A 72,089-nucleotide genomic window follows, 5' to 3' on the forward strand; every position below is an offset into this window, starting at 1 on the left:
TATAGAATAGTAACAATACTTATCCACGCACAGCATTTTTAGAACTCTATGTCATAGCAATGCCATTTATTAATTGATCCTATCCTTAAAATACATTACAATAAGTTGTTAATATAAAACATATAAAAATAAGGACATAACTACTTTAAACTCTAAAGTGTCCTGGTATTATGAGCTCAATTCAAGATGACTATTTCCTGTAATGCGAAGTTATTTAAGTTAAAAAATGAGAATTCTATTTCTAATAAATGAATCAGTGAAATAAGATGACAGCACAAAGTGGAGAAGGAAGTCTAACTCAAAAAGAAAGGCATGAATGAATGAATTGATGTTAGCTTAGATAAGAAGCTGAAATCCTAGTTTAGAAAAAATAATGGTTGTAATTGAAGAAGATACTCCAAACTAAATCAAAATTACATTACAGTAGGAATAAAAGTCTATATGGCTAATTTGCTCTTCAGAACCAGAGGCAACAATGAGTTTTATATGAAGGGCCAGTTCATTCATAATGGTCCTAATAAAAGTGCTGGGATACCAGCACCTAAAATCTGAACTACTTGGGAGGTTAAGAATGCAAGGATGCAGTTTGAGACCACCTGGACAGAAAGATTGTGACACCTCTTCTCAACTTACAGCTGGCTATAGTAGCACATGCCTGCCAATCCAAGGATTGGGGAAGGCTGAGAGTGGAAGACTGTGGTACCAGGACAACCCAAGCAGAAAAATATTTAAACCTGTTTCCATGGAAGGGAAACCCAACTTGGTGGCATGCCTCTGTGATCCCAGAAATGATAGGAAGACTCAAAGTAGAAGATTCCAGCTCAAGATTGTGCCTGGGTAGAGAGTAAGACTCTATCCTAAACTAGCTAGGGAAAAAATAGGGCTGGTTACAGAGCTTAGCAACATCTTGCCAATTTCACAAGTGGTAGGCCTCCAGTTCAACCCCCTAGTACTGCCAGACTTAAACAACAACAGAAATTGGGATTTGGAGATCTTCTTATTTACACAGAGTTAAAAGCTGTGCCACAATGACCACATTTCCTCTCATCACAAGTCTGAATGTTAGGAGCAAATAAATTAAATATACTTTCCTATTTTGTAATTCCTGAGCCCTTGTGACATAAACCTGATTCTGAATCATTTCTCTCTTTGGAGAACAGACCTCAGTCATTAACAGCAGTAGAAGCTGTAACAACACATACCCCACAATTACTATGAACCAAGGAGTTGGGGCATGCCATTTTATTCAATTCTGAAAAGTATGACCTTGGATGGTCAGGTGCATTACTCATTGTGACAAGTGTTATGTTACCTACATTTCTGCATTGTCTGGGCTCCTGGAGCTCTGGTTGTCTCCCATTCATCTTTGCTATGAAATATGGAAGTCATAAAATGTATCCTCAGAAATATTCTGAATTCCATACATATTTATAGACTTCACTCTCATTAGCAACCATCCATTCTCTCATTGGTTTTGTAGTCTCCTCCACTTGCAAAGGCTTAGTAGTATAAGAGGCTCAGAGTAAAACAGGTGCTGTTCTCCATTCTCAACTTAATGAAACAATTGTCAGTACCCTAGGGAGCCCATTCTTTCTCTAAGAATTAAAACCTTTGGCACTCTAGTACTCAATTTTTCAGAAAAGCAAAGTCAAATTGTATAAACTGGTTTTGTGTTGCAACAGGAAAAAAAATCACAAACACACCATTAACAGCACATGTGTTTGTAGTATACATAGAGTTTATTGGAAAAACATGCATATATAGCACTTATTGGAGAAAACTCAAACTCAAAAAGCAGTACAACACATGCTGTCTCCTAAACTCCTTGACAGCCTAGGGAAAGTAAAGAAGGTATGAATTTACCCTAGGCACAGTTACAGCAGAAGAGAGTGCCAAGACCAGAAGGCAGAAAGACTGACAGCGAATGAGCCACGGAACCCACTCCCTCCTTCACTATGCATTTATAGGATAGTTTGACAGGGAATAAGAAACCTTTCACTAAGAAATGAGAATTAGATCAAGCTTCTCCGCTGGGTTTAAGAATGACTTACAGGGACAGCACAAAAGTCACCCAGGTATGGAAAGCTTTGCATGCTAGGAATACCAACATCACTCAAAGATTTTCTTTCTTGCTGTAGGTGTTTAGTCTAACTGTGCCAGCTTTCTCAGAAGCTACCAACAGCAACAGGAAATTAAGCCTCCAGGGGTGTCCTGACTTGTCTGTTATCAGGTTCACAGATAGAGCAGTGAGCAGGGTCACTCCTTATATTCATTTGTTTTCTGTTTCTATAACTGAGCATCACCAAGTGGGTGATTTAAGGGAGTAGAGATGTTTTATAAAGGCTGAAAGTCAGAGGGCAAGGTGCCCCCAGCTTCTGCTCAGGTTAGTCAGGACCTTCTTGCTACATCATAATAGGGCAGATGTCTTACTTGGTGAGGCAGAGGCAAGACAGAAGGAGCTCCGTTTGGTAACACAGGCACTACTGCTAAAACCATTAAGCCCTTAATGTATGAATGGGTTGATTCATTCACAAGGGGAAGAATTTTAACTTCTGATCACCTCTTGAACACCCAGATCTTTCTTTTTTTTTTTTTTTTTGTCCGTTGTGAGGCCTGAACTCTGGGCCTGGGCGCTGTCCCTCAGTTCTTCAGCTCAAGGCTAGCGCTCTAACACTTACGTCACAGCACCACTTCCAGCTTTTTCTGCTTATGTGGTGTGGAGAAATTGAACTCAGGACCTCGTGCATACAAGGCAAGCACTCTACCACTGAGCCAATTGAATAGAAAATTTGGTGAGATCATTCAATCCCTAACTATTCTACTTTCTTAATTCTCAGACTAGAGCATTCTTTATAGTTATGAGGAAATAGAGTCACATATGAGTCAGTGCTTCACATCTGACCTTAGAGTATGTTTTTATTTTTTCTAAGGTTGCCCTAAAACTGAATCTTCATTCATTTCACTGGTTCTACCAGATCAGCTAGTGCATAGCTATGGACTGTCACTCTTGTAGAATTCTAGGTAAGAAGCAGGTGGAGTTATGAGTGGTACAGCTGGAAGAAGCATATCATACAGAGAAGGCAAACGTCCTTCTGAAATATGTACCAGTTTCTATTAAAAGTAGTTTTCCCCACCACAGGTTGTTCTCCTTCTGGGAGGTACATTGTGCAAATTTGATCCAATCGCCTGTTAGGTTGGAGCAAGTATTCCCACATGCCTTTAGCAATTTCACCGACATGGCAGAAGCCTGCATTTTCATCTGGTTAGTTTCCTACTCTCTACATGCATACGACTTGCTAAGCATTGAGCAATGTTGCTTGTTGTTGTTACTCCCTCTTTACCAGATTCAATCATCATTAATGTCAAGAACCAGTGAGATGTTCTGTGGAATGTCCGCATAGAAATCCCAAGAGGCTACTATTACAGAGGACAACAAAGGCACTGAAACACACTTAGACATGGCAATCTCCAAATCTTATATACACAATATTTTGATGAACTTGACAATAGATACTAAACAGTATCTATTTGGCTATCATATTGTTACAGAAAAGTGGGAGGCATTCTTTAAGCCAGATCAATTGTTATGTACTAAACCCCAAAGTCCATTTTGATTTATTTTAGTCAGAAGACACTTGAAAATGTGGTATATGTACACAATGGAATTCTATGCCATCAGAAAGAATGACATTGCCCCATGTTAGGAAATGGAAAGACGGAAAAAATTATATTACATGATGTAAGCCAGGCCCAAAGAAACATAGGTCCCATGGTTTCCCTTATTTGCAATAACTAGTATATGTCTGAGACAAGCAGAAAAGTTCAGATAAGTTGATGTTAGGTGAAATGAACCCCAAGGTAAGGACTCAAATTGGTTTTCTTTCTTGCTATTGTTGCTAATGTATTTATAAGATTTCTTTTTTGCTTTGAATGTCCCTCCCCTACAGTATAACCCCTGTTTTCCCCGTATTTGATGTTGGCATAATTTGTGGAGGGGAAGGGAAAAAACAAGTTGTTTAAATAGGGATACAGGTAGACCCATTGCAACAATGAGATGTACAGTCATTATGTCGAAAAACGAACTTTACAACTTTGGCAAGGTGGGAAGATGGGGGATGGGAGGGCAAGGATGGGAAGGGGAAACAAAGGAGGAGGCAACAATGCTTGATAAGAAATGTACTCATTACCTTGCTCATGTAATTGTAACCCCTCTGTATGGTATTTTCACAATAAAAAACTTATTAATTAAAAAAGAAGACAAGTTCAAAATATGAATGAACTCACTGAATTTGAGAAAATCCAAAGTTATTCTCCCTGATTACTTCTGTTTTTTTGTTTTGTTTTGTTTTTTGGTTTTGTTGTTTTTACAGTGTTATTAATGGAGGCCCTTGGGACTACTATTCCTATATCTTCTAATGGTTTGATGGGAAAGTTACTATGTACTTATCCTCCATTAATATTTCTTTTGAGCTATTATTTAGTTAAGAATGACTTTTACAGTAATAATCCTGGCCTTTCCTAACAATCTGACTTTACATCTGTTACGGGGAAAATCATCAAAAGTGGGACCCGGGGACCCACAGACTCAATCTGAATTAAATCTAGAACAACATTCCACTTATCAGTTCCCTTCCTCAAAGGCTGCTGAATTATAATGGTAATGCAAGTCCCCAGGGATTATTGTCAACTGAGAGACAGAGTCTGGAATTTTCCCTTTCTCTAGTTCAGAGTCACAAGCAAAATGGTCATAATACTCCTCCTTTGGGGCATGCTAGAAGGAAGATTAACAATCTGAACACATGACAGTGTTGCAGGGCCTTCCTCGATGTGGTCCGATCTTCCCTTGGGTCAGAGTTTTGGCTTATCTTCTAGCTTGGCTGGAGGAATTGGGCAAGAGACCATGACTCAAGATTTGTAGACCCAGGATAAGTATATTTCCTGTACAAATAATATTTTATATTTTCCTGCATTCTTAAAACCCAGTAGTCAATTATGTGTAGCTTGGGTCTATACAGGTTAAAACAGTCTCAGTGGTAGTCTTTGTCTAGTCATAGCAATTGACCCATCCTTATCACTCATGGCTAAGTTTTGCCACCTGGTCTCTCACTCTGGGGTCTCACAGCTCCTGTTAAAGTATTATAACCTGCTTTGAGGATGTAAAGGACTACTGCCATCCCCAGTCTCCTAGTGAGCACCGAATTCTGACAATGTTGCCATTTCTCTCATAAAGCATTTCTCAAAGCCCAAGAGATGGGCGTGTTTTAACTTCCGGGCAGCATTTTCAGGAGGAGAGAAAGCAAGTTGCACACAATAATTTTGTTCTAACATTACCAAATTTGTAAGTCTGTTAGATTCCTTCCTTCCTTTAAATAATTACAGGGAAGTTCTGGCATCTTGACCTCATTAAACGTAGTCCTTTGTGGAATCCATGTTTTGTTCAGTTAACTAGGCAGGCTGGTAGGACATTTCCAGATAATCAAGTCAGGACATTAAATCCTATGTCCATCAGATCTACCAACCTAATTTTATAGTTCACTTCTTTGGCTTACCATGCTTAAAATACATTTGTGTATGTGATACATAGGTTCAAATAAACTTATATGTGTTAAGTGTTAATCCCTTCTTCTAAAATTTAAATGGTAAATGTCTTCCCTGATGTCCTAGAGTCTAGTACAGTATGGACTCTGACTCTAGTCTGAGGTCAAGAGACAAGGAAATCTGATAGTATGAATAGATTATAAGAGTCGAAGGTCCCTAGTCTTAGCTGATATCACCCAAATGTTTCTGCCAATGTCTAAGGAAACCATTTGTCTTCCTAATCCCTTTTAACAGAAGAAATGTAGCAGTTACCTGAGCAGTTTACTTCCAAATTCCCCAGATTGTACCACAAGAGTTTAGACCTAATCTTCAGCCATTCTTGACAATTAGGTATAATGGATTTAAAATATTATTTCAAGCTGTCAGGAAGTTCTCTGTTTTTCTACCTGTGATTTGGGCAGAGAGTTAAAAGTTTTGCACTGGCTTTGTTTGCTCCTCCCCTTCCCCAGAATTTCTTTGCTATTTTCTCTAATACTTTTTTCCAATCCGTACCAGACTTGTTATCATTGTCACTACAGCACGGTGTAACAGGTTACTTAGTTTCCTACAGCCTTGATAACCTAGATGACTGTGATGCTACTGCATACCAGGGATTATTTAAATTCTCCTCTCTGCCTTAAAGCAGGTCATTCCTGCTTTCTTGCTCTAACATGTACATGATGCTATGCCACAATTCTTCCTTGAGGCATTGTCTTCCGGGACCACTCCACTAGGCAAAATTAAATCTCCCACATTAGAACCAAGTATACAAATATCACTATGAATTTTTCCAAGGGCAAAATTGATGCAAGAAATAAGTACACCGTGTCAGGAAAACTAAGGAGACCTGAAGTGGACCAGTCCCTAGTAAAGAAGAGGAAACCACCACAACCCACAGGAAAAACACAAGAAGCGATGTCTCAGGAAGCAGAGATTCCAGGACTCTCAGAGTAGATGGGAGTGGGGGTCACATTTTCTGTGGGGCACAGCTGCTCCCAGAATTGGTGTCCAAAGCAAACCAGGAAAAGGAAGCATCTTATTTCTCTCATACTTTCCTGCCAGTGCCAGGAGTCAAACCTCCTGTGATACATCTGTGACACTACTGGCTTTGTGGAAAAAGAAAATCAGTCCTGATCAAACAGTTCCTATACCTGTGATAAAATAAGAGGCTGATCCTTCCAGAACAGAGCGATTTGCTTAAGAGGAGAAACTGTCCCTGCACCTCAGGAGTGCTCAGGAAACAATGAGCAAAACCCCTTGCCCAGTAAGGAGCACCCTAGAATGTACTATCTGTGTAGAAGATTGAAGACAAGGAACCCTTAGGATATTTCACAAGGATTGAGGAAACCAAAGGTAGTTACCTATGATATGGCAAAGTTATCTCTAGAAGAGAACATGATAGAGAACACCAAACACACAGAATAGTTGGGCCAAAAGACAAAGGACGTTTTTAGAAGAAAACTTGTTTTGACCCACTCACCAGATGGCATCATAAACAGGTGGTAAATGTGTTTGGATTATCATGATAAATTGTTTTTTCCCAATGAAAGTGTGAATAACTATAATTAAATGAAAATTGGGACATAAGGAAATAAAGTAGTTAGCAAATTCAGAGAAACGAATCCAAGTGTCACTTTCCCAGCAAAAACTATAGACGGCAATATAAAACTAAGCTGGACACATTCTGAGGATTTTATTTTCTTTTTCAAATTAGGCATAGTTAAGTGTGTAGGGGCAGCGCCTGGATAACAGCGCATGTCTCCACTGATGTATCTGCAACATTGTCTTACAGTACTGCACATAATTAGTAATAGGAATGCTGTAAATGGTTTTTTCCCCCTACATTTCTATTTTCCATCACTGAGTAATTCAAACCAGCCTGCAGGGCACATGGGATGAGCAGAAATTCTAAATTACACACAGGTTTGAATACTGGCTTCTTCAAGGATAAACTGTGTTATAAATACAAATTCCAGGATGTCTAATCCCTGAGGGAATCAAGTCTTTCTTGCTTTTATTTTTTTCCTCTTCAGATTACATAAATACCAATGGCATTTGTTGCAAAGAGACTCTGGAATTTTATTTGTTGCTCTCTGCACGTTGTCATTATTGAGTTTTTATAACTTGGCCTTCCATAGCTAAAGAAGTTGTCAAACAATCTTTTCCAATTAGGTTGTTCTTTCCAAACTCTTTTAGCTCCTGGAAAATATTAATTCTGATGCTTAAGTAGGATATGGTATTATATTAAAATAAAAAAGATATACTCAATTTCCAGAGCTAGAACAACTCCCACAGAATATCTAGCTCCCTACTTTATAGATAAAACAAGACAAGAAATACAGTACTTTTTTCCAGGGGGGAGGGGGGAGTTGTTAATAGCACAACTAGGTCAAAAAACCATTTTTTTTCCAGATAACTAGGGCACATTCTTTCAGTAATGCTTCATTATTCCGTAAGACTTCATTATTTAAACATGTGACAATAGTTCTGGTTTCTGGTCATGCGAAGTCAGAAGTATCATATAGTTTTATTCTCAAGGAAAACAAGACTGCTTCACCGAGGGGGCAACTCATTCCTTACTGTTCTTAGCTTCAGGTTATTTGAACATGAATTCTTCAGTTTTGAGTCATCTCACAATTTTTTTCCTTGTTTGTCTATGTAAAATTCATTCCCAAACCTTTGTTTCCCCACTGTCTCCCTCCTGTGTCCCAAAGTATTTTTAAAATTTGGAATGTAATTTGCTTACCTTGTGAATTTGCAGTTTGAAATACTTGGAACTGGTAGACACTACAAATTATAAATGCAGTCACAAACCAAAGTTGTTGCAAACAGACCTATTTGCATCCAGAAGTGACCCACTGAAGTACCATGTACAAAGCATAGAATCTAGAGAAACCAAAGCATTAGGGCCCATGGTTTGCTCGGGTATTTCTCCAAGGCCTTGGAATGGGTATCAGAGTTCTATTGGCAAGGCTATTTAAAATTTTCCAAAGTGAGCTAATTAGCCATGACACTTTCATTTATGCATCCTCTGTTGCATGTTTAGGAGACTAAATTCCTCCATTGGTCTTAGTGGGCGATGAGGAAATTAGTCTAGATTTTCAAACCCCCAATGTTTCAGAAAATGGACAGGTATCTTTGTATAGTTGAGGATGAAAGGTGAGCATAGAAACTATAGTAACTGAGCAGCTAATTCTCCTTCATGCAAGTGATTTAAAATCTCTGTAACTCATTTTTTTTGGGGGGGGGGTCCGGTCATGGGGCCTGGACTCTGGGCCTGGGCACTGTCCCTCAGCTCTTCAGCTTAAGGCTAGCACTCTACCACTTGAGCCACAGCGCCACTTCTAGCTTTTTTCTTTTTTGCTTATGTGGTGCTGAGGAATCGAACCCAGGGCCTCAGCATGCAAGGCCAGTGCTCTACCACTGAGCCACCTTCCCAGCCCTGCAACTCAGTTTTATTTTCTGTAATAAAGGAGTAAGGGAACACTTTTGAGGGTTAGGTTTAATAGTTAATGAGAGAATTTTTGTGAAGCTCCTGGCTATGGGGCCAGTATTTGTGAGGGTGTTTAATAATTTTATGAGGAACTAGGATACTTTAAAATATTTCCTTCAATATATAAAAATAAAATGAAGATTAAGTTATAATTTTGATTTTTGGCAAAAGAGCATCTGATCATTTAACAAGATTTGGAATTAGCAGTCTTAAATATGAGATTATGTTATTATATAAGAAATTATAGCCAGGTGCAAGTGGCTCACATCTGTAATTATAGCTACTCAAGAGGCTGGGATCTGAGGATCGTAGTTCAAAGCCAGCCAGGGCAGGAAAATCCATGAGACTCTTACCTGCAATTAACCACCAGAAAACCAGAAGTGGCACTGTGGCTCAACTGATAGAGCTAAGGGAAGGGCCTAGGCCGAGTTCAAGATCCACAACCGACAAGAGAAAAAGAAAAGGAAGGAAGAAAAGAAGGAAGACAGGAAAGACGGGAAAGAGAAACAGGAAAGATAGAAGGAAAGAAATTATAATTCTTCTAACCCAGTCACTATTTTAATGAGATTTGAGGTCGAGCTTGGTAGAAAAATGACCTTAATCCTTCAGGCCAATTTATATTAAATGAATTGATTGTGTATGTCCAAACTGAAGATAATGTTCTATAATTCCAGACTCTGTCACTCTATTTGACTTCCAAAAGACTTCTTAAAGGTACATGGTTCTTTCTTACTGCTTACAGTTCCTCTTCGGGCCATCTTAGTTCCTCTTGCCATTTCTATTATTCCAGCTTTTAATTTATTCTAATTTGCTGAGAAACTATTAAAATTTGCTGAGAGATAAATGTGACAAGTAATCTGTGACCATACTTAAATGTTACAATATCACAAATTTGAGGAAGCAGGTAAGAACACCTTTTTTTTCCTAAATTTTTTTATTGTAAAGATACTGTACAGAGGGGTTACAGTTACATGAGTAACATAATGAGGACATTTCCTAGCAAGCATTGTTACCCCCTCCTTTGTTTTTCCCCAACCATCTCTTCCTTCCCCACATTCTGGTTTGGTAGACCTGGGTTTGAATTCTGTCATTCTTACTTGAGTACCGAATAAGTGATGATTTCCACAATTACTAACAAATGAGATAATTAAAAGGGAAACAATAGTACCTGCTTAGTGGGAAATGAACTCCATACTCTGTTTAATCCCTTTAACTCTATGAAGTAGTTGCCTTGAAAACCTTCATTTTACTGATGACGACCTTGGGATTCAGAGTACAAATATGGTGAGCTCTTTAGTACTGTAAAAATTCAAATCTCCTTTTTTATATTAACATCCAAAAAGAATTGAGATAAAATAGTGTAATGCTTATGACATATAGAGAACTTAAAATAACTGTTTTCATTTCTTGTGTCTATAAATAGAAATTTCGTTTTCCTAAGGCAGTTTAAATAGATTTCATTTGGTTTTCACTGACAAACCCAAAAAATGTGGCACTAAATGATGTCAACAAATTACCATAGAAGCTGTTCTTGGAATTTGGGCCTTTCCTCTTCACATTTGTCACCTTTTTTCTCCTAAGCTTCAACCTTTCAAATTGTGTATAAAAAGACTCTTTAAATTTTTGCTTGGTCCTTCTTTCCTTTTTTGGGTCTGAGGAAATGTCATATGCTTATTTTCACAAAAGGATAAGTCTCCTGATCTTATAGGATCTGATAAAGCTGTCACAATTACAGTGATTATTCTGGGATCTCTGGGACTGACTGTCACAGCTGGAAGGCCACTCACACAGGACTTTCTCACCCCTTGCCGTGACAAGCCTTAATGGAATCTGGCCTGAGGAGTGTCTGGGCCATGTGTGAGACTGGTGTCAGAACGAGTCCAAGCAAGCTCCCCGAAGAGCAGCTTTTACAACATCATCTAACTCAGAAACATTCCTTGAAGGCCACACCCACCTCTTCCAGTGGGATCTACTGAAATGACACTCTTGAAAACAGCATGGAAGTGTGAGTGCGTGTGTGTGTGTGTGTGTGTGTGTGTGTGTGTGTGATGTCTATGTGTGTGAGAAAGAAAGGGGAAAGTGTTAAATTTTTGAGTTTTTATAAAAGTTGAAAGGGGAAATGAGAATCAAAGATGGAAAAAAAATATAACAAGACTGCCATCAAAATATTCAGCTCCAGGATAAGGGAGTACACCCTGCAGCTGTTAGCACTGTTGAACATATTTTGCATATTTACATACACCAAGTATTTCCAAACAGCCTTGTGTTTGTTTAAAATCCCCCATGGAGATGTCTGGTAAAGTAGTCACTGTAGAAAGCTATTTTCTTGGTAAAGTTTGCAAAATTTTCTTCAGTATTGTGTGTGCATGCATGCGCGCACGCACACACACACACACACATACTGAGCAGAAGAGTGTTGTCATTAACTGGGTATAATGAGAGAAATCTGGACTAGTCCATCTGTCAGGTAACAGAACAAAGCACTCATGTTTTAAGACAAAGGAAAAAGATATGACTTTATAGATTGAAGATAATTGTTTAGAAATACATTAAGGAGCTACGAAACATGAAAGGTTGACCCCCAGTCTTTTAGCTACTAATATGGACTTTCTTAATTACCATTAATTGTAATCTTTGTTTTGAAAATCGTTTTTCTTAAACTAGACTTAGATATATAATGGATAATGTGTATGTTCAAAGTAAGACAGCATTGCTAGTTATGATATTGGCAGATATCCACAGATATGGGTGAATACTACCTTCAATTAATTACTACATCAGTTATCAGAGGTATTTTTGTAAGAAAAATTATAATACTGGATAAGCATCTCATGTAGCTCTCTTCTTTTGGAAATACAAACTACCACAAACCCACACATAACTCATTTGAAAACGTGTAGGGAACATTAAGCAGAAGAAAATGGGTAAAACTATATTTTCCTCCTTTTTTTTTTGCAAGATCCACAAGAAAAGCCAGAGCATTATGCTTAAAGGGGAACAGATTTTGTAGTTTTTGGCAAGATATTAAATCCTCTGTTGCTATATTTGGCTCTCTGCAAATAGTCTCTTGTACAAGTGCAAAGCAAAGATCAATGCTGGTGTTCTTCATTCAGCCGCAGCCAAACTTGGTATGGAAAGTAAAACAGTTGTGTTTGCCATTGTTTCCAACAAAGTCTTGCAGCTCATTTATTGATCATCAGCATTGCCCAGTATGGTTACCTACTTTGCGCATTAAATCTATCAAAACATGTTTGCTTTTCCCTAACATTTTTTCCACTGCTTAACTGATAACAGATGGAATGATTCAATCTGGACTGAAAACTTAAAGCTTTACCACGGCAATGTGGTCATGTATCGCTCTGTAGTCAAATGTGTATGGGCAGGTCAAAGGAGATGCTTGCAGACTTAGGACATCATGAGATGGGCATATGTTCCCAAAAAAGGAAGCATAACAATTAAATAGTAGTTGGTTGTCCCTGGAGAAAACACACTTCAGCTCGGAAGAATCTGCACTGGATGACCTGCTCTCCACCCCTCCGAGCGCTTGTCTTAACACAAACACTACATAACCCCATGGAGTCCAAACCACTAGACTAGCTGCATGAAATGTTTCCTTCCTATACAATTATTTAAATTATTGAAGATGACCTCCCATTACAAAAAAAATATTCACAGCAACCCTATGTTGGCTAGTTCCAGTGAATTGTAAATCCTCCTGGATTATAAACCTGATTATGTTTTTAATTGTTGAAATTCTAAATTAGTTGTGGAAGCCTTTTAGGTCATTCATGCTGCACTGTTGGGAACCTTTGCTTACTTAAGGAACTGACATAAGGATCTAGAACTGGGAAGAGACATTCTGAATCATACAGGTAGAATCCAAACAATCATAGGGGACCTTAGATGGGTAAGAAGGAGTCAAAAAGGAGGATGGAGACACCATGTGAGAAGTAATTGACATTGTTGTTTCTGGCTTTGAAAAAGGAAGGCCGGACCATGAATGTGAAGGGCTGGAGACAGAGGAAACAAAAAGGGAACACATTCTCCCTTGGAGCCTTCTGGACAGAAGGCAGCCTAGACTTTGCAGTTCACCAAGAGAAAACTTGTTACTTTTCTGATCAACAGAACTATGAAATCATGTTATTGTTACTTAAGCTATTGTATTTGTAATAACATTTCTTAGCAGCCTTAAAAATCTTCATACACTAGGCTAAATATGGCAGGCTGTTATGATTGCTTTGACAAAGTATATAACCGGTACCATTGGAGACATATTTAGGTGAGTATTGATTTCCAAACATTTGCATTTTCAAATTAAAGGCACATTTAATAGAGGGCTATGTGGGAACACATCTACCTTTCTTCAAAGCTGAAGTTCTTGAAATGTACCATTTTTAGACACATTTCTTCAATGTTAATAAATTTTAGCTATTTACAGCAAGTCTGTGTCAACAACTGTAAAACACAAGAAATATCTTTCCCAAAGGGCCAAATGACTACTTTAAAAGCAATGTATTAAAGCAGGAGAAAAATGAGAGAGGGGGTACAAGTTAGACAAAAAAAATGTACTCACTATCTTACTTATGTTACTCTAACTCCTCTGTACATTACCTTGACAATAAAATTTAAATAAAAGATTTATCAATACTCCTGCTCCTATATAATTGGTATAATCCATTTCACTTGCTGTTGTGTTATAACCATTTGTTTTATAACAAACTGAATCAAATAAATGTCTTGGCTGTAGAAATTAACCTCAAAAATTTTAAATCTAGGATCTTATTTTGTAAGATATTTATATGTTCTTAATTGAATAAAGGAGAAACAAAAACAGTAAAGTTAATTCTCAAGAAGTGCAAAGCAAATTGCTACATCAAAATATAAACATCAAATTCACATTAAATTATTTATTGAACAAATTGAACATAATGGCATTATTACAAAGTCTTTCATTATTTTATATCATTGCCACAATTATGTGTCCTGCATTCGAAGAGCGAATAGAAATTTAAAATGTCTCCTCCCAACCCAACAAAAACACAAAAAATATGATTTTATAACACAAAGCCAAAAGTTTTATTATATATACTTTTGTTTAAGAATGATATCATAACTAAGAATTTTTCTTTCTCAAATGTAAAATCAAAGAAGTATAATTGTTCATAGAATTAACTAATCTGTCATTTCATTTTTCAATGCTGTAAGATAACTTTTTATTTGCTTTCAGCTTACCTAACAGAAGTGAAAAATATAAAGTTTACTATATTGTATATTTTTTATGAAAGAATTTCACCTTACCTAGGCTTATATGATAAAAACAAATTGAACTCATATTTCATCTTTAAATATATGTACTTTAAAATGATGCAAAGAAATCATATGCAAACTTTCCCTATATTGTGCATCTCTCAAAAATGTATGGGATATTGTAAATCAGATAGGATGTACAACATTGTAAATATCTTAAGATATAAAATCAAGTGTGTAAATAATCATTCACTTTTGCTTTATTCATAATGTAGAAAAAATGTACATCTATAAGTATAAAGAAATATCATTTGAAAGTTCACATCTTAAAATATGCCAAAAATTTCTGATTAAGCAACTTTTGTTCTAGGAGAATTATTCTGTTTTGTTTGTCAGTACTGAGACTTGAACTCATAACCTTGGCTACTGTAGGGCCATACCTAAGGCCCTGTGAAAGAATATTCTTTTAGAATAATGTAGGAGTCCAATATTTAGCAGAAATTGTAAAAAGGCAGTTTACTTAATTAAATTGGTAAATCACCATGTTTAAATCTATTGGAATTTCTTGGAATTGAGGAAAGGACATCTAGATAAACTTAGTGGATCAAATTAAGCTGATTAGAATTTCCAGAGAATATTTGATTATCTGAAATCATAAAAACAAATTCTCAAGAAGATGAAAAAAAATAGTGGAAATATAATTAAGATTTTTCACAATCATGTCTTTCTCTTAGTTCTGAATTTCCCAGAAAGCACTGAGGGAAAAAAAATACCTAGTATAAAATTTTAGAAGTCTGTTCTATGACCAATCTCCATGACCAAGTAACCAAGGTGACTAATATTTTGAAGCTATTGAAACCTCAGGCTTTTTATAGACTCCAATCAGCCCCTACCACCAGAACAATCAAGTTTTATAGTTTATTTTTCAAGTTTTGACATATATTTTTGAACTGGAATGTTTATCTAATTTTTAAATCATTTTAGCAATAATTATAATGTTGTAATAATGGCTATAAAAGTTCTTCACCTTTTAAATGTTCTTAGAAAACAAACTGCACTTTCACAAACAAGCCTTATCATGTCTGAAAGATATATTTTGTTAATCTACAGGGAAGAAAAATGAAAATTTAGTCTTTAGAGCCCTGTATGTTACATTTAACAGGCTGATACCAATTTTGGTCGCATAAAATGTGTGCTGTCTTCTGTCAGCTTGTGAAGGTGACTCCCTCACAGGAAGGCTAACTGCCATCAGTACCCCTTTTTGTAACTTCCATAATTCCATGCTCTTCTCCTGTCTTGAGTAACTGACAGTGACAACATGTGCTTCCAATAAAGTTGTTTCAGTTCTTTCCATTAGCAGAATAAATCTGCTGACTGAGATGGGAAAGGATGCACTTCTACAACCCTCCTTTCATACAGAAAAACATATTTTCCACCGTATTTTGCAATTTCTTCTCCAAGGCAAGTTTAAAAAAAAAAAAAAAAAGCAGGGGGTGGGGAGGAGTGATGTAGCTTCAAATGAAACATTCTTAGTTCAGTTGCCAAGGAAGGAAGGCCAAAATGTAACTGAAAAAAATATATAAACTTTGGTGATGCAATAGCATTGCTTTCTCAATTTTGGAGGCAGAGATACATAGGGGTTTTGGATGAATAAAATACTACAATATGTTTAAAAAACATATTGAGCCTACCTACCACTAATAAACTAATTTTCCTTCAGAGTTGGTACACAAAAGATCAGAGTCAACTAAGGAATTTACATTCTACTTCCACAGCAGTAGTAGAAAAGGAATCTCTTGCAATCATGTCTTACAGGAAAGCATTCGTTCATCTACTTGGCTGTGGCAGAAAGGCAGGTGCAAAGTGAAGAGGGTACATTTAGGAGCTCCAATTAATGACGTATTTAATTGTTGGACAATTACGGTAGTTGTTATGTATTGAGCATCTAAGTCAAGTATTCTATTTACATGTAACTTACAACTTCCTCAGTCTACCTGTTGCAAGTATTATCACATTTTGCTCATATGTGAATAAATGAGGTAAAAATATCAGATATTAACTTGTGATTAAGTCAGAATTCAGAACTTGTCCAATGGTCAAGCTCTTTTCCATTAATTTCTTCTGCCTCCTTGATCATTCCCTGCTCATAACTCTAATATATGTTCTTTTCTTCCCCATGTCATGTCACTGTTTCTGCTATGCAACAGATACACTCAGTAGGGGATAAAATGCAATTTCTTAAAATACAGGTTATAACCTGTATTTAAGATAGTAAGTTCAAACACTAGCTTGTGTCTCATAGTGTGCAAGTCATAGAAAGAAGTGGTCAAATATTATTGATAGGATGATGTTTTAATACTATTAAAATTGCTTACTTTAGAATAATGGGGGGCCAGCTAAGAAAATAAACTGGTTTCAAAAAGGTTCTAAGTTCTTTTCAGTTTAGGAATGAAAGTTCACAGATGCTACTAGGTTCCCAATTTAACAACATTACTTTATTCCTTCTCCTGATAAACTAATAGTGGAAGCAAAACACAGACTTGGGTAAATGAGATTTGTCTAGTTCAGAGCTCTTTTAGATAGCTTGAATAATGTTCAATTTAAAAAGTACACTGGTTCTACCTAAAATAGAGAGGTGGGTGTCAAGGCTGAGGATGTGGCTCAATGGTAGAGTCCTGGATTAGCATTCAGGGAGCAGCCTGGATTGGTTCCCCAGATGATAGTCTTCAAAAAAGCAATTTGGAATCTTCTAGGCCCAAAATCAATTTTATGTGAGAAAACCAGCACCACTAGTTTGATGGTTGATACCATTTAGATTATTATGCTGAAGTAAAATTTACTTCTGTGACATTTGGAGGCAATAATAATATGCTAATAAGGGATGTCAGACAAAGATAGACAATATTTACTCTAGTTCTACTTAAGATTTTCTTCTATTCATGCCAAAAATACTTAGGCCTGTTTGCAAAGAGAGAGTTCTCTTATGCATACAACAGAATTGTCAGGCTTCCAGAGCCAAGAAATATTTTGTCTATATAGAGACAAAAAATAAAAGTTTAATTTACAGGTGAAGCTACCTAATTGTCTGGATTATTTCAATTTCAATTCAATTTCGTGGTGTATAAGGAAAGAAGTAGAGTTTATATTTTACCTTCTTCTTAATTAGAAAAAAAAATTGAATGATGTGTGTTCAAGAAACTGCTCTAAAAGAAACAGAAAGGGAAGCCAACAGGTTTTATCAGAAATGGAGAGAAATAACCTCCAGTTGAGTCACCTATGAGAACTACTGAAGCTCAGGAGAACCCAAGACAAAATAAATTTTATAGATTCATCCATCTCTGTGCTCTACATATTTGGAGAAATTACAAGCAAAATAAATGTAGCCAATCAAAATGGGCAGAATTTAAGTAATCTACTCCCTAGAAATTGAAGGTCATATGGTTTGTGAGGATAATTACTTCAGTTTGGATTCCTGATTGGTAAAAATGTGGATATAGTATTAAAGAGAATATAGTTAAAAGGAAACAAAGTACAGCAAGGTAAGAATCAAAGAGCGTATAGAGGTTTACAACAACTTGCAGGATGTACCAGGCAAATAGTAATAATAGTAATAATAATAACGTATAAAATATAGTCAAGGGAAATATTTTAAATTCATCTGTAAGAATTCTGTCTGACTAAGCTTGCCATGTTGTGAATAGTGACACATGTAATGTGCATTGCTATAGATGGAATGGAGCATGTCAGTGGACATTCTATTTTATGTGAATGGAGAGGGAAGAAATTTGAGAAACTCTATACCAAATAAAATCATCTGCATTACTCTTTTTTAAATGGCCCATGCCTAGAGACAAGTTAAATTCTCACATTTCCAAATTTAGCTTCATTTAATTAATGGTAGTATAAACTTAAATACAAATACAAATTTTATTTTACCTTAATTTTTTAAGCGTGTTAAAGCAAGTTGAACTACATTTAAATCAGGAATGTCCTGCAAAATTTTATGCTTAAAATATTACCTATAGAATATATTATTTTTCAATTAAAGATGATGAGTTACATTACGTGAAAAAGCCAGGGCTTTTTGTGTAAGATTGTACCATATATTATTCCTTCAAACGCTCTCCAGGAAAAAAGAATCATTGGAAATATAATTTTGAAATTGCCATGAATGAATAATTAGAAATGAAGAAAACAAGTCACTGGCACTCACAGGTAGCATGGAGAAATACATTTTGTGTCCTAGCACAGTAGTTATATATAAACTCATGTTCTATCAAAGATAAATAGACAAGAAAGATACCATACTTTAGGCAAAGTACCCATGTGATTCAAAGTTTATGCAAACTTTTTTCCTTTGTCAACGCTTAAGTATTCTTTGGAAGAAATGAAAATATTGAAATATCCTTGCCTTAGTGTGACCCTAAAAACACAAACTCTCTTTCCAATCTGTACCTATAACTCAAAAGTTTGAGCTAGCATGAAATTTCATTTTCTCTGAGATTTAATGTAAAAACAATACTGCATTGGCTTTCTATGCTGTAGCTACTTTTGTAAAAAGGAGAATATATCAAACACTTGAGGTAACCTAGAAAGCATAGACATGAGCCTATCATAGACATTTTAAAAATGAGTATTTTAAATGGTTTTGCCAGTGCTTCTCTGAGAGCAAGTTCTTTAAACAGAACTCAACAAGTTTTACAATATTAAAACAAAAATACATCCCTCAAAAATAGCCCCTCAATGCGAAACCAAATTCCTGTATTAATATAAAAATAGATGACCATACATCTACAAAATTATATTCCTGAAAGAATGAGCATTTTCATCTGTGGTTCATTATTTCCTGACAATGTGTCTGCTTCAAAAATTAAAAGAAAGATAAAAATAAAACAAAAATGAACCCTGGTACTGGTAAAAGCTAAAGTAAAAAAGAAAGGGATGCACAGTTGACAAAGGCTCAGATGAGAGAATAAAACAAAAATGCTTTTCTTCAATGACTCAGACCAACTCTGCTTTCTCCAGAAAAGGTTCACAAACAAAGTCAACTGCCTGACACTTCTCTTTCCATTTCTTCTGTCCCATTGCAGAATGGAAAATCCCAACAGCATCTTTTTCCCAGTAGGCCTTGGATTGAGGCTGCACTCTGAATTCATACTTCTAACACTGTGGTGATTCAGTACCATGGTGATTCCTTGCTCTTGTCCTGATGCTGTAGACCTAGAGAAGATGACAATGAAAACAAACAAAAATGAGCATGGTTAACATAAAGTACTCAACGAATACTCTATTCTCCTACAATGTTTGGAGAATAGATACCAAAGCAATAATCCAAGCAAATGTAGGAAAACAACTAAGATTGGTAGAACAATCCATTCTGAAAGCAAATTCTACTCATGACTTTCAGAAAGCCAACCAACTCAGTATGCAGGCAATCTCTATACTACAATAGCGCTGTTTTTATAACATATATTCTTTGATAATGTTTTCATTTCCTTTGATATGAGGAAATAAGTACAAAAATTTTAAATTGTGTCAAAAGGAGTGAATATTGGGAGAAAAAAAAAAAACAGAGAAGGAGGAGTGGGAGAGAGGAGAGACAGAGACAGAGACAGAGACCAAGAATTACCCCCACAGAATTCTAAGTAACAGTTCACATATTACATAAACTAGCTGTACTTAGGAAATTCAGTATTTTCTGAATATCAAAAGGATGTCCCCCCAATATTTTCTCCTCAAGGAAGGGCACTAGAATTATATTTCTATGCAGAATCAGCAGGTTTTCCCCTTCCCCCCACTTTAAAAGAGGAAAGAGGAGGACAAAAGAGAAGGAGGGGAGAAAAGAGGACTGGGCTTTTATCAAGTCACTTGTTTGCTTTACTCAGTTTTAATGATTTTGTGGTTAGAATAATTTGCAACCTGACATATTCTCTGTTGGGGCACTCTTATAATCTAAACCACCTTGTCTGACAATCTGCTGACTACATAAATATTTTTTTCATTATTAAAACGTCTCATCTTCTGTATGACTCACTATTTCCACACTTGAAGACTGCATCAATCTATAGAATGTCAGCACTGAAAGTCATGAATATTGCTGTAATCATCAAGTGGTTTGACTGTGCTTTCATTTTTGAAGAAAGGCCATCCCTATGGGTTTTGTTTCACTTTGTTTTTTTCATACAACTCCTTCAGAATCATGTTAGACTTTGCTATAGAGAAATACTGAATTACTTAAGATAACCTCAAATTCTCCAACCTGAACAACAGAAGGCATTCTCTCATTTCAAATTCGTCTCAAATTCGGTTTCCATGTCTGTATACTACTCCAATACAAACCTTTAAAAATAATTTCATTTGTGGCATGAAAAAGTATTTTTAATAGATCCTTATGATTTTCCTCTTTCTTGACAGTAAGAAAAAAAAATTAAAACAGAGAGCTTAGGAAGTTGGCTCAGTGGTAGAGTGCTTGCCTTGCATAAATGAGGCCCTGTGTTCAATTCCTCAGCACCACATAAGCAGAAAAAGCTGGAAGTAGCACTGTGGCTCAAGTGGTAGAGCACTAGCCTTGAGCTGAAGAGCTGAAGGACAGTGCCCAGACCCAGAGTTCAGGCCTCACAAACAAGAACAAAAAATATATATATATATATTAAAACAGGCATAAGTATGCACAACTTAAAAGAGAATCACAATCAAAAGTCCCTACTAATGAATTCCAACAGAATGGTAGAGGTGTGTCTCATCTAGATTAAAAAAAAAAAGTTGTTATGTTGAAAACGAACTTTACAATTACAACTTTGGTTGGGGAGAGAAGGATGGGGGGGTGCGGGGGAGGATGGGAAGGGATGGGAAGGGGAACAAAGGAGGAGGCTACAATGCTTGATAAGAAATGTACTCATTATCTTGCCCATATAATTGTAACTCCTCTGAACAGTATTTTCACAATTAAAAAAAAAAAATCAGTTAGGATAGATCAGGACATTGAAGTGCCAGCCAATTAGTTCTCCCCAGAAACCAAGAGAAACAAAATGTATAAGCCCTCAATCTTAAGTGGTCTACAAATAGTAAGGGATTTCACTTTTTTTTTTTTTTTTTTTTGGCTAGGACAGAACCCACTCACTCTGCTACAAGTTTTGCTCCTATGTAGGCTTCTTCTTCCCTTCAACTCAAACTTACATGCAACTGGTTCATAACATTTCCTTAAGCTATTCCATTGGCTATATGAATCCACCCATGGGTCTTTTCTTTATATAAGCAGTTTAATTTTTATTACTTAGTGTGTGAGATCTTCAGTAGAGAGAAAAATAAATGACACTACCTACCACTGTCTTAGGGTTTTGAATATGGCAGGCATTGTGCTAAGACCTTTAGGTGAAATGATCTATGCAATGCTCCATGATATGCACTAGTAATGTACAGTTTATGGCTGAGAAGATGAAAATAAGAGGAAGTATGCAATTAATAAGTGGTGGATGAAATGTGTTATGGCAGAATCTATAGTCTAACCATAGGTCATCTTAGCTTACTCACAGCCTAATTAAACATCCTGTCACAAATCAATTCAGAGAAAAAAGCTAATTGAGTTATTTTTGGTATTCCTTTTTGCACTATTTAGAGACATCCACGTGTAATAGAATTGGTAACAAAATTAGCACAATTACTTTAGTGATTTTGTAAAACAACTATACCAATTTGACTTTTCTCCAGAGGTACAATAAATAATCGCTATTATTCTGTTATACCATTGATACTGTCTTCATCTGAAGATAATATACAATTATTTATTATTGATTATGTCATATCAAGTGGTATGTTTTTATATGTATTTTTAATATAACTAACTCTCCACCAACACCATACTTTCCCAATGAGGACTTAAGAATTTTGAAAGGGATACTTGAAACACTTAGATTGAAACACTGATAGTATGTAGGAGGACATCATTTATTGGCAATAACTCTCCAAATAGTTATAAAATGGTATCTTACTTCTGATTTTAGGAGGACATGGCTTCCCAGATTTACATTTTTTGAAAGGCTTAATAGGTCATTACTGAAGGAAACACTACATGTACTCATTACCTTACTCATGTAACCGTAACCCCTCTGTACAGTTATCTTACAACAAAAAACATATACTAAAAAAAAAAAAAAAGAAAACGAAAAACAAACAGGAGAGAAGGTCAATTTGAGTACACCAAGAAGGAGCAGCATGTGAATAACTTTGGCATGAGCAGCATGTGAATAACTTTGGCATGTGAATAACTTTGTAGAAACACAGGTAGAGCCCCAGAGAGAGGATGGACAATTTGAGAATTGTATAAATGGGATTTTGTTATAAATGAAAAACAAGGGAAATACCGATGGATTAAAGAAGACTAATCAGAACAAAATGAGTCAAAATTGCTTATGTATATTTATAAATAATAAATTAGGCAACTTCAGAGCTAAGTCATTTCTCACTGAAAATATGTCCTACTTCTAAGAAAGCCCAATCACTTGACAATACGATTGACCACAGATTAAGTTGATATCCTTTCAATTATTTTTATGGCTGAAGATAAAAGAAATAACTATACAATGAGAAAAATATTGCTGATAAAAAGTGAAGAGAAATAGGAATATAAAGCCTGAAAGGATATGTACACTACTTTATGATGTAAAAAAAAACTTGAATAAATACGAAGTTTTTATTTCATATATACTAAAGGTCTACAACTAACTTAGATTAGAGTGCTTTCTATTATAGTTAATAAGATGATAAATTAGTTCTGTATTTAAAAATTTTTTAAAATATGTAGGATATTGTACCAAAATATTTGTCCTCTTTAGGGACATGCAAGAATCATTTTATTTTCTATAACTTTATGAAAATATTCTTATAGGTGATCATATAACTGAATTTGTTTGAGCCACGGGTAATCCAAGACAAGTCAGGAATTTCTCCCATCCAGGTACTAACCAGGCCCTACCCTGCTTAGCTTCTGGTATCAGAAGAGACTAGGCAATTCAGGGTGTTATAGCAGTAGACAAGTTGGGAATTTCTAAATAAGATCTAAGTACTACACCTTACATTCAAGAGCTGCTCATTTTGGAAGCTAAAATTTCGTTTCAAGTAAAAATCAAATAAAATGTATAAGCTCCATAAATATCTTTTTATTGTTCCCCAAACAACTTTTTCACAGTCTCACATCATTATAAAAAACCTACTAAACAAGATGAATAATATTTAGAAAGCAAAAATGTCTATGTAATAATCTCTTGTCAGCAGAAAACCTGCTGAATTTAACTCAGATCTACAAATACATACTGTTTTATTGACCTGAAAAATTATTATACCAGCAATCAATTTGATCATGGAAAACCATTACTGCAGCTCAAATTTTGGAAGGCTTCAGAGCATTTGCTGTCCACTGTGTCAATTCTCTAAACATACATAATTTCGAGACACATATTCATACATGTACACTCATACTTAAGTATGTTTGTTACTTGTGTGAGTGTTTAATTAATATTTATATATTGTTGAAACTCTATGAAAAAGCCATTGAGCCTAACCTTTTCGTACTATTAGAATTAACACATTTTTGGTGAATGTGTGTGCACAGAAAGTTTATAATGTTCCTGCTTTTATTATTTATGATTATTATTATACATTTAAATATTGAACTGTTGTCATTTGCATTTGTTTTACTGTTCACGAAACACAGCATTCTCAGATTATGTCATTTCTCTTTCTGTGTTTTATTTTTGATCAATTTTTAATGTCTTTATAAAATAGGTATACATGACCACTTTTTCTTATGTATTGCAATTTTTCTGAGAATTTATCTTCAAATTTATTAGGTGAATAGGTGATAAGTCTTCTTAATATCATGACAAATAAAATGCATTCTTCTTGTACTAGACCAAACATTAATTTATGATGACATTTCAATTACAATTACTCTCTTGTGATTACAACTCTTGCACACTCATATAATGATATAAGAAATTAGATATAGCAGCATCTAACTAAAAGAATCATTCTTCTATCTACAGGTATTTTCTTGAGGCACATTTAGAATTCATTTATATCTTCACACAGTAGTACTGTCACAAATGAGCTGGAAACAGTCTGAACTTGTAAAAACATGTCTTTAAGCTCTTATTTAAAAGAGGAATAGAAATTTAAAACCTAACAAACCTGATGTTTCTAGTAGACCATAATTTACCATGTGATTGTCAGAACCAAAGCACCTGCACACCTGAGGCAAACATTGCAGGTAACAAACCATTGATTGCCAGGAGTTTCCCACTACTCTTGTCTTCCCTGGCCCCCACAGCAAGTCATCTAGCATATTTCCCTCTCAAAACCTTCCTCCTTCCCAAACCACAGCCTTTTCTATGCACAGAATCTTTAGCCTTTGCCAATAGTGACATCCACTTTCTCAGGCTGGTGCACCATCCATCCGGAAGGTAAACTGGATGACACAAAGGCATAAAGCTGAACCAGCCATATAAAAAACTGAGCTTTTAGATAAACATAAAGTACAAACCACAGAACTGGGTGCTTTTTGATCCTGGAAACAATTTACCAGAGTCAAAAATGAACATTCAAGTGTTTGATTTCCTCTCCAATGATAGGATCTGGGGATCTGAGATCATGAGGCCACAATAAAGAATTTAGACAGTGCTTACTAATTCAGCAAACTCTAGTTCAAAAGCAGAGGGGCAAAGAATAAAGGAAGAAAGGAGTGGAGGAGAGTGAAACGAAATACTCTCTGTAATTTCTTCTACAGACTTTCTCCCAGAACTGTGAAGAACAAGACCAAGGAGGAGTGGGGGGAAGGGGGAAAGGGGGGGGTTGGATCACTTATTGTAACTGAAACCACAAGTTACAATACTCTCCAGAGATTCTAAGTATCCAGACATCTGTTGGATAACAAATGTGGCCAAACATGCATCTTTAAAGAGGTTTCTAGGTTATTCAGTGACAGCTTTACGATTCAGAAAACAGATAATCCAAATGAAGGAAGAGCTAATCTGCTTCCATTACTTGCCATGAAAGCATAATTAGGGATATAATATCCACACAGGAAAAAAGGTAGCTAGAAGCATAAATCATTTGAAGCCTCCAAAATATTAAAAAAAATTTTTCTTTAGTGCTGCTAAAATATAAGCATGTTTTAATGTGCATTTGGTTTATATAATCAATCTCCATTAAGACAAAATATATTAGAAATTATTCAGTAGGACTGAGACCCATAACAATGGTAACTCTTCACTCATTTCTATGAACACTAGGCTTTGTCTGGAACTTTCCAGAAGAATCTGTTCAACCTAGCAAACATAAACAGGGTTCCAATGATAATGAGGATGCTAAGTAACACCTGATACAGCTCAAGCAAAGCTGGCATGAAAATAAGCTTTAAACACATGCCTGTGGTTTAAAAAAAAATGAAAGCTAATCTTCAGTATATCAGGCATATTTTGCCTCTCATCAGTCCTTTGCAAGACTTTTGTTGGCTATCTTTGTTGCCAAAAAATGCAGAACATGTTGGACACAGACAAATGTTTGTGAAACCTTATATTGTTGATAAATAGAACAATAAGGAAAATCTAGGCAGCCCTAACTTTCATCCTCTAACCAGAAGGGATAAAGAATATCTGTAAATTCCTCAGACCATATAGAAATCTTGTTCATAATCTATGTCGTCTATTTTCAAAGCTAATGCAATGTTGTCTAGGACCAAATTCTGAAGTAGTTTTGTTTTTTCCATGCTGTTCTTTTAGATGTTTTCTTCTGCAAGATATGAGAAACAACAAAGAATTCCTGAAGAGATTATTTGCTGATATAGAATAACCCTGACCCTTAAAACATCTATTTCAATGTTTTGTGTGGTTCTCCAATGAGGGTTGCACAAGAATTCCCTGGGAAGAAATTTCAATGTCTATGGCTTATTTTCTCCTAAAACATTTCCATTTCTTTTAGGAAGACACAATATAGTTTGTTAAAGGTCACAACTTACAGCCTCAGCAAGTAGCTGGCAGAAGAAACAATCAAGAGGACTCTAAAACATAAAGAAATAATACAAATATGGAATAGAAATTCTGATTTGATATGCTACATACAACATATTGAAATTTTCTGTACACAATACATTTGTAAAATTATTAAATTTAAAAACCACCTGTTTTTCTCGAGGACAGCCTAGACAATTTACTGAGACTCTCATCTCAAAATAATACCTTGGTACTACTCAGTGGTAGAATGCATACCTAGCCTATGTGAGACCCTGGGTTCTCAATCCCTAGTATTGTCAAAAAACATTTTTTTAAATGTTTATGTTGCCAAATTTTGCTGGAGAGTTTTTAGGAAACATATTTTAAAATATGAGAGGTTATATAATTCATATAGTAATTGATACAAAAAAGGAATGTTGGAAAGTTGGTTGTAAAATAAATGCTGAGATGAATCGATGAACTAAAAAGTCACGTTTGAAAGATGAGTAGGAATTAATGGAATTGTTTTGAGTTTAACTCAGAGACTAACCTTCTTGTTTTGTTCACAAATTTCCTTTGGTTCCTATGACTAAAAATGGTGACAGTTACAGAAGCATGGTTAGATTGAGTCTATTAGTTTTAGTATTTTTCTTTTTCTTTATTTTTTTTGTCGGTCCTGGGGCTTGAACTCTGGGCCTGAGAGCTGTCCCTCAGCTCTTCAGCTCAAGGCTAGTGCTCTACCACTTGAGCTACAGCGCCACTTCCGTTTTTCTGGTGGTTTATTGGAGATAAGAGTTTAACGGACTTTCCTGCCAAGGCTGACTTTGAACCACGATCCTCAGATCTCAGCCTCCTGAGTAGCTAGGATTACAGGCTTGAGCCACCGGCACCTGGCTTAGTTTTAGTATTCTTATTGATTTGGGCCAAATGTGACAGAAGAATTCAAAGTTTGCATATCAATTATTCATTGTACCGCACACCTCAGTGTGAACTTTTCTGTTTAAAATGCACCATATTTTTTAAGAGTGAAATATTTCATTCTGTATCATTGATCATCACCTGGAAAACACAATCATGAGCAGTGATCATTGGAATCTCAGTATGGTCAGGTCAGGCAGCATCACCATTTGAATCTAAGGAAAGGATGGCCTGAGGAATTATGGGACTCTGTACAGCTAAAAAATCATGATACAGATCCTAGAATCTTTTTGTGGGGTCGGGGAGGCTTCCGTATGTTTTATACGCATTCCTGTCTTTTCAAATATTAAATTGCTACCCTGACCCTTATTTTTATGAGCTCTTAGGTGACTGAGGAAAAGTTACTAGAGAAATTAATCGCTTTCTCTTTGTAATATGATACAGTTCCATGGTAGAATACGTCCTGAATTTAGTTTGGTCTCTCACACATTCACCAAACATATATATTCATTGCCTCTCTTAATCTTTCTCTCTCTCTCTCTCTCTCTCTCTCTCTCATATAACATGTTTGTCGTATTCTCTCAGATATACACACATGCCCATACATAAGTATGTACATATTTCTTTCTTCTAAATTTCTCCTTTCTTCCTCTGGTCTCCTCACGCTCATATCATTTGCCCCATACCAGAAGCCCTAGAAGGTACATGACTAGATAAAATGATTTTCTCTACTTTCATCACACGTTCACTCACAGATTCCTCTCTTAAATTCAGTCTCCTAATCCTAGTTATGAATATTGTAACTAAGCTCTTTTATACACATATCTTCATATGCTGCTAACTGTAGACATGTTCAGTAGACTTAAGTGGATAACACTGCTAAGGCAAAACTTGAGTACTTTTTTTTTTTTTTTGGGTCTGGTCGTGAGGCCTGAACTCTGGGCCTGGGTGCTGTCTCTCAGCTCTTCAGCTCAAGGCTAGCGCTCTACCACTTGAGCCCAGCGCCACTTCTGGCTTTTTTCTTTTTGCTTATGTGGTGCTAAGGAATCGAACCCAGGGCCTCATGCATGCAAGGCAAGCGCTCTACCACTGAGCCACCTTCCCAGCCCCAAAACTTGAGTACTTTTAATAGAAAATCACTTTCCAGATTTTTTTAAAAACACTATACAATTCTTTAATTTTCTACCAGAAATAGAGATGTCAGACATAGAATTTCCCTTTAACTAAGATATCCTTTCCAAGGATTCAAATTTCGAATTCACTCTTATTTGTCATCTTATGCAAATTCATTCAAAAACATTCGTAATCCTCTTCCAAAGGCTCCTGCGCTTTTCCTATTCAAGTTGATGAGGATGTGTGAGCAAATTTCTTGGCTTTGGAAACTATGGCACTATGGAATCTATGGAAGAAGTCCCAGAGAAGAGCGTGGGCATGATGTCTTCATGGCTCTGAGAGCACAAGGGCATTTCTTTAAGGACCTGCAGAATCCAGCCATGGATACATGAAACTGACAGCAGTGCTCTGGAATGCATTGCTCCCCTCTGATTCACCATCCGCTTACTTTTCATGCCGACCTCACTATCTGGCAGGAATCTCCTAGCATTTTGCATGCATCTCAAAGATGGTTTCCATTACCCTTCTAGTCACGAAATTGTCATTCTGGACATGTGCCCGATACAACTAACACCATACAAAGACTGTGTAAATATTTTAACATATCTTTGATGGTTTTTTCCCCTCCCCTCAGTGGAAAATAGAGCTGTGACCTATGCCAAAAGAGAAAAATAAAGCTTTGTAGGAAGTGTGAAGCAATCATCTGTTGATTACTAGGCTCTTTATTGTTACCAAATCATAATAAACTCAACAATAACAACAAAAAGAAAGTGTTTCCATTAGCTCATAAGCTTTTCCTCTACCATTGTTTTTAATCTGCAAATATTGCCTTGTGACCTTCTAAGTATATTCAGTAAAATAGCATACTCTATGTAAGTATGCAAAAATCTCCGTATCTTTAGTGAATAGCATTATTGTCACTGGAAAACTATATAGTTTGCCTAGTGCTGGGTTTCATAAAGAAATATTATTTATGGAGGAGTATTTTTTAAATTGTATCTTTCTATTGACTGACACCAAATGCACCTCTCCTATTTTAGTACTATTAAAGAAAGTTTCTTAATTTTTTAATCATTCATAGAAATTGCTTATATTGTCAAGAAGGCTCAATTAATTGCTAATCTTTCAGAATTTAGATGGCTAATTTTTGTTCTATGGGAAGAGTTGAAGTGGAAGTGGACATCTGAAATATTTCTTCTTTGATGATGCTCTCTTCTCTGAGGGAAAAAGTATCATATGCTTTGATGTTTTAACATTAATTACAGTATCCTGTTAATTATTATTATGCTTCTCTAATGTGATTATTTGCTGCTATAGTATCAGATATTTTCAGATATTTTTCTGTATCTCCTATATCTCATTTTTTTTGTGGGGGGGGATCTGGTCATGGGGCCTGAACTCTGGTCCTGGGCACTGTCCCTCAGCTCTTCAGCTCAAGGCTAGTGCTCTACCACTTGAGCCTCAGTGCCACTTCCAGATTTTTTCTTTTTGCTTATGTGGTGCTGAGGAATCGAACCCAGGGCCTCAGGCATGCAAGGCAAGTGCTCTACCACTGAGCCACCTTCCCGGCCCCCCTCCTATATCTCATAAAATAAAGATATGTACATTGTTGTCAATGATTTCACTGCAAAGCATCCTTACAGTAATGACCATTATGATCTTAAGCAGTGGTTCAGCCTGTTCCCAAATGAACATTATACATTACCTAGCAAATTGTGGGAGGTACTTCATATTGGAATCCAAGCTTTGCCTATGCTAAACACATGCTCCACTAAACTACAATTTTGAGCATTAATATTAATTTTTGTCATTTGTGAATGAAGTTCCTTTCCCAAAATATGAACTATAAAGTTCAGATTAAACTACATAAAACTCCTATAAATTTCAGATTAAACTTTGATTTAAAAGACGCAAAGTATCTATGAAAAGAAATGAATAGATAAGAATATTTGTGTACTTCCAACTTCCTCGGTGGTATCCTTGCTCCCTTCCTGATAGCAACATTTAAGTCAGCAGGATTCCAGTCTTCATGAAAGAGTAATTTTAGTTACAGTTCAGAGTGAGGCTAAGGGACATTAAAAGTCTCTTCAGAAACAATCCATTTTATACATCAACATCCAACAAAGTTCTAGAAACTTAGCCTCCTGTTTTTATGGAAAATTTCACAACCTTCATTTCACAAGCAACGTGTGGATCTAATAACTATGGTAGTTTTGTTTTTCTCTGCCTGGCAAAAACCAATGTTCTGTGATACACAATCTTGATTTTTACTTGATATCTGACAATATTTTGGTTAGGGAGAGATGAACTAGATGATTTGTACTTTCTATCTATCATCATAGTTCGAGGAAAGCTCATCTAATGATTCCCTCATTGAATTTACTTGCACACATTTATGGCTAACACTCCTAAAATATGTTTTGAAGAAGCCAGAATAACATCAACATGTTTTTATTCCTTGTTAGCACCAGATTTCATGAACCTCTGAGATAGTACAGAATGTTTGGTTTTGAGTTTTAATTTTAGGTTACCTAAATATGTCAGTAAAAATAATACATATAGCACATCTCTAAGTTGTTTATGTAAATTCTAAGCTACACTATTGTGACATTCTTCACAAAAAAAAAAACTGTAGTGAAGATAACATGAGGTTTTCTAAAAAAATAAATCTGTGGCTCTACTGATGAATACAATTTCAAGCTATGACCAGCTTGTGTTTATAGAGATGTCCCATCACAAAGCATGATTCTTTTACTTTGATAAAATTAAAATGCAGTGAATGAAGTGAAAATTACAAAGCCACCCTTGTGGTTTAGTCAAAGGTTTCATTAACAAATCTCTGTGTAAAAATTAATTTGAATGGATCAAGAAATATGAGGTTGTATGCCTTATATTAGTGAAGTTTCATGATTATAACGGGAAGGCAGAATAACAATATTTCAATATAATGCATTGAACATCTATGACTAGTGAAAGGTGAATAGCACATCAGCATTTATTTAATGTCATCACCAAAAGCTTTAAGCAGAAAAGGATGCATATTATCATATTCATAAGTCTGACTGTAATACTGGCACAGCTGCAAACATTTGCACATTTAGATGTCTTATTCTTAACACACAAAGGATTCATACAATATTCTAAGGATTCTTGAAGCTAGATATTCCCTCATGGGGCTTGAACTCTGAGCCTGGATGCTGTCCCTCAGCTCTTCAGCACCACTTTAGCCACAGCACCATTTCCTGTTTTCTGATAGCTTATTGGAGTGCCTGGGCTGGCTTTGAACGGGGATCCTCAGAGCTCAGCTTCCTGAGGGGCTGGGATTACAGTCGTGAGCCACCAGCATCTGGCCCCCTTCCTTCTCTTACCATTATACATTAATTGCAGGCCCACCTAAACTTTTTAAACTCTAGAGTTGAAAGTTACAAATCAAAGTTTAAAAGAGTGTCTTTTGTTATGAAAAAAAAAAGCTAAATGAGCCAAAAAGCATTCTATGAGAAGCTAGTAAATATGCTAAAGACAAAATGTGCTCATAAGAAAACCATAGTGGAAAAAATCTCCTATTAAACAAATTTAACATTCATTTACTAAAGAATGTAAAAAAGCTTTTTAAATGTTAAAGCAGATGGTACTCTCTAAGAGAAGTATATACTAGGCAATGCTGTCAGATTTATTTGACAATAGATCTTTCTATTCATTCAATTAATCTCACATTCTGGAATTACTGTTCCCATGGGACTCATAGAAGCCAGTTAATAATAAAGGGAAGTAGCATAAGCTGATATCTGTGACAAAAGACTTTTGGGAATATGTGTGGTTTTTCAAGGAGATACAGGTGACTTAGAATCATATTAACACACTAATTGTAAGTTAACTGTACACAAAGTCTGTTCAAGAAACAGCAGTTCATGTCAGTAAAGTAGGCATGACCAATAAACCCTGCCAAATATGGCTAGTCCCATAAGGCACTCTTGATTCAAACTTCACAAAAGCATCATGTGTACTACCTTAACAGTTAGGATTTCCTAACATTTTGTGCCAAAGGAACAAGTAAAAAATACTTCATTCATCATTATTAACCATTGCGCCATTATCATTTACCTAATTTTTTTCTATGAATACAAAAGGAGTTTCTACTCCAGTAATTATTTAAAAGGAGGACAAGTCTTGGTTCAAATCTAAGGTTAGGTTATAATGCTATATAAGCTATATAGTTATAGAGATAGATAGATAGAGATTATATACATAGATTATATACATAGGTTGGTAGTATGTAGATAGGTAGATAGATAGATAGATAGATAGAAATGGATCAACTTGGAAATCTAATTTGCATATATGTGTATGTAAATAAATAAATATGGAGAACTGGATATGTAGATAGGTATATTTTCCTTGGATAATTCCTTATATAGTGTCTGTTCAATAAAAATTAATTCATGGGTGAATAAGTATAACAAAATATTTTGGGGAATTGTGGTTCAAGCCTGTAATCTAGTTCCATCTCAACCAATGACTCACATGGTAGCTTGTGCCTACTATCACAGCTGTGGGGGAAGCACATGGTTGGGTGCCATGTCATGTGCCTGTCATCTCCCATGACATGGGGAAACACAAATAGGAAGATAGTAGTTGAATGCAGCCTAAAATTAGAACCTACCTAGTAAATAACTAACATGAAAAGGTGCTGCAGACATGACTAAAAATATACTTTACAATACACCCAAGTGGATCCTCTTAAGATTATCCTACAACAAAAACACACTTTTTCCCACTTTTGAGAGGTAAGAATAGGGCTTTTCATCCTGACAAGACAACAAGCTGGCATTCTGAATAATGAGTGAATCAAACTCACTCTTCAGTTTATAGATATTAGTCCAAAGATAGCAGATAATTAAAAATGGAGAGCAATAAGTAGCATGTACACTTCTTTTAATGATAGAATACAGAAAGAGAAAACACCCTTTTCCTGCTGAAAGCATTGTTACTCAGGCCCCACAGGTACCATGGATGTGAAGCTGATGATACTGTCCTAGATTGGCCATCCACAAAGGAGATGACTAAAGTGAGACTTCAATAATACCTGACTACAGGCATGAATGACTCAAGAGTTGCTTCATTTGGATATGACAAAGGAAGAAAGTCTGTGTTTACTAGTCCCAGAACACACATAGCCTAGAAATCAAGACCCACTCCCTGATACAGGCTTGGTTTACCACACTTGGAAATATTTTGGAAAAGCAGAGACTCAAAAGGAAGATGAAAACTCAGTAGAGAAGAACCGACAAAATAAGAAAGTTCCACTCATAAGTGTGAATGGAGCATGATACCAAACATTTGATCATCTAGAGTGCTCTGTTATGAATCAACAACACTCAGGGATCATTTACACTGCAAATTTAAAAACTGAATAAGTATCTTTAATAGTGTCTTTTATGTCACAAAGTATGTTAGGTAAAGAACTTGGGATTTAAGTTGAAATGGGTAACACTGGAATATAGACTCGGAATATAATCACCTCAAAAATATATTTATATATGTATATATTGTATGTATATATACCTGAGTATATATACATATATACAAGTATACATATTGAATATTGTATATTGTCTGATATTATTATATTATATTATTATATTATTATTATTACTACTATTACTATATCTCCCATCTGGTCCAAGATTTAAGCTCAAGCATTTAATACTATCACCTTCAAGACTAGTGAATTCCATAGAGCTGAATACTCTGAAGAAGTGTATTCCTTACCATCTTTTAAAAGTCTATTGTAAATAAATTTTATAGTAGTCTTTTAACTCTTGCTTTATTTAAGTAGAGGTATTTGGGAGGAAAGAAAGTTAAGGATATCAAGGTTAGGAAAGACCCAAGAAGAAAAGAGAAAGAAAGAAAAAAACACATTCTTTTAAAATATGTTTCCTTACCCTTTTTTCAAAGGACTAAACTATAGATGACATTCCAGAAAGTACTTTGTTTTAAAACTCATGAGTGAGGTCTAATAAGATAAAAACAACATAAAACTTACTGAGGCATACAAATTCTCCTGGGCATTGTACAAGGTATTGAGCACAGAGATATAGGAGATATAAGGAATGCCTTTACTTGTTTATAAACATACGGAACCCGAGATTCAGTTCACAGGAACCTATCTCCAACCTCAAAGATAGGAGAAAAGTCCTGAGACTTTCCTCAGTCATAAGCTAGTTATACCAGTTTTCACAAGAATGCAAATATTGCAAAATCACTAGCATCTACAAAACAAAGCTTAACTTACCCTATACAAGAGGAAAAGCTATTTCAAAATGAATTTAAGCAAAACATGACATCTTTTCTTATTTCTTAACCATTTTCTTCTTTTGATAGAAAGAAGGGCAGCTGCCAGCTCACCTGTGTCAAACCCCACACTTGGTACAATGTCCACTGTTCCATGAAAGGCTCCAGCCCACGCTGAGGTAGCAGTGGTGACTGTGGTCGCATCTGTCTTTGCGATGTCACACTGGGGAGCAGGAATCCTGGCCGCACGCACTGATGGCATTAGCAGGGGCCCATAGGATGGATCCAGAGCAGAGCCAGCTGCAGGGTGATGGTGGTGGTGGTGGTGATGGTGGTGGCGGCGGTGGTGCATGTGCGCATGCGGGTGGTGCCGCATGTATACATCATGCATGTGGCTGTATGACGGGCTCACCTGAGATGCCAAAGGATAGTGCCAGGACTCAGACGTGGGAGTGGGAGGGGCTGGGCCAGTCTGATGCAGGCTATGGCCTGGCCAGGGGCTGGGGTCAGCTGCAGTAAAGGTGCCAGGGGGTGCGGTGACCTGGAAGTCAGGATGAACTCCCCCCAAACAGGGTGCCGGTGGGGGCTGGTAAGAGCTGGTCCAAAAAGAAGTTGGGAAACTACTCCGCTGGCTTGAGAGAGCTGAGCTGTCTGAGAAGACAGAAAACACATTATTTATGTAAGATTCAGTTCTGGGGCAGACTTGTCTTTACTTGCCTGAACATGTTTTATAAGCAGGTGCATTAGCATGCACTCTTTCTTTCTCCGCTTGGGGTAAACTGATACCACGTTAACCTCTGGGCTTCCATGCTAGCATAGTGGTCAGAATTCCAAGAGTTGAATGCTCTTCTCCCTTTCCTCCCCTTCCTAACATCCACTTCACATTTGATCATTCAGCCTGTGCTGTCCTGGGTTTGTAATTTGAGAACTGAAGAGTTTTGCTGACTCATGGAAGTCACGTGGGCCTTAAGCCTGCAAGATGACATAGCTGCACATTTCTCCAATAAAGAATAGTTATGCCAAAGGTGAGCTGTGAGTTGATTGGGAGTAATTTTATCCACCCTGGTTAAGCAAAAATAGTTTTTAGTCAAATATTTCCAATGCCAATAGTAACAAATTGCATCAAGATCATCTTGAATTGTGCTCACCGACTTATTTACCACTAACATTGTATGTCATTTCATTTTTCTCCTAGGGAAACTTATTGGTCTACGGACTCAGAATAACAGTGGTTAACATGATGAGAATCACATTTTCAACTCCAGGTCAGGGACTTTTCACAGATGATCTCAGTCAAGAATCCCACCAATGTCAAGAGGGAGTTATTTTATCCAATCCATTTTAGTGATGAGGAAATAAAAGCAGAGAAACAGTTTAAGGCAGACTGGTAAGAACAATCCAATAGCCTCTCTCAATGATCAAAAGGCTTCATAACTACCAGAGGGTACAATTAAAAATGTACCCCAAACCTCTGGAATTTATGACAATTCTGTGGAAATAATATTGTAAGGAGATTCCAGTATAGGATATGGGTTTGGAAGCTTATAGGTTTAGAGGTTATGAGGAGTTGGAAATAACAAATAATAGTTATAAGGAAGGAACCTAGTTATAAGGAAGGAACAGGAAGAATTCTCTGCAACTCCACCAGTCCTATCAACTTAATATCCTCATCATCACATGTATGGATAACCTACTATGTGACAAACATAGGGTCAGGGATGCCTAGACATCATTTTTATTTAGAGGAGGGCAGATAAAGTGTGGTCAAGTAGAAGGCGGAGATAAAGAACCTGGGAACAGCCTAACAAAGTGATAACTGTTAAAGCTGAAAGGTTCCATAGTAGGTAATCCTGTAAAGGAGGAGGAGAGAGTTACATATGTACACACATGTAAATATAAACGTGTGTGCAGACACACAGTACTCACACAGGTCTACATACAGTAGTGAGAGCAGTACATCATTTAAAGACTATAATTTGTTCATTAGGGAGTAAGTGACCAAAAAGTAAAGTCTATAAGACTGTAGAGCTTCAAAGGCCTCAGAAGAGTGTGACCTTTCTGTCCAGAGTACTGAATACAATTCTATTCCCTGAGGGAAATCTTCAAAGGATTTTAATCTAGTTAATGTAGAGTAAGATCCACATATGTTCACCTGTAGTGACCATGTCTCTAATCTCTTGTCTCTAGTTTTGTGTAGGTGGTCAAAAAGTTATCATGCCAGCTCACACCTTATGGACTACAAGTGAACATAATGATTCTTTTGCCTCTTCCCCCAAACCCCACTTCTCCAAAAAAAGTTTAGGGCTGAAATGCATTTCACTCAGATTATTGTTTTTCAGTCAGAATCTAGCATTCTGTTGAGTGCCTTATTGATTGTTCCTTGTTATAGCTGAACATAGCCACTAAAGGTATTAGTAATACATGTATTTTCATATATGATTCCATATTTTTAAAAAAAACTTGCTAGGTCTTCTCACTGAATGAAGGATATTCTAAGGAGTGATCTGAATTAGGAATACTCAAAATCTTAACATTTATTATCATTTCACTTCATAAATTTCTAAGAGACAGTTTTCCTGCCATAGGGAAAAGCATAAATAACTTAAATCAACCACCAAATATATCATGAAACTGGTATAACTAGGCTGTCACTGTGCTGTCATATTCTCTAATTTTCATACAAGTTGTGGCACTAGTAGTACAACTAATATCACCATCATTCTCTTTATTTGTTCCATGAATAAATACATTGACAGTAAAATTTAGAGTAAAACTGTAGCTCTCAAATCATTTGCAGAAACAGGAAAAAATGGTGTTAAGGAGGCATTAGATAAGACTATCTACTCATCTTCAGGCATTTCCAGAAAGCTATCAATAGATTGTGCTTCAACTCAATCTCAAATATGTTGTTCTCTTACTTGAAGCAAATATGTTTTCTTTAATCATTGCCTCCTGTGGGCATATGAAAAATGCTGCTAATGAAAAGGAAAATTGCAAATCTTGTGGAAAAACAATTCAGTTTGTCTTAGGCAATGGAATTTGTAGAACATTTTTGTTACACTAATAATGAAAGTCATCATGATTAAGACATAAAGCCCACATTAAGTTCATGGAGGGTTCTCTGAATCACACACCACAGCTTGGCCATCACCAATTTATCACTTTGCCATCACAAATTTCATCTTTGGGACGAAGTCTTCATTCTGCTCATAACTTCCCTCTCCTGGTACAACCAGAATTCCATTATAAAACCTACTGAACTCCAGACCACAAATATGTGCCTGAGACAGAGTTCCCTTTATTCACCAACGCCCCTCCCCCCAGCTTCAAAATGTCAAAAGTAGAGAGAATATTCCATTTTTTCTGAGTGTTTATGTTTCATCTCTTCTAGTTTGTATGTACATAGAACCAGTCGTATACATTTGTTATAATTTGAGATCTTCATACACAAATATATATTGAACAAATTCCTTCCCCAAACAATCTAATCCTATTTATGAATTATCATGTTGCAGAGAGTGAACACATCATCATTGAAAGTAGACATCTATTTTTCAAAGATTGAACAATAACACTTGACAATCCTGGAGGGAAAAAAATAAAATTAAAAGCAACTTAATATTTTCCCAGCTGGCATAAGCCATTACTATAAATTCTCCAGAGATCTATACATGCCTTTACCAAAAACACTGTTGCACTTTATAGATAACTGAAACAATACTGAGTGGAAAATAATTATGCAGAAATCTATACTCCAGAATCACTACTTGGTATCTTGCTTATTTAAAAGAAAATTCCTTACACAACAAAACAGATGACATGTTTTGCTTCATGCTGGAGAAGCAGTGTGCTTATTTCATATGTATGTAAATTTTTTCATTATGTGACTCTGCTTATGGGTACTTAATCATAGCCACATTGTTGAATATAAAAACATATGAAAAATTGTGCTAGCTATTTCCATGCAATACTACTTTTTCGGGTTGATGGAAGGAAACCCAAACTCTCTATGGTAATTTTGGGTTCACTACTATTCAAGATTTGGGTCACAATAATATTTCAATGATATTAGCTCTGATAGTCAAACATATATGTAGAGCCTAAATATAATTTGGTTCAGTTCCCATTTGAGATTTACAATGATTATACACTCAGAAGCACACATATACACAAATCTACACACATTCATTTCTAAATGAAAAAGACAATGGAAAAAAAGTATTTTCCAGGATGAGCTATCCCGAGAATGCTAAACAATATCACTAAGTAACTTTAGACCAGAAATGTATGCAAGAAAAACGAAGGAGTTTAACATAAGATATCAAATACCTCTTTCAATTTGGGATGCTTTTCATATTAACCTTATATATTTCTTTTTTAAAACTGAAGAGAGAATACTTTGAGGAAGAAAAAAATTCAAAATCTAAATTATTTTAAAATATTTAATTTTGAAAACAAAGAAAATTATCTTAAGAAAAGGGGAACATGAAACTCTTGAACTCATCATCTTCATAACCTTTGTATTAAATATTGATGAAAAATACTTTGCATTTAAAGATAACCTTTACATAAAAGATCTCATTAAAGAAAACATCCTCAACACAATTCCTGATATAATTTAAGTTCCATTCTCTTATTCTGCTTTCCAATAAAACGAACTATTGGATCAGAAGTCAAATGAAATCTCTGTTCCATTATCGATCATGTGTGATTTGTACCATCAAAAGATTGCCTCTGGTTATTTTATTGTAGAGTTGCTCAAAATAGGTCTTGTGACTCCCCAAGGAGAGATTTAGAGTGGTGTGGGCTGCCCATACCCCCGGAGGGCACTGGGATGACTTCAGTGGGACCTCACTTTTACATGTTCTTCCTAAACTTCCTGAAATCGAGTTCTTCCAGTGCCTCCTAGAATTCTTGCTCAGCTCTGTTGTTCCCAGTTAGCCAGCTTATCAGCATGCATCTCCTCCTATAGGCTGGTAAAGTTTAGTATTCATTTGCGGGGGTCTTCCCCTTATAACTGAGATGCTACTAGCAGATTATTACAGCCGCTGACCAATAGATAATTAGCTTTGAAACTACAAGAAAAAATTGCCAGTAATTTTATCAATATGCAGAATTTTTAAATCTCTGACCTATTTTGGTAAGCCTTGATAACTAACACTATCTTTTACACACACAACACACACACACACACACACATACAACTTTCAGGGAAAATAGATGCATAGTGTAAGGTGACAAGCACATTTTCTTAACTGAAAAGCTCTATTTACCACTCATTAAAATGTATAGTAAAGGGGCTGGGAAGGTGGCTCAGTGGCAGAGCGCTTGCCTTGCATGCTCGAGGCCCTGGGTTCGATTCCTCAGCACCATATAAGCAAAAAGAAAAAAGCCGGAAGTGGCGCTGTGGCTCAAGTGGTAGAGCGCTAGCCTTGAGCTGAAGAGCTGAGGGACAGCGCCCAGGCCCAGAGTTCAGGCCCCACAACTGGACCCAAAAAAAAAATGTATAGTAAAATTAGCGATAACTGATAAGAGGTTCTACCAACGAGCACAAAAAAATATTTCCTCTCAGTGCTGGGTGACAGTGGCAACACCTATAATTCTAGCTACTCTAAAAGCTGTGATATAGAGGTTCATAGTTTGAAGCCAGCCTAGAGAGAAAAATCTGTGGAACTAGACTGAATCTCCAATTAACTAACAAAAAGCTTACTGGATACATGGCCCAAGTGGTAGTGTACTAGCTGAGCAAGCAAACTTAAGCAAGCAGGTAGCCCTGAGTTCAAATTTTGGTACTGACAATGTCCCTAGCTCATAAAAAATGCACGTTAAATTTGATACTACTATATTATTATCTATGTCAGTATATTAGCCTGAACATTTACTATTAATCTATTCTACAATGAAACATAATTCAGTTCTTAGTTCATTTGTATCTCTGTATCATGTCAGTGGGTGTGTGATAACTTCATGCTACAAACTAGATGATTTAATATTGGTGTTTAGTAGCTCCTTTATAAAGTGCTATCACCTTTAACAAGATGGATAGCCTATAGCTCCTATTTTTCCAAGATATTTTTTTAAAAAAATAATGCTTCACAAAGCAATGCTTCAGAACAGAATCAAGATTTTTTTCTGTGCCAAATGAGTATAAACTAACTTAAGGAAAGAGAATAAGCACCTGACTTTAATTGTATACTTTGTTCCAAATCCTGTGCTAAAGTATTCACACACATTATCACAAAAATTTTATAACATTAGAAGAATGTCAACAAACACATACTACAGTGAGGGAATTTGAGCTCAGAGAGATTTTAAATTTTTAATCCAAGATTATATTGCAACCTGCAAATAATAAGGTAAGGACCTGAATCCAAAATGAGCAGGATCCAAAGACTACACTATTAATCCTGTGTCGTTTTTAGCACTTACAATTACATCTCACCACCATATGGCACTCACATTGTTACACTGTCTCTGCAACCTTTCTTTTGTGGCTCCCATGCATCATACCCGAGTTTGTATGTTGATTTAAAGCAAAGACAAAAGTAGAAGCAATAGTAAATTCTTTCTTTTGTGGCTCCCATGCATCATACCCGAGTTTGTATGTTGATTTAAAGCAAAGACACAAGTAGAAGCAATAGCAAATTCTTTTTACATATAAGAAGTAAATAATACATTTGAAATCACAGAACTTTACACAAAGAAAAACAGCAATTATTTTATTCAATTACTTGTTTTATAAGTGAGAAAACTGTACCAAGAGATATCATACAGCATAGTACCAAAAAATCCTCTACTGAAGACTTTTGTTTTTCTAATCTTAGGTGCATGGTACCAACTTAGTTCACCTCCAAAAACCTAATCAATCCGTTTTATTTAGAGTATCCACATAAAAAGACATTTTCTTGGAGAAAAATTATGTGAACCAACTAGATAGGGTATTTATAGTCACAGTGGGAGAGGAAGAGACAAAATGCCTTAGAATATGTGTCCTATCACTTCACCTCAAGCACCGAAGGATGTCTGTTCCTCACTGAACATTCTTTTTTTTTTTTTTTTTTGGTCGGCCATGGGGCTTGAACTCTGGGCCTTGGCACTGTCCCTCAGATCTTCAGCACAAGGTGAGCACTCTACCACTTGCGCTATAGCGCCACTTCCGGTTTTCTGGTGGTTTATTGGAGATAGGAGTCTCACGGTCTCTCCTGCCCGGGCTGGCTTTGAACCGCAATCCTCAGATCTCAGCCTCCTGAGTAGCTAGGATTACAGGCGTGAGCCACCAGCACCCGGCCCTCACTGAACATTCTAAGTTCAGCCCATCTTCTGGTCCTTTACTCTGGCTAGTTCTCCTCAGTAGAATTTTTTTTTCAGAAATATTCATATGAAGAATATTATTTTCTTCAGGTCTCTTGAGATGAAACCATCTCAGATAAGGCTTCCATTGTCATCCTGCAGGTCACAGTATCTTTTTCACTATCTCTACCATCCAGGAAAAAAACAAAACAAAGCTATTACGTGGACAGAAGGCTTCTGTCAATCTACTTGCTGTTCTAGTCCCCATATCCGGAATTCTACTTACTGCACAGTAGGAGAGTAATTATGTACAACATAAATTTCATTAGAATGAAACAAGAGGTACACTTGAAAAAGATATGAAATAAAAGACAACTTTTATCATAATCATTAAAAAACATCACTGTTCACTCTGTTTACTAAAATATTACATCTGCTTAAAGATCTCTGATTATTCTAATTATATATATATATATATATATATATATATATACATGAAGAGTACCCATGGATTGAAGTGGTTTTGCATATATATATATATATATATATATATATATACACACACACACACATATATATGTAAATATATGCATATATATGTAAATTCTACTGACTGTAATGCTGTAAACAACTTCTATGGATAATTTTGGGCCCAAGTTTCTGCTTTCCAGGCGGAGCAATCCACAGTTTTTGTTTTTTTTTTAAAAAGTGGACATCACATTTATTACTCTAGTGAAACATTGTTTTCATAGAATTTATTATTAACAGGCTATTTAGTAAAACTATAAGATTCATTGAGGATTTCTTACTTCCTACAAATTATTAACATTTACTATATGCTGTTAAATAGAATATGAGATGACTCCATAAGCATCTTAGGGCTCAGTTTCTGGAAAAAAGTCCATGGTATTTACCAATTAAGTATTGTGTATGCCAGAGAAAAATGGGAGGGGAATGGACAGGGAGGAAGGAAAGGAAAAGGGAAAGAGCAAAAAGGGGGAAAGGGGGAAAAAAAAACATTTGATCTACAGATCAGACCTAGCAAGCAAGCCAGCACCTGTCCAACAGAGTAGAACCATTCCTCTGAAATTGAGAGGAGCCAGTAGTCACAGCTCACCTGAGCCTACTTCAGGTGGCTTCTTCATGAGGATCACTCTGAGCATTTGATAGAGTATGATGTGGGTGCAATGGATTTGTGGCAAGGCACCCTACAACATGTCTAGCAGCACTAGATCAGAACTTGTCACACTTTCTTCTCCATCTAAATCACTGAAAAGGCTAATTTAATACAAGCTAGAGTGTCTGATACTCTAGGTCTAAGGCATGGCTCAAGAATTTGAATTTCTCACAGACTTCTGTGTGATGTCCATCTTCCTAATAAGGAAAGCAAGCAGATGTAAAGAACCACGTTATTAGATTCTTCTTGTAAGTAGGTAATTTGGAGGAAAAAAATCTGTAATGCCTTCTCTCTGAAGCTATCATGGGAAGGACGTGGTATTTTCTCCTCTAGCCTTGTAATTACCATGATTAAGACGTCACACAATTTTTCATGAGTCAGAAGTCAGATGCAAACAAATCTCTGTTACCTCCATACCGAAGGCAATCAAGAAGAGTTCATCTGAAGCTTTCTGTGTGTATCAAGGTAAAAACATCAGATTAAACCATAAAGATGCTACTTTTGATGACTAGATTGTATTCTATAAAGAGTGAATAATAAATCCACAGAGGAAAAAAAAAGCTGCAGGAAGAACACATAAGGCTTTAAACCTGTGTTCCCTTCAGATTCAGACCTCTACTAGGTCACCACGTAACACGTACAGGAATGAGCAAAAGCTATTTTTTTTTTTAAATAGAAGCTGATTCAGGCACGCCTATTATTCAGAGATCCAAATTGGGCCATGGGGGCTTTAGCAATGGGGCTTTGCAGCTCCATTCACAGCCACTATAAACTCAGGCTCAGTTATATCACTATTTTCCATGAGGAATTTAAGGGGTGTGACTGCATCCTTTCCAATCCTGCATTCCACATGTGACAAAACTGATCCAGCTGTTTGTCTGAAAGAAATTCCTTGCTGTCCTTAAAAATTAAAAACCTAGTGGATATCCGTCCTCCAGGGGCAAGCCTCCAGCTGGAACCTGGTACAGGCAGTGGCGTAACAGAGACAGTGCCCTGGACAGCATCTGCTTTTGAATTCTTACCTCGCCATAGGGGGGTTAGCCCCATCTTGCTTTTTGAAATGGCAGATTCTGGGTGGAAGGTGCTGGCTTGGCCCAAAGCTCTTGAGAAGTGTTCATCCACTACTGACCCAATGTCTCCCTGGAAATAAGTGAAAAGGACACAGCGAGAGTTAAGGTACTCCATCTCGGCAGGCTGGTCTTTCTCCTCCTCCTCCTCCTCCTCATCCTCCTCCTCCTCCTCCTCTTGTTTGCTGGGAAGGGTGATTTCCAGAGAGTCCTGCATCTTGCTGTATACCGCTAACTTCTTCTGGGATGGAATAAACAAAACACAGTATCAAAGGCAGTTTGTAAAAAAGCATTAACCAGTTAACTTTTCACTTACAAAAAAAAAAGAATCTAAATATTAACATATGTTTGCAAACTGTTTCTTCTACAGCTATTTTACTCTATCGTTTCCCTCCCCAAACCTGCTGCCTCCTTCTGCACTAAGAGAGGGGAAAAAAAATCTGTCATTTTAAATTTGGCAAAGAAAAAAGTTCATTATCAAATTCCAATATTTTCAGTGTCAGACAGAATTTTGGTTTTGTTGTTTTTGCTTTAAATCCAACTACACTAATAGAGTGATGGTTAAAACACAGTGACAGATTCTTTTCCAACCCTCCCCCCCCATTTTAGATTGGCTATTAAAGATGTTATGTAGCAGTGACATTATAGCTTAGGATAAAGAAGAAGAGAGGAGAGGAGACCTAACTGTCCAGGGGCAGGGTGGAGAAGAAAAGCTTTTCATAAATGAAATAAACTAAAATAAAAACAGGAATGCAGCATCTTATAAAAGGATTTGGCAGATATGCTGAACTCATTTCTCAAAACTCAAACTGAAATGACAAAATAAGTCTGTGTGAAGATCCATTTTGCATGGAACATATTTTTCAGATGTTCTGCTAACCACCATTATCATAGAAAGAAAAAATGTTTTATTGTGGCTTACTGAAAATAATACCAAATACTAACAAAGACTATCTTTCTCAGATAAAAATGAGAAAACTTTGGCAATGTGAAATAACTGACAGACGATCATCACAACAGTAAAAATTAACCTATATTATGCTAGAAACACTTCTCCAACCCTGGCTTATTTCCTCACTCAATATTTACAAACCCATACCATAGTTATTATTACTAAACTTAAAGACAAAGACATTAAATCATCAAGGAGTTAAATGAGTTGCTGAAAGTCAGAAACATAGAAAGGGGAGCCAGAATGCACAATAAGGCATTCATAGGTATAGATGTCTGTGTGTGTATGTGTGTGTGTATGTCTTTTGTCTGTCTGTTTGTTCTCATGAAATTTGTTGAAGAAAGGAAACATACCTAATGAGACAGGTCACTGAAATATATTCTGTGCTGTTATTCTGTGTTATGCTGGTAGTTAATTGTTTCTTTTTCTTCCTTTTCAATATTCTTTACTAAGCATGTGCTATTTTGATCATCAAATGCTTCAATGTGAATTACTTTTTAAAAGATAATGCTAACATCTCATAAAAAGTGTGATTTTAGTGACCAAATAAACTTTCTATATTATATAAACAAAACTTAATGTTTTGTCACATCATTTCTTAGAGAAAAATAATATGTTCTGAAAAAACAAATATAAACTAAGAATGGAAAACTTTTCCAGAGTGTTCACTAGGGTTGCTTATGTTATCAAAACACATAACATACATATTATAATTATATACGCAACTATTAACTTTTCAACTTATAGCCAAAAACTATAAATTTATCATCAAATAAGTTGCATAGTTTCTCCTAGAAATAAAAATTTGATATTTTTTTGAGACTTTCAATTCTATTATAAGGAGATGGTTACTAACTCAGGAACATTATTTGTGCGTATATGTACTCCTTTTTAATTTTAAATTTGTGTCGAATAATAGATCAATCATACATCCTTGTGTCGTGATATATCTTCTGATTAATACATGATTACAATTACTGTTTATATTTATTTAATCTGCTTTATACATATTGAATGTATTTATACTTAAATTCTATAATAAAATATAGTAACATAAGTTACAGATAAAATGAGTAGATTGAACTAAATGACTTCCAGCTTTAAATTCTATTATAAAAGTAAACCAGTATGATTTATTAATCAAATCACAGTGTTGTTTCCCCATGTGTATATATATTTATCCAAAATGTATATTGTCACAGTATATGAAAGCACTTTCTCCTGAATATTCCATGAGATCAGAAAAAAATGTTTTTATATTTTAAGAAAATTAAAACAACTACAGTGGTTCACTGGCCAGAAGATTCATCATTACCTACAAAACCGATTTGTTGTTCTTATATCCAGCTCAGCTTTGTGAGTTTGCTTTAAATATATTTAAATGAATATTTTTAAATATATTTTATTTGTTTAATTTTAAATTTTATTCTTTCAAAAAGACTCTTGCTTGTGTTAATTACCCCAATAAACCCAAGTATTTATTTTACCCTCAATTAACAGCAATTATTTCTTATATAATAAAGTTTTATGTGTGTACGATTTGAGAAGTTTAAGTCCTGATACTAAAGTAAAATAGCATGGTGACCAATAAAAGCAGTCATAAAATATCTTAAATTTTAGTTGATGGCAGTTGAATTTATGCTATAGAATTTCAGTCTATTTAAGACAGAATAATTTTCTGAATACTGTGTATGTTGTTAGGTAAAAAAATTAATCTTTAAAAGTACGTAATTTTGCTTAGCACTAGCAGCTCATATCTATAATGCTAGCTAATCAAGAGTCTGAGATCTGAGGATTAAAGTTCAAAGCCAGCCTGGGCAGGAAAAGTCCATGAGACTCTTATCTCCAATAAACCACCAGAAAACCCTTATTATGTCTGTCAATCTTCAACATTTCACTCAACTCCAGACTCAAGTCACCTTGGGAAAAATTTGTTCCAATGGTGCAGTAGTAATGAAAGGTAATGTGTGCCTCGAAGTTAACAGCTACCTGGGGTTCTTATTTTGATTATTTTGGTTTTGTTAGCAGTTCTTTAGAGTTTTATAAGACATCCATTAAAAAAATATTTGAGAGAGTTGGTATTTTTTAACTGATTGATCATTTTAAGAAAAATAAGAACTAAATTATACTTTTACCTTGACTCTGGAAGTCTAGGGTCTAATGCATTGAGATTTTGACTCTAACACTAAGGATATTTTATTCCAAAAAGTGAATATCAAATAAATACAGAACATAGAAAAAGTACACATTAAAAAAAGGCAAATCATTTACTATAACTACCAAACCACAGCTATCAGAAAGTAACAAACTATCAAGTGTTTCTGAAGAAAATTAGGGTGGTGTGAATGTTATCATGAGTCAATTGCTATTTAAATTTTGTGTCTGCTTTCTTCTTGTTCTCAATTTTATAACACTTATACAATTTTAAATTATCATTTTAGGTAGTGATTGAGCCCTTTTGATACTTTTAGATTCTTATTTTAACCAGGGCTATTGGTAATCAGGTTAAAATAAATGTGTTGGGAATGTAAATATTTAAATTGAACCTCTATAGTTGGGTAATAACAAAGGTATAAAGTAGAAGAATGAAGGATAGTGGGAACCAAAAGCCACCACCTGAAGGCTGGCCAGGTCCAAACTGCAGCAGGAATGTATAAGGAAAAGGATTTGTCTGATGAGAGAGACAGACAGACAGACAGACAGACAGAGATAGAGAGACAGAGACAGAGAGAGACAGAAAGAGACTTCTCTGACAAGAGCCAAATACCACTAACTCCCCAAGGGTTAAGCCTGGAAAAGGCCAAATGATTAGTGTGCATATATGGAATTTTTTTAAGGAAACAAAAGTATTTTCATGAATCACTGAAATCATTGGATATTTAGAAACAACTCTTTTTTGATTTCCACTGGCTCTCTCTTATAAATGCAATGATTATTTTATGTTTAAAACATATTCTAAACCTCAAAAAAAGAAAATCCACTAACCCAGAGTAAATTCATCAAACTCAGAAAGTCCATAAAAGGAGTCCCTTTCTCTTTGATCATACTTTTAAAATTTTATTTGTACAACAGATTTTTTTTTAATATCTCAGAGAGATACTCTTCGAAAAAAACAAGATGTTGTTCCAAGATACTCTTGGAAAACACACCACAGATCTTTTATATATTTTGTTTCACTTAACTCTGACACACAAATTATTAGCCAAAAAATAATTCCTAATTTACATATGCAAAACCTAGTTGTCTAGAGTAAGGATCACCTAAGTAGAAGTATATGACTACAAAGTATGTGCTAATAAATAGACTAGGGAGAATGAGTCTCTATAAGATAATTATTTTGGCTGAATAAACTAATTCAAACCCAAGGATACCATCCCATTCTAACAAGAACAAAAGGGAAGTGAAAACTGCTATTATAACAAAGTTATCTGTCATTGGTCTAGTCTTAAAAATAATATATAAGGTTAGCTATAGCATTTAAAATTTAGTTTAAACATATTAGAGATATGTGAGATATTAGAGATATGCTATTAATAAATGCAATGATTTTCTAAGTCACACATCTGAAAATACATTGGCCCCTTGGCTATCAGATACATACTGCACATGCCTACAACCAGAAATTCTATTTTGGAAAATGTGAGCAAAGTCAGCTCATAAGAAACAGTCACACCTCATGATTCTGGGTTTGTTTTTGTCTGCTTGGTTTTTTTTTAATTTTTAATAGTAGAGAGAAGCAAACCAAAAATAATATTGCTTAATCTGATGTGCTACTTTTGTGTACATGGCCTTTAAATGATTCTGGTCATAATAATAATAATAATAAAAAAAACCTACCCTCTCCACGGATGAAAATTTTCCACTTTTGATGAAGTTAAAAAAAAATGTGCCACAGGCTTAGAAGCAATTTCAAAATTTGCATTCCCAAAATGTTTTAAGCAATGATCACATCATTAGAGTATGTCTTCTTACTCAAACCAACTACTTTGAATGAAACAACAGTTTCTGATGTATAAATCTCTGGTATGTGTGCATAATCCTGTGACTAGACTTAGGTATGATGCTTTCAAATTATCCATCCATTCATTCAACCAACTTCCCATTGATTCTTATTTGTGTCAGCAATTGTGCAAGCATTTGGATATATGAAGAAAAACAGCATACTCCATCCCATAAATGAAACTGTGCATAGCTAGGAAAAGATTTGAAGGAAACAGTAAATAAAGAAAGCTCCATGGTTTATCCAAATGATTAACTGTTATTTCTCCAAGTAGCTAATATTCCAAATTTTTTAAATGAGGAAAGTAGGGAGGGAACATTAGGTAACCATGAATTGAATTCTGCTCTGTAAGATAACAGATATAAGGAGAAAACAAGACAAATAAATCAAATAGCAAAGAAAATGGCAAAGAGAATTTCACCAAATTTTCAGAGCAAGTCTAAGAACCTTTTGGCCCTGAGCTTGCCTTTCTGAAAATGAAGTATTTTGATTGGATTATTTCAGTGGTCTCATCCAACTCTATATCCTAATAAGCAAAATACTGGAGTTTTAGACAAATTCACACTTTATTTTGTTTCTTTCATTGGCCACCTCTTTTGATTTCACAGAACCCTAGCCAAAAATTCATCTACAGACAACTGAACACTAACTCACTTCCAGATGTGGGCCATCTAGCCCAATTCCTAGAAACTGGTTATGATACATAAAAGGATATATCTTTAGAGTCTTCCTACTCTATCCTCCAAGGAAAAGCAATTGGGCATCCTAAAATAATAACAGTTTTAAGAAGAAAGGACACCTGTTGAGATTAGGTCACTTTTTTCCTCTACCAATATTAGGAGACAAGTGAAAAATAGCTCAGTTACCCCAGCTCAGAGCACACTAGTAAATCACTAGCATAAATCTGGTATCTACTGAGATATGTATAAATATGGTATTTACGAGTTGTTCTAACAGCAGCTGTGTGTGCCTAATGGTTCAAGGCACTTCTCAGGGTCTTCTTAAATGAGGAGCCAAAGCAGAAAAACAGCTGCTTAAAGAGGTATGTTTTGAAAGGCTGGGGGTAGAATTTTGCTCAAAATTACTACCCTCATTGCCTCTACAACAGCCTGAAATTCAACTCTTACGGAGAGTTGATTTCTCAAATTTAAAAAAAAAGAAACTTTCTAGAGATAATACCTTTCATTATTATCTATGACTGTTATATTTCTTTTGAGAATTTTTGTCAAAAGTTAGCTTGAAGCAGAGGCGTGAGTATGAAATTAGTTAAGCACCACAATATGTAATTAATCCACATTTATTTTAAAATTGCTGTAATCGAACTTTCAAATTTACTTTAGGATTGGCCATAGGCTTCAAGTGCTTTAATTGTTTTATCCTCATTGAAAATGGTGTCTGCACAAATGAAGATAAGACAAATATACATATTGTTCAACATGGTCAGCTCAGTGTCTCTTCTGAAATATCCTGAAGAGATGTTGCACAAGAGAGCAAGGCTACTCCTTTTTCCCTAAATATTTGTCATATCACCTCCATCTTAAACTCTGCCAAATGGAAAACTTTACCAAATGGTGATGAAGTAGGACTTCCTTGCATTTGGCCAAAAGCTCCTTCTCTTAAATTTCTCGTCTCACTGTGTGTGCCATGTTACTGGTTTCTTGATGAACATGTTTTCACTGTGTATGCTTTTATGATTTTTCAGTCCTTTCCTTTTGTAATTCTTATTCTATTTGGCTGCGAGAGCCAAGGTTCAGTTACTTTAAAGTTTAACTTCCTGTAGTTTTGAAATCTTTCGGTTGGGAAGTTACTGGGGACCTGCAACTATGGAGGAGTGTAAGCTTTTAAGACTTGGCAGTCAAGTTAATTTGTGTATTGTGGAATTATAGGGACTGCACTTTGTCAAACAAGTCCTGTATCAATCCTTAGAAATACACAAGTTCTCCTTTATGGTTGAAAGAAGAATTAAATCCTTTGCTTAAGTAGTGTGTGTGCTAAAATAATTTGTGTTATACTTGTATTCTTACTTCTTTAATGAAATTAAATTTTACGTTAGAAAGACAGTAAAATATGTGGCACTTAAAAGGGAGTGTCAATATCACTTCTGGTATTTTCTTATAAATAAATGTTCATTTACTAAGTGGATATTCTGCTTCATCAACAAAAGATGCAACATTGATAGCAAAAGTCATTAGCATAATATAAATGCTTGCAAAAGGCCTTTGGAATGCCTCAATTAAAAAAAAAAGTACACTACCAAGGACTTGGAAAGAATCTCAAACTCCAAGGCCAAAGAATCTACTTCATATTAATCTTCTTTATCAAAAAAACGTTGATTGGGGGCACTAAAGACAAAAATAAGTCCATTTTGCAATAGCCAAAAAGAAAAATTCCTTCGGCGAGATTGCCTGGCATGGTAGAAAGATTCTGCACCTGGTTCACTGGGAAGTTGGGGACCTGGAGGTCCTAATTTTGCCATCAATCAGTTTTGAAATCTTCATTATGTCGACCCTAAGAAAACGCATTTTGCCAGATGTAAATGGAAAGACTGAAGTATAATTTTTCCAGAATTTTCCCATGACATACAAATACTCAGAGAAGTTTCATGATTTAACCAAGGTGGCAGAGTACAGAGAGTTTGAAAATTTTCCAAACTTTATAACTGCAGTGTTGCATCCCAGGGAAATCCAATTGTTTAAGTAAAAGCATGCATGTGCATTGAGCCAGCTGTTACTCTCAAATAGGACAGCATAAATGTGTGCTAACTTACATCAAGGTTGAAGTGTGATTATTAAAAATAAAAGTAAAGAAAACTTTATTATATATAACTTCTATAGATAGAATTTAGGAATTGTTCTCTGCTCATGTCATCTTACATATAAACTATAGCATTCAGGAGACTTTACATATCTTCCTGATTTTAAAAGTATGGATATGAGGAACTATTTTGACAGCAGAGTAAGAGGAGACATTCACTGGGTACGAAAGGCATCTTTGATGTCACATTAGGGCCCTCAATTTTTCCTGACACATATTTCAATACTTTCTCCTGGTTCTTACCATCAGTGGTACACATGAAAATGAACTCTATTTGTGCGTGTGTAAGTATGTGTGTGCATGTGCACGCATGTGTGTGTGTGTGTGTGTGTGTGTGTGTGCCAGTTCTGGAGTTTGAACTCAGGGCCTGGGCACTACACTGTCCTTAAGTATTTTTGCTCAAGGCTACTGTACTACCAATTGAGCCACAGCTCCACTTCTGGTTTTTCAGTGATTCATGAGATAAGTTTCATGGTCTTTCCTGCCTGGTCTGGCTTTGAACTGTGTTCCTCATATCTCAGCCTCCAGAGTAATTAAGACTTCAGGCATGAGCCACCAGTGCATGATATGAACACTTTTCTGTACATATTCAGCAGTGGCATTAGCCTTCAGAGTATGTGCTGAGATGCTCAGTCCCAAGTGGACTGGTGGATGCAAGCGATCCTAGGTTACTCACTATCCCTCACAAATCCCTGGCTCTATAAAACACGCAGTTATGTTGTGCACGGCCACACAATTTCTTGGAGTTAATTATCAGGGACTACAAAATTTGCTCCTCAGGTATTTACAGATTGCTTTTATTCATTTAACCAACTCTATGCCTAACTAACACACTAGAGCTTATATAGCTGAGGTTATTATGTTTGTAAATATTTGCGTACAACTCACTTATAACAACACATAATATTTTTAATTAAAAACCTGACTTGAAAAGTTTCACTTTTCAACTTTGTAGAAAATGAGATTATGTCATTTCAAAGGAGAATTTCATGTATGATCATGTATTGAGAGAGAAATAGGCCTATGGTTAAATTCCATCATGAACCAATTTTGACACACTGACTTATAAGGAATAGAGGGCTGGGGATGGAGCCCAGTGGTGAATGTCTGCCTGGCATGTGTGGGACCCTGAGTTTGATCCTCTGCACTGTAAAACACAAAAGAAAGCATACAAAAGACTTCAGAGCTATAGATGGGGAAAAAAAAATCAAAGGAAGGACATATTACTACAAATAAATGTAAAAGTTGTACAAAACTATAGTACTCTCTTTTCTTGCATTTATTTTATAAATAAACTTTAAATTTGGTTGACTATTCTCCCACTATTTCTGTTGTTTTTTCATTTCTCTCTCCTTAACAACTCAGTTTTTCAAATGCAGTAGGAATAACATCCCTTATTTTTGTCTCCCAGGCAAGATGCTATTAGGGGTCACTTCCCATGTACGGAGAAAACAATCTTCATGGATAATAATGATAAAACCTTATGGAATGCAAAAACAACCAAAATATGTATTCTCAGATGACTACATTAGGGCCAAGTCAATATTAGTCCCACTTCACCCACGCACTGCATAGTCTAAAAATGTTGTCAGCCTGATAAGAATTCCTGATTTACTGTTTTCTCCAAAGAGAAAATATAGGTCATCAAAATAAACTCCTAACAGTAAAAAGAACAGTAGTTACTGTCAAGTCTCTGTTCATTTTACTGACCACTAGTAGTCAAACAGTTTCCTCACAAGGAAAAAGCAGAAAGAAATCTTGAATAAGTCAATTTAGTTAAAGTAACATGAAAATTTCCAAACACATCTCTCAACTCTACCCTTGTATTCAGCCAAACATCTCCTTAAGTGCTGTTTACAGAAGCGCAAATATAGCAGAAGTTGACCACTAGGCAACAGAGCCATGGAGACAATTCAGGCTTTTTTTTTTTCTTTTTTTTCTTTTTTCTTTTTTGTAGTTCATTCTGCAGCTTGTTGATGGATTTAGCAAAAGAATGGAATTTGGGGGCTGAGACTCAGTACTATTGCAAAACTAAGATTAAGTATATGCAGTCATTTCTTACTGAAAATGAAGTTATGATGGGACATTCATAATTTTTATATGAAATTATAATTTCAGCTAAAATTACAATACTAATGTAAATAATAGATGCATATTTTTATGAACCTCATTTCACAGATTTTCAAATAAGCCACCTTATTCCCTTATTCCTACTAGTTTTTGTTTGTTTTAAAGACAGGAAAGTATCCTTCTTAACATTTAGAGCCTATTCTCATCCACATTCCAACTGGTAATTTTGAAGGCTCCTAAGGTATCAGAGAGGAAGGAAAGAATACTTTATCCAGTCCTGAGAACTACTCATACCTGCAGTTTCTTTGCCTTACTTGCCTGAATTAAACTGATGTGGCTTTCTTCATTACTTATATTTGGTATATGCCAAAGAAAAGCAAACGACTATACAAAATGTTTTTATCTGTTTCCCCTGACCATAATCACAAAATACTTTTCTATCCTTCTCCTCAGAAGTCACTTTGCTTTGAAATAATAAAACTGCTAGATACTACAATCAATGAATAAATCATCACAAGAAAGTAGGATTCCTTCCTCTACGTGCTCTCAGTGGTCCTCAGTTAAGTTAGCTGTACCCTTTCAGAATCAGCTGAATTTTACAACCAACTACATTTTAAACAAACCTGTTTTTTTTGGTTGTTATTTCCAAAAAGTAACACCACACGTGTAAGCACAGAGAAAGAGACTGAGAAAATGTCCAGATTCAAAGATCTAGTTAATGCCAAGGCCAAAAACCCTTAGGGTTTGAATAAAACATAGTTCTGAAGAAATGAATAACCAATCAATTCTGCGCATTATAATTTTCTCAGTGTGTCTAGTTGTATTATTACTTTTATTGTTGTTTCATGAAATCAACACCCACTAATCACCACAGTCTGAGGAAGACTATTTGGTACATACAGCCCCTTGCCACAAACATACTTCAATATATATATATGTATATGCATATATATATATATATATATATATATTACAGGGCTAACTAAACTTTGGTGCACTTGCTCTTGTGTCCACCTTAATATCCCAGGGCACTTGTTTTTCAGTTTTCTGGAGTCTTACTCTCCCTTATCCAAAGTAACTCCATCATCTCCTACCTAGCCCCAGATCCGTTTTTACGGACAACATTTTCAGTCCCCTGGCATGGCGGCGCCCCCACAATTCAGAGATTCAAGGTTACCTCTCGAATGGGATCCACAGCCTGAACACCTCCTATAACCAACTGTCTTTTGGTGGGGTGAGGAAATGAATGAAGAGCCCGGGCATCCCCCGTGCCTCTAAACCACAGCCATAAAAGAAGTTCTAGAAACCTTCTGCTGCTATAGATTACATCAGACGCGCTGTCCCACCCTACAAGTCTCGGAAAGGTCAACCCTGTGAGCTCACTGGTCAGGTAGCCTGGGCCACCTCGGCCGCACACACTTCCTCCTCTTCAATCCAGAAAGCCCTGGAACTCTCTCAGCATTCCAAAGAAAGAAAACATTTGCTTGGAAAGGAAGTTTACTCACATGGTCCTAAACCAGATGCCCCTGGGTGAGCTTCAGAGACCGAGTCCTGACAGCCGGGGTGACTAAAGGCCAGCCGCCCGGGAGCTGGGGTGCGCGCAGCTCCGCCGCGGCCCCCTCCCTCCGGCAGGTACGGTCTCTCCAAGACTCCCCACCCGCCCCGCGCTGCCCGCAGCCCCCGCGCCTCTCCTCCGCGGGCGGTCCGCGCTCACGGGCGCTCCCGCAGGTCCCGGGGCATGGTCTGCGCCACCCATCCCGGCGGGGACGGCCGTCGCCACCGCCGGAGCCCCAGACCGATACTCCCGGTGCCCTCGGCCCCCGCCCCCGGCCGGCTGCCCGGTCGGTGACTCACCTGCTGGCCAGGTTGGGGAGCCGGATGATAGCAGGCTGTGGGGCAGGTTGCAGCTGCCACGGGGTTGGGCAGATACTGGGGCGCTCCATGCGGCTGGGGGTGATACATCACCTCCGCACAACTCATGGCAGCTGGGGCAGCGGCGACCCCCGGGTGGCGGCCGTGCGCGCGGGCGCGAGGGGCGCCGCCGCCTGCGCCGCCGCCCGCGTCGCGGCTCCGGCTGCTACTGCGGCGGAGGCGGGTCCTCCGCGGCCTGGGGCTCCGCGCCGGGCGCGAGCTGGGGAGGGGTGGGCAATCAGCGGCGGCCCATGCGCGGGCACCTTCATCTTCAGCCCCTCCGGGTGCCACCTCCCCCTCCCTGCTCTCCGCCTTCGTGCTTTACGAGACAGCCGCTCCGGGACGCCGCCGCCCGCGCCACGGCGGGAGCATGGCCGCGCTCTCGAGACCCACGGCAGCGCCAACCACCACCGCTGCCCGGGCCCCGGGGTGAGGCAGCCCTGGGGAGCCGGGACACTGGTTTGCGTCTACACCCTGCACGCCCCGGGCTCGTCCTATCACCGGCGATCGCGGCTGGGCCAGGACCCAGAGGCGGGAGCAAGAGATTGGGGGGGGGGGATGCTTGAGAGGGGGTTGAATGCTGGGGGGTGGGGGGGGAAGCACTTTGCCTTCCCAGGCTCAGAGGAGTTGCTTTGCAAAGTTCCCCCTCACCCAACTCCGAGAGCCGGTGGGCGGGTCGCCCGGCAGGGGGACCCTGGGGAGGGCTGGTTGCGGATTGGAGCGAAGTTTGCAGACCTCTCCGCCTCCCTCCGCCCGGGTGCGAGGCGGGTGGGAGGGGAATGGTATGTCAACGATTCCGCGCCCTCGGAGTCCGCGGGTCCCCACCCTGCTGCTGACACCCATCACCTGGCCTCCTCCAGGGCTAGGGTTTCTCAATTCCCAGCAACTTTTTTTTTTTTCCTTCAAGAGCATCAACCCAGACCCTACAATCCTATCTAAAGAAGGCCACGTGTACCAAGAGGGAAAACAGAGCAGGCGGAAAATAAAGGATCAGTTCCTACATTCCAAAATAGCCATAGGTGAAAGTGAACGTGATTGCAAGTGTGTACATGCCAAAGAATGCACCGTATCCCCCCCCCCCAACACACACACACACACAAGCAAACCTCCGCTTTGAATTTATAACTTCATGGCATGCATTTTTGTGAGTTGTGTACCTTTCTGGCTTTTTCTTCCGCTGTGTTCCATACAGCAGTAGAAGTCAATAGAAGTCCTATTTATTTGCAAGTAGCTTTTAACCCTGTCCAAAAGGAGGAAGAAAATCTGTACACACATAAATATTCATTGATACAATTGTAGAAAAAGATGACTTAGCCGGGCGCTGGTGGCTCAGGCCTGAAATCCTAGCTACTCAGGAGGCTGAGATCTGAGGATCAAGGTTCAAAGCCAGCCCGGGAAGCAAAGTCCATGAGACTCTTATCTCCAATGAGCCACTAGAAAACCTGAAGTGGTGCTGTGGCTCAAGCGGTAGAGTGCTCCGTCTTGAGCTGAAGAGCAAAGGGACAGTGCACAAGCCCAGAGTGCAAGCCCCATCACCGACCAAAAAAGAAAAAAGAAAGAAAGAAAAATAATATGATTTATTTTACCAGTGAACAAACTCTAGCTCTCTGATCTTTTAGAAGAACAGCAAAGTGTGTGATAGACAGAAAAGTCTACTCTCCCCGCCCCAAGAAAAGTCGGTTTGAAAACAAATGCACTGATGTTACAGTGAATTTTGTTCCCCTAGAGTTTATGCCTTGAAGCCTTAAGCTCTCCCTACCCATGTGACTGTGTCTAAAGACAGACCTTTAAAGCGGTCATATAGGCTCAATGAGGACATGAGGTAGAGTCTACTCAGATAGGATTGACGTCCTTATAAGACAATCTCCATCTTTCTCCCTCATTCTCTCTCCCTCTCTATTTCCCTCTCCCTCTGTTTTCTGGCCTAGCACAGAAGAAAGAAAAGTTCCTGTGAAGTTCTTATTTACAAGCCAGGAAAACAAGGGCTCACTAAAAACCAATACTGACTTCATATAGATTCTGGATTGGATTTCCACCTTCCAGAACTGAAAAATAAGTTTTTGATTTTTTCAGCCACCTTATCAGTGATATTTTGCAAACACATACCGATGTATGCCTTAACACACACAAGATACTCCAGCACACTCTATAAATATAACTGCAATAGATTTTCTGGGGACCTTTTGCTACTCCATAGTAGCTTTTATTCATTCACTTGTTGCTCCCATTGAATATTGAATGTTGTTTATTAAATGCTTACCCCTAGGTCACACCCCTTTTTGTGCTTCAGCCCCATGTATTCCACTTCTTTCTACAGAGTTCCATAGAGATGTTCCACAAGAACCACTACCAGTATTGGCAATCTCCTCATATCCCCAGTCTGGTCCATCTCATCAAATGTCCATCCCAGATAGCAAAATCTCCAGCTACCAGTTGTTCTAGTTATACACAATGTGAAAATCTTCTGATGCTCCTTCTCCTCACAGTCCTCACATCTGGTTATGGCATCCAGTAGATCTAAAATTTCACATTTCTACTGCTGTTCTTCCCCCATCACCTTAAATTTTTGCTCTAGTCTTAATCCTTTCAATATGTCTCACTTAGACTCCTGAAGAAGATCCTTGCTGATTCTCAGATCTCAAATTCAAACACATTCTAAGCCATTCTTCACAATTTACAATCCTATTGGGGTTTGTGTGTGTGTTGAACCTAGGCCTCATTCTTTTATTTGTTTGCTTGTTGTTTCTTTTTCTCCACTCAAGATTGGTGCTCTACCACTTGGGTCACACTTCCACTTCTACATTTGTGCTGATTAATTGGAGTTAAGAGTCTCACAAATGATTGTGGTCATACTAATTTCAAATAGATATCCTTAGATCTCACTCTCCTGAGTAGCTAGGATAATAGGTGTGAGTCACAATCACGCACCCTACAATCCTATTTTTACTGCTCCAACCACTGCAAGTCTAGTGGTGTAATGAGGTCTACTCCCTCTTTAAAATATTCTTTACCATAACTCCCTATAATCTGCAGTTCCAATTCTTAGTCATTCAGTCTAGCACATTGCATAGGACCATCTCCTACATTTATAGAACCATCTGCCCAGGTATGCATAGATGTGAAGAACACGCACAACCAGCCTCTCCTTCACTTGCTCTCTTCCTTATTGTTTAAGTAGTCATCTTTTAAGACATACAAAGGAAACTAGCTCCAAGCATCTCAGCAGCTCCAGCTCTATGGATATTGCCCTTCTCATACTAACCATTACTTAACAACGTTATCTGAAATTGTTCCTTGTCTCCCCAACATGACCTTAGCTGCTTGAGAACAGAGTTGATTTTATCTCTGAATCTCAGTGATATAATTCTTGGCTTAATAAACATTCATTGACAAAAAAGGAAAAGATAGAGTGATTAGAAGAACTTACAAACTCATAAGGGATCTGAGCAAATATGAAGTCATTAACAGTCACAACAGAACAGAACATGCGGCAAATTCTGTTTCAACATTTCTATTATATGATAGAATGAACAAGTCTTGGTGAGATGAGACAATTTAGGAGCAAGAGGTAAAATCTGCATGAGGCCATGATTCTAGTTTGTATGAAGGAAGCCTTTCCTCAACACTCCACATAATGCCTCCAACTATATCTTCAAATAACTGTTTTGCAACATAATGTATTCACAATCTGCCTTCTCCACCCCACTCATGGAGAAGAGTCTATTCTCCATGAGACATGCAGAGGTTGGTTGATTCTGTCACCTCCCATATTTATCATTGAAGAGGTGCCAGATTGTGTTTATTGAATGAGAAAAGTGAAGCCAGACCTAGAGTCAATGCCTGTCCCCATTGTCATAGCATCCATGTGTCCCAGTGTACTACAAATATTTATTTGTGTGACAAATAAATATATAACTCATCAATATAAAATAGCACAGAAATCAGTCTGGGTGTGTTTGGCAAAACAGACCTACAAATAAGTTATTTTTGATATCTCCATTTATTCTGTATTACAATGGTAGAAAAAAATGAGAAATTGAAGATAAATTGTTCCCAGAATTAAAATCTAGAAAGACAGGCACATACATACATGAGAGAATAGCTTGTGAAACGCTACAGTTTTCAGTGATTCATTTAAAACATTAAGGTAATTTCTCTTAAGTAGAGCAAAGTGGAGTTCTGGTAGGAGGGGAGATGTACCTGACCCATTTATCCCAGGTAGCTATTTAACATTTTAGACTAGTAAAGTATCAAAAGAATCACATCCTTTAAAGATTTCATTTTATAGACAAGCAGATTATCTAATGAAAGGGTGTTTGAGGATGGTGGCAGAACTAGAGCCAAAGATCCATATCTTTTTATCCTTGGACCAATTTTCTTCCTATAATCCTTTGGCAAGATTATCTAAATAAACACATATGTATACTTACAAACATTATAGATATGTGAGCATAGTCATACATATTTATGGGAACATGTATTTATAAATACATAAAAGAAGAGGCTTTCTGTTAGAACTCTTTAAAAATAAGTGCGCATGGGGGGGTATTTAGCATTAGTAATATGCTCAGATCGGAAAATGCAACCTGACTGCCAAGAGTACAACAAGTGTACAAAAGAGTAATAGGTTAGAATTTGGTTATATGGATGTCTGAGTTAAAATTTCTCAAAGTATTTGCTACTCATCCTGGAGCACTCTTCATCATTCTCCTATGATGTGGAATCCAATCCTACCCATATAACATTTACTTCCTACTTCTTTTATCCAAGCCACTGAAATAATAGTAAAAAAATCACAACAGACCCTTAACATTCCTAATTCTTCTGATTCAAGGGTTCATTGTCACTATATTTTCAATACTGACCAAGTTTCCCAGAATAGTCTCAAATTTGCAGGTGTAGTTTATTGAGCTGAAAATCCAAAGTAAATTTTCTGTAGAGGAGTAAATTAAAGTGAGATTTCCCTAGTTCATGGTATTAGGGTAAAAAGTAGGATAAAAAGTGTGGTATATGATTTATGATATGACTTATAATACATTTGAGTGGATCTCTCAATTGCTCAATTGAGAGATCAAATACTCTTCTCATCTGTCCATAGCAGCCAAGAGCTAGCTCTTGGTCATCCCTCTGTCCTATATTTAATCCACTGAAAATGCACCCTACACTAAGATTTGTGACTATAAGGAAATATATGTGCATCTTATCTATGAAGGGTATTACATGGTTGTTTTAGGCAGAATAGGAACACCTACTCCCCCGAAGAGATCTATATTCTGATCGCATAGAATTCAAGCATGTGTTTGAATATATTATATTCCTGTTTTATTTTGAAATAGTATCTCATTTTGAAGCCCAGGCTGATCTCATGCTCACTAAGTAGCTCAGGGTACTTCTATCATGTAAGCCTCCTGCTTCAGCCCCCCTAGAGCTGGGATTATAAGTGTGTGATGCCATATCCTACTTGAAATCCATTATCTTACATAGCAAAAGGGAGGTTAGATTGTGCTGGATTCAGTCTACTTATGAGTGGATCTTTCTTTTTTTTTAGGTTCAAGATGAGAGTTGAACTCAGTACCTGCTACTTTCCCTCATTGGCTAGTATCCTACCAACTCATTATGCCTCTAAAACCATTATGAGTGGTTCTAAGGAGAAGAAGATAATTCTGATTATCTAGGTGGGCCCAATGTAATCACAAGGGTTCTTTGAAAAGGAGGTAGGATTTGGGGTCATATTGATGCAAAGATTTTTGTTTTGTTTTGTTTTTGTCAATTGTGGGGCTTGAGCTCAAGGCCTTGGGTGCTGTCTCTGAGCTTTTTTTGTTCAAGGCTAGTGCTCTACCATTTTGAGCCTAGCTCCACTTATTAACCACTTTTGAGTGGTTAATTAGAGATAAGAGTCTCACAGGGACTTTTCTGCCCTTCTGCTCAGGCTGGCTTTATTGCGATCCTCAGATCTCAGCCTCTTGCGTAGCTAGGACCACAGGCATGAGCTACTGGCCCCTGGTTTTGTTTGTTTGTTTGTTTGTTTGTTTTTAAGAGACTAAAATGCCATCACTGGCTTAGAAAATAGAAAATACTTAAGAGCCAAAAACTCTAGGTTAGAAAAGCAAAAGAAATGGGTTCCTGTGGAGCCTCCAGATAGAGTGCAGCACTGCTTACATCAGAAACAAGATGTTGTGCACTTTTGACCTCCAGAAATACAAGATAAAGAGTGTGCATTGTTTCAAGGCACTATGTTTCTGGTACTTGGTTGCAGCATCAATGGGAAAAGAGTACAACTGTGTCTGAGGCAAGGGAGGTTGAAGGGGCAGACCTAAGATGAGGAAATCCTTGTTGCATCTTTTCCTAAGAAAGCCTAAGAGGGCTAAAGGAAGTTGACTTCAAAGCCTGGGAAAGACTCTTCCTACCCCTAAGAAAAGTGTCAATGGCACCAATAGAATAGAAATAAAAATAGGAGGTCAAAATTCAAGGATAAAGCATTAAGATCTAGTGTATTCAGTTGACCATATTATCTGCTTCAAATGGTAGTCCTCCATATTTAGCAATTTTACTGCTTTTCTTCCCTGTGAACAGACATCTTCCTATTTCTCCAACATTCTTCTTCCTATTTTTCCAACTTTCTCTAATCCCTAAAACACACTTTTCTTCATTATCTCCTTTTCTCTTCAGTATTTTACTCCATCTTACCATGAAAATGTATTCAGGTCACTAGTGATGGACCCGCTGACAAATGTGAACTTTTAGTATACCAGTCTCATCCAAATTCCTGTTCCGTGAGTTTTGGCCTTGTAAATTATCTCTCTTTAAATTTCCTCTCCTTTTGACATCTCAGCAAAGCATTGTCCTGTCTTAGTATGCTTTTTTTAATGTAGATATTCTTTCTCACTCTCCTTTGCCAACTCCTCTTCTACCAAATCTTTAAATATTGAGTTTGATCCTTTCTCATTCTGCTGTATGTTCTTATCAGTCTTTAAATCACCTCTAAATGAATGTAACATAGATGATTAACCTCAAAACCAGAATGTTCCACATAGTCTCTAATATTTCCAGTAAAGAAGCATCTTACATGGATGTTGTAAAATTAATAAATAAACTAAATAAAATCATATGTATTCCATATTATTTTAGTTTAAATACTTAATTTATATTTTATCCCAGTAATGTTTCTTTATCCCAGAAAACTTTTTCCAGTACCCCATAATGAGCTAAAGAAATGATCTGATCACTAAAATGGAAAAGCTTCTCTTTTCTTAGCTCAATCAGTCATCAAATGAAGTACTTTTTCATATTTAGAAGCAATATCTTCTTTAAAAACTACTCTAAATTAAAATGTGCTAAATCACACTCAGTAGGACAACATAATGCAGGCTCCAAAGGAAGGAATTTAAATCAACTCAAGAAATGATGGGCTTGTGTCTTCCATCTATTCCTATTCTTTGCCAACTATCAACTTGAAAGATGAGTATAGTGCTTATAATTTTTTCCTTCTTATCCCATATCTAAATGAGACAGAAAGCAGAGATTTAATGTTGATTTACAAACAATATAAATAAAACTAGTGCCCAGTGATGGTGGCTCACACCTATAATCCTAGTTACTCAGGAGGCTTAAGATCTGAGGATTGGGGTTCAAAGTTACTCCATGCAGAAAAGTCCCCATGAGGCTCTTATCTCCAATTAACCACTCAAAACCAAAACGGAGAGCTATGTATCAAAGTGCTAGAGCACTAGCCTTGAACAAAAAGAGCTCAGGAACAGTGCCCAAGCCCCAAGTTCAAGCACCACAACTGACCGACAATAACAACAACAACAACAATAATAATAGTTAAAGAAAGGAAGAAAATTAATGGGATAGAACCTGACCTAAGTTGTAGATCAAAACATTAGGGTGTATCCCTGTCAGAAGCCTAGCTAGGAAAATTATAGAATATGCTAAAGTATATTCTATATCTAGAAGTATACTCTATATCTAAAAGATGTTATTATAGGACAGTTAAAACCTTTAAAAGGTGGGGAGGGAGCGAGGGAGGGAGAGAACCCTACGTATGGCTCAGGAGGTAAAGCCCTTCTCTAGCAATCACAATGCCATGAATTGAAACCCAGTCACCACCAAACTCCCCATAATTTGTGAATCTTTTTACATAGTCTGAGGTATAGCCACAATCCAACAATATAGTAGGACAATCTGTGGAGTAGGACATGTGTAAATTGAGTATGAGATATGCCTTTTTGCATTATGTTTCCATCCTGGAAACACGAAAGAGGTAACCCTGAAATACGTTGAAACATTTGCACAAGTATTAAATTATTATTGTTGCAGGCATTTTTTCCTGAATTTTTTAAAATGTAGTAAGGTAATTTCTTCTCTTATTAACTCCTCTTCTTCTGTTATTACACTAAGGTAAATGGTGAGTGTGGGGGGTTTCATTTGAAGTTGCTGTGGCTAGAATTTCATTTCTATCAATTAACAAGGCTATTTTTAATCCATATAGCTTGGTTTGTTTACTAAAATATAAGACTTGTGGGAGGGTGGGGAGGCTTGGGTGGGGGGGTGGAGGGGGAGGATGGGAAGGGATGGGAAGGGGAAACAAAGGAGGAGGCTACAATGCTTGATAAGAAATGTACTCATTATCTTGCCCATGTAATTGTAACTCCTCTGTACAGTATCTTCACAATAAAAAAGTTAAAAAAAAGAATATTCTAAACATATTATACTTATTACAAATGAGAGAAACCATGCAAAAAAAAAAAAAAGACTTGAGCTATTTCCGGTTGATCCACCAGAGACACCTTAATTGATGGCACACAGCATCTCACTCCTTAGGAGGCCAACCTGTCTTTCCACAACCTCCTTCTAGCACTTATATTGATCACTGAGACATATGCATGACAATACATGCTCTACTGAGTGTACTTTCTAATTGTAATTTGGTTTGCAGATTCTATAGCCTTTCAGATCTTGTAGATATTTAATAAGAAAAGCACCCCATTTGGGAAATAGTGAAATAAGATTTTAAAAAAATATCAATTAACAACCTGCATAATAAGAAATAAGAAGGCTGGGCACTGGTGGCTCACACATGTAATCCTAGGTACTCAGAAAGCTGATATCTGAGGATTGTGGTTCAAAGCCAGCCAGGGCAGAAAAGTTCCTGTGAGACTCTTATCTCCAATTAATTATTCAATAACCACAAGTGGTAGAGCACTAGACTTGAGCAAAAGAGTTCAAGGACAGTGCCTAGGCCCTGAGTTCAAGCCCCATGACTGATGGAAAAAAAGATGATAGATTTTACATATATATATATATATATATATATATGTGTGTGTGTATATATATATATATGTTGATGAGCTAAGTATGATCATCCTACAATGTATATATAATATATATGAATGTATAATAAAATATTATACTCCATAAGTATAGGTAATTAAAAATTTAAAAATGAAATGAAATATTTTAAAAGCCCTGAATTAGTAAAAAAAAATTCGGGAATAATTATTTATCCTTATGTTGTTAACAGCTTAATTACTAGTCAAACTCACGAAGCTGTATCACTTAAATGTATAACGGGTCATCTTTTCTCATGGAAAGCAATGACATGCTATTAGCTCAGGGTGTATGTTGAATTTGTGCTTTTGTTCTCTTGGTAGTAATGACAGATCCAGACTGACTCAAATCCATTCTCTCTGTCAGCCTCTGACAAGTGGAATGCACTCACTTGAAGTCTGGTCTGGGTATGAGTATGGCTCTGTCCATGGAATGGAACATAACTAAATCGGCCAGGGGGATTAAAGCCCTTGATCTTGGCATCATTAGCACTTTGTTCTAACCCACCGGCCTAACTAGCCACAGACAAAGACCAATTGGACTAATAAATCACAGCAGCCAGAAGGATCTGGTTTGCATTTATTTCTCATTTTTAATACATTAGTTTTATAATTTGATTTAAATATTTTAGAGTAAATGAAGCCAAAGGTCCATGTTGCTGTCATTCAGAAGACAGAAAACAGAAAAGAGATGCTAACCCAAACAGATTTGCAACAAGCATTAGGGACTAAGTGTCACCATTAGCTATGCTCTTGCGTTGCCCAAGAGGTATTCAACAAGAATACTGAGAGAAAAATCACAATTCTTACAATAATTGCCTTTAATAAGCACACAATGGCCTATATATTTAAGGGTCCTTTTAAAAAAAATCACTTTTAAAGCCAGTAACTTCTTAAGGGGGGAAAACGTTAACTTTTGCTATTGTTACTGTTTCCTGTTTTCATATTTTTCTGTTTGATCAAAAAATAATGTATGCATATATCTTCAGATTTTAAAATTTAATTGGACCCCAGCTACCCACTTCATTCTAACTGTACATAGATCACTGGAGAAGATGTCTAAACATTATTGTTTCTATGTCTGTCATTGCTTGAAACATATTAAGAAATTCCACCTACTTCCAAAGCCCATTTAAAGTAGCACCTGCCTTAGCCAGGGTTTCCTAATGTTTGAAAATTGACTTCCTTTATAGCATTGCAATTTGTATTCCCTTCATTTTATATTTGGAGACCTGATTCTATGCAATTAGAATTATTGCTCTTTAAGTTGCTCTGATCATTTCAATTACAATAATTACCTCCTTTATAAAAAGATGAATTCCGTGAGGGAAAAAGCAGTTAAATACTTTGCTGGTGACTCATCCAGCACCAAAGGTAAGGATTGAGTGTAAACCTGCTGAGCTTAATTTGAATTTAACAGCTCTGTCTGATCTGTGAATGCGGAATGCTGTGGAATTGTCAGTTTACCAGTGTTTTTCTCATGCTCTGGCTTTGGTCTCTTTCAGTCCATTAAAAACATAGATGATAAACATATTTTATATGGATTTTACACAAAAAACATATTTGACATTTTAGATTTTCAGTCTCTTTGATGAGTAACTTTCATATATCTCTAGTAGGCATCTTTATCCTTTTAAGCTATAAAATAATGTTATGTTGTAGGATAGTCTGTGTAGCACTTTTATTGAGATTATCTAACATGCCAAAAGGAGTGAGGAGACAATAATAATAGTGTTGATAATGATAATAATCATAATTAACCTTTAAAATGCTTACGATATTCTAGGACAGTTGTAAGTGCTTTACATATATTAGTTCATCTACTCTTCAGGCACCTCAGGAGACCAGAGTAGTTATTACCTTCATTATACGGATTAAGAAATAAAGGTACCATGTGATTTACTGATTTGATATCATTATCTAACCAGGCATTTGTTTGCACAGTCCACTCGTATTCAATGTGCCTACTATGTTCAAAGTGGGGAGTGAAGAATATTGATACATAATTTAAGTAGCTCTGAATTATTTTGTCCATTTCATTAAGAAACTCCATAGGCCCCTTTCAACCACCTCAAACCAGCTGAACAATTAAAACCATTATTTAAGTCTGCAAGAATGATCTGCATTGTGAATGTCATTGGTCTTTAGCAGAAAAAAATTATATTCTGCATAGACTATTTTGTTGAACTCCCAAGGAGACAGGAAACACAAAAATAAACAAATCAGGATTAAACAGTTCTTCAGCTGCCTTAACACATGCCCAGTTCTCTTGCTTCAAATATCCAAATATAAGTTTTGTTCTTTCTTATAAATGAACAACTGAAATAATGACATGTCTGCTGCCAACTTTATGGAACTAAATCTCCTAAATTCTCAGGGACTGAACTGTCTACTTTTGCTGGAAGCACATCATGTTCTCTATGGATAATAACAACTGTGTTTTTTTACTTTAAAAAAAAGTAAAAGTAATTTTAGAATATTTGATAATAGAGTCATAACATTATCAACTTCAGATATTCCGAGACTACAAGAAACTTCATGTGAACAGATGGGAGAGATAACAAATGTGAGAGTTATTCTTGAGCAATATGAGATATAATATTAAGCATTGTTACTTCAAGTTCAGAAAATATGCAAAAAGAATTATTAGAGAATCATTGCTACTGAAAGTGTAGTCTCTGGATCCAGTCAGATTGTTACTATCTGGATTAGAAAGAGGATACTCTCTGGTCTCTGTACTTGAAATTGTCCAGGTGGTTCCTTAGAACCACCAAATCCTACTGCTTCTTCTACCCAATGTCAAAATGCAGCATTGAATCACTTATATTGCCTTTCAGTCTAAGGTTGGGATCATAGCATCTTAGTAAAAGCACAGCAATGATGATAGATTCACAACTTAAATATTACAAAGCCCTTTCACCAACTGTTACCTCATGTAATAGCCTCACTCTGTCTGTAAGAAATTCATGATAAACACATACATACATATATTTGATGATAGTTTTGTATTCTAAGAGAGAAACTAACTTGGAGTCAAATACAAGGATGATAACTGAAACTTAGCTCTTCTCAAATCAGTTCAAATACCTTTTCCATTCCTGAGCTAACTGTCTGTACTTGTGTGTTTTCAAGCTGCGTCCTGCAAACATGGAAGCACCGACAGTCGTTATTCTAAGACTCAAGGTATTCTCTGTCCCAGCATATGGTCATACTGAAAACACAAAAAAAAGCAATTTTAGTATATCACTAGTCAATTCAGTCACTTCAAGATTTTCTCAAATTATTTGGGTAATGATGATTTGTGGTTAAAATAGACTGAAATGTCTATTTTCCTCTTTTCCTGTCAACATTCTCAGGAAGCTACAGTCTTTTAGCATGCCAGAAAACAAAGACACAACTATTTTGTCTAGATTTTGTTGCTCGTTTTCACATCTGAGGAGCTGACCCTAAGGATAAATATGAGAGAAGAGGGTCCGGGATAAAGAGCCACCTACCTCATAAACCTTTCCCACGTCTAGGTTTCTGGTTTCTTCCACAGCACTTACCTGTCTCCAAGAGTCTAGAGAGTTCAGATCTCTTCAAAGGCAAGAAAAACTTGATTTTCAAGTATTCACGTATGGCTTTTAAGGCTTAAAAGCCAGGAATTTGAAGTTTTCCTTCTCTAGTTTCCACAGTTGTTATTTACCTTGAGGCAAGGCCTGCCTCAAGCCTTGAGGCCTGAATGGAGGAGAAGTGACAGGCCGAAATGGAATGAGGAATTGTTTAGATTGTCTTCCTTGTGTCCTATAAATCTCGGGAGATGATGTAAGATGAAGAACCAGGGATCGCTAGAGTTTAAATAATGGGATATTTAGGCACAGAATTCACTTCTTACACAATTGTTAACATGTCATTAACAACTTGAAGGATGCTCAGAGGAAAAGAATGAACATGATAAGGTAGTAGGGTGATTTTGAATGAAGCTGATTATATGAATTATGATATTCAGCCTAGAAAAATAGAAACTAAAAGAAAGTATATGCTTTAACATTTATCTGTTATGCAAATACACTGAGTAAACCTTTACCATTCTTGATGTTTTCTCCAAAGAAATGTATTTATTGTGTGGTACTAGGATTGACCTCAGAGCCTTGAACCCAGGTATTTTACTTTGTTGTTTTTTTTTTAACTTTTTTTTTTTTTTTTTTATAAATTTCAACTAAAATCTTATGCTTTTGCTTGAGCTGAGATTACAAGTATGTCTCATCTGCCCGGCTCAAAAGATTAACTTAACGAAATAAAAATGTGCACAAACTGAGTTTGCTAAGTTGCCATTTTCATTTTACTTCTGGATAAAGCAGCATTATACAAGTGTCCCAGTTTTCAAGTCATCACTTGAAGGAAAAAGCCATGAGTTAGACCAGCTTCCAGATACACCAAATGCTAAGATGAAGAAATAAGTTTTTATGTCCACTCGCCACTATTGTGCAATTTTTATATTATTATAGCATAGCTTGTCCTATCTTAATCTTATAGTAAAGGAGAATTTCTGAAGACTCAGGTCCAGTAGTGGACTGGATTTCTATGCAAAACTACTTTTTTCATATTTTTAAAAGAATATGAATCTTTAATAAGTTCATAAACTCATTATGTAATCATTTAAAAAATATATAGATGTGGTACATTTATTGGATACATTCATGCTGCCATTGATTATGGTATGCAATGGAAAAAAAAAACACAGTCTCTCAACAATGGCTAGTAGCACTCTTGATTGGGTGGTATCAAGGCTCGGTTATGATTTAAAAACTTTAGGATCAACTCAGCAAATTAATAAAACATTTCCATCCCTTCAACTTACTACAAATGAGGCTCCATAAGAACTCCACCATTTTATATGCATAAGAGCCTGTGTATACACATTCACACATTTTTGTGTTTGTAAAGATATATTTTACGTTCCTTGTTATTGGGCTACCTAATGTTAAAATTATGAGACTATTCTAACTTGCTAGCTTGTACTAGATTTGTGGATGCTAGGAGGAGGAAAAGACTCATTCAAAACAAAAGATAATTTACTATCTATAGCAATAACAGAAGCCGAAACAGCATTTGCACTAATTCCCTGAACCCCACTTCCTACAAAGGCATGCATATCACAAAAACCAGGTGACACCTATATAGGTAGGTAGGGAAGAAATCCTAAGTACACATAGTTTTGGTCTTCTAGAGAGAGATGAAGGAAAGTCTAACCAAACATTGTTCCAGAGGAAGACATTGGTTTTATATAAAGATTGTGTGTGTGTGTGTGTGTGTGTGTGTGTGTGTGTGTGTGTGTGTGAGAGAGAGAGAGAGAGAGAGAGAGAAAGAAAGAGAAAGAGAGATTGATTTGCAGCCTTCACTACAAACATGCCTATTTCTACAACCTTGCAGGTAAAGATAGAAATTGCATTTCCAGTTATTCTCTACAAAAGTGTGAGAGCTGTCTAGAAAGTTAAAACAAAAGGCTGGCAGTGCTTTGGGTCACAAGACTTGAAGAAATGCTAAAGATCAGTTAAGAACGCACTAGATTTCCAGCTACGATAAATAAAAGTCTACCTTTTCTTTTTTTAATCACCACACCATTATTGCCTGGTCAGTTAAAGAAGGAAGTACTTACTGAATTCTGTGTCAGAACTTTAAAAATATCACTGCAAGTGTTAACTTACTTAAGTCTAACAGCTGTTATAAGACAAACACAAATTTTACTTCCATTGTATGTATGAGGAAACTAAAACCCTAAGTGTTCAGAAATTCTTTCAACACCATAGAAATAACAGATGATAAAGCCCAAATATGCATTTGTTGAAGAAGTGAATTAAAAATAAGTATATGTAAAAGTGTCTGTGATTATAAATATCAAATTATGCACTAAGATTCACACACAAGTTTGAACAGGATGCAGTTCTTACTCTAAACATAATATGCTCATAAAAGCAAATTAAATTCAGAATGAATGAATTGTTATTACATTACCCATCAATTTCTATATCTACCCTGGGATATTCAAGGAAATATATCATGCAACATATCCAATTTAGGCTTTACTGAGGAGTCTAAATTTACCCAGACTGACAAAACTGCAGGGTAAAAGACAAATTCTCTCTTAAAAATATGGCAATTCATTTCATAGTTATTGTTCTTGGTAGTATCTTCATTGGCAGAACATTAAAAACATATAGAACTGCTCTGTCTTATTAGCTATGGAATAAACACATAAATGGAAAAACTAGCTCATGACTTAAACAGGAAGAAGTAATTTCTGTGCTATGTAACTGTCCCTAGACAGAGATAGGACTATAGCTACACAAAGTATATACTGTCCTGTCTTAAAATTTATTTTTAAAGTACAATCTATTTTTTATTTGAATATCCCTGTCCATAGATGATCTCTTTTGCCAAGTTTGTCAGTATAAATTAACATGCGAATATTTATGTTCAAAGGATTCCAAAGCAAATAGTAATACATGACAGTAAAAAACATAGAAGAGAGAAGTAGAAAAATGAAGAAAAACAGTTTGAAAACTTAGAAAAGACAAATGTAAATATAATTCTACACACATACATGGAACTGGAATCACCTTTAATTGTACATTTTCTTTTACTATTTAAAACAGACAAGGGTGGCTCACACCGATAATCCTACTTCTTTAGGAAGCTGAGGAAGTTGAGATTGACACCGGAGGTCATCCTGGGCAGAAAAAAAAAATGTCCCCAAGAATCCTTCTGAAGGAAGAGCTAGACTAGACGTGGTGGCATGAGCTTGTTTTCCTAGTTATGGCAAGCTGAGCATAGGTGGATCATGCTCTTCTACATACTTAGGCAGAATAGCTAAGAT

The 72,089-nt window shown here is 36.5% G+C and overlaps 1 protein-coding gene across 1 annotated transcript; it reads right to left on the reverse strand.

Annotated features, from left to right (window-relative positions):
• Positions 1 to 19,237: 19,237 nt before the first annotated feature.
• On the reverse strand, positions 19,238 to 55,973 carry Vgll3 (vestigial like family member 3). The gene is made up of 4 exons (XM_042676957.1): positions 55,848 to 55,973; positions 44,113 to 44,398; positions 34,738 to 35,274; positions 19,238 to 19,537 (listed from the first exon to the last, which is right to left on the reverse strand). Exons 1-4 carry the CDS (start codon positions 55,971 to 55,973, stop codon positions 19,494 to 19,496), a joined length of 993 nt encoding a protein of 330 aa, XP_042532891.1. The 3' UTR covers positions 19,238 to 19,493.
• Positions 55,974 to 72,089: the final 16,116 nt, after the last annotated feature.

This window comes from Dipodomys spectabilis, unplaced genomic scaffold (genome assembly GCF_019054845.1).
Source record: "Dipodomys spectabilis isolate Male_0828 unplaced genomic scaffold, ASM1905484v1 ptg000032l, whole genome shotgun sequence".
Lineage (NCBI taxonomy): Eukaryota > Metazoa > Chordata > Mammalia > Rodentia > Heteromyidae > Dipodomys > Dipodomys spectabilis.

Coding starts and splice junctions, on each gene's coding strand:
- Vgll3 (XM_042676957.1), bottom strand. CDS start 55,973: ATGAGTTGTGCGGAGGTGATGTATCACCCCCAGCCGCATGGAGCGCCC. Junction 35,275..44,112: donor GCTAACCCCCCTATGGCGAG/GTAAGAATTCAA, acceptor CTGTCTTCTCAG/ACAGCTCAGCTCTCTCAAGC. Junction 19,538..34,737: donor AAGTGTGGGGTTTGACACAG/GTGAGCTGGCAG, acceptor CATCTTCTCTAG/GTCTACAGCATCAGGACAAG.